General features: G+C 38.2%; 3 protein-coding genes and 1 long non-coding RNA gene across 6 annotated transcripts; 2 read left to right on the forward strand and 2 right to left on the reverse strand.

The window, feature by feature from the left end:
* Positions 1–31,449: 31,449 nt before the first annotated feature.
* Positions 31,450–33,303, reverse strand: LOC117239768 (maltase 2-like). Its single transcript, XM_033505587.1, has one exon. It carries the CDS (start codon positions 33,273–33,275, stop codon positions 31,551–31,553), a length of 1,725 nt encoding a protein of 574 aa, XP_033361478.1. The 5' UTR covers positions 33,276–33,303; the 3' UTR covers positions 31,450–31,550.
* Positions 33,304–43,000: 9,697 nt separating this feature from the next.
* LOC117239767 lies at positions 43,001–44,223 on the forward strand. Its single transcript, XR_004494527.1, has 2 exons — positions 43,001–43,311; positions 43,396–44,223. It is a non-coding gene; the product is annotated as an uncharacterized LOC117239767 (long non-coding RNA).
* LOC117239765 (inositol monophosphatase 3-like) lies at positions 44,130–49,702 on the reverse strand. 3 transcript variants are annotated; one of them, XM_033505585.1, is made up of 5 exons: positions 49,572–49,702; positions 46,797–46,930; positions 45,830–46,092; positions 45,014–45,250; positions 44,130–44,569 (listed from the first exon to the last, which is right to left on the reverse strand). In XM_033505585.1, exons 1-5 carry the CDS (start codon positions 49,638–49,640, stop codon positions 44,415–44,417), a joined length of 858 nt encoding a protein of 285 aa, XP_033361476.1. In that variant the 5' UTR covers positions 49,641–49,702; the 3' UTR covers positions 44,130–44,414. The 3 variants fall into 3 exon arrangements, with proteins under 3 accessions (XP_033361476.1, XP_033361475.1, XP_033361477.1); XM_033505584.1 differs by having other exon boundaries at positions 44,993–45,250; positions 49,572–49,701; XM_033505586.1 differs by having other exon boundaries at positions 44,453–44,569; positions 44,967–45,250.
* Positions 49,703–58,853: 9,151 nt separating this feature from the next.
* Positions 58,854–59,814, forward strand: LOC117239769. Its single transcript, XM_033505589.1, has 3 exons — positions 58,854–59,164; positions 59,245–59,530; positions 59,611–59,814. The coding sequence occupies exons 1-3, from the start codon at positions 59,151–59,153 to the stop codon at positions 59,812–59,814; spliced, it is 504 nt and encodes a 167-aa protein (XP_033361480.1). The 5' UTR covers positions 58,854–59,150.
* Positions 59,815–72,089: the final 12,275 nt, after the last annotated feature.

Below are 72,089 nucleotides of genomic sequence, written 5' to 3' on the forward strand. Positions count from 1 at the left end.
ATTTTTTTGTTGTTGTTGAGTTTGAATTTAGTCTGAAGGAAAATAAATTGAAATGATATTATTGTGTATGTAATACTGGTTTAGATTACTAATTAATACGGTAGTTGCTGCCACCAGAAACAGTCTAAGGACTATTTCAAAATATTTTATTTTTATTAATTGTCCGTTTAATGGGTAGCGTTAACTGATGCTTAATGCAACTGGTAAACGAATTTCACTTTTCGGCTAACCTGCGATGTGCAGGAATACTGGCACGGGAGAGGATTTAAGCTGGGATTAATAATTATTTGTCATCGTTTTTTTTTGTTTATTTGTTGAAATTACAATCAATTCTCGCGTTGAGAATTTTCAGTAATTTTTCTGGCGTGGCGCAGTGACATGGCTGTTTATTTACAATAAGTTAATACTTATTATAGATAGGTATAATTTATAAGTATTATAAGTAAGTGCATATGCTTAATTTGGATAATTAAATGAATCTAACGTTTAGGTCAAGCGGGTAGTGCCTCTTCAGCCTGCAAATCTGGTCCGTCGTATCGAGTAGTCCAGTAATTAGGGGGTTTCGGTGTTTGTTGATTCTTTTGCTATATCTGTCGCTATATTTTGCTATTTCCTCTTTGACGGTGGGTATCTTGAGGTCGCGGTGTATTGTTTCATTGGTTACATACCAAGGTGCGTCAATTAGGGATCTTAGCGTTTTCGATTGAAAGCGTTGGAGTATTTCAATGTTGGAGTTACTTGCTGTTCCCCATAGTTGGATTCCGTAGGTCCAGACAGGTTTTATTACGGTCTTGTAGAGGGTAATTTTATTCTGTATATTTAGTTTGGAGCGTCGGCCCGTGAGCCAATAGAGTTTTTTTAGTTTGTCCTTTAGTTGCTTCCTTTTATCTGAGATGTGTGTCTTCCACGTTAGTCTCCTGTCCAGGGTCATGCCCAGGTATCGGACTGTGTCCCTGCTAGGAACTGTTGCATTGTTGATGGTGACCTGGGGGCAGGTTTGTTTTCGGAGCGTGAAGGTTACATGTGAGGATTTCTTTTCGTTGACTTTGAAGCCCCATTTGTGAAACCACTTTTCCATGGAGTCGAGACTTCGCTGGAGAGTGGATGAGGCTATTACCGGGTCTGCGTGGGTAGCTAATAGCGCTGTGTCGTCTGCAAATGTCGCTATTGTTATATCGTTTGACATAGGTAAATCGGCAGTGTAGATGGAGAACAGCAAGGGTCCGAGGACACTAACTTGGGGCATGCCAGATTCTATTGGGAATCTTATGGAAGTGGCGTCTAAGCATTTAACCATGAATTGTCTATTGGTTAGGTAGGACTTTAGGATAGAGTAGTAGGTGTGTGGTAGGATTTTTTTAAGTTTGTATAGTAGCCCTTCATGCCATACTTTGTCGAATGCCTGTTGAATGTCTAGGAAAACCGCTGAGCAATATTTTTTCTTTTCGAGTGTTTGGCTGATCGTATGAGTTAAGCGGTGGATTTGCTCTACTGTAGAATGATGTTTTCGGAAGCCGAATTGGTGATCTGGGAGTGTTTTCAAGTTCTCTAGGATTGGAAGGAGTCGGTTCGTAAGCATCTTCTCGAATAGTTTGGACAGGGTAGGTAAAAGACTGATTGGACGATAGGAGCAGGTTTCGTATATCGGTTTACCGGGTTTAGGGATGAGGGTAATCAATGAGATTTTCCAGGCCTTAGGATAGTGTTCCAGGCGAAGGATAGCATTAAAAATCGATGTGATGAGTGCTATCCCTTTTGTGGGAAGTTCCTTGATTGCTCTATTGCCTATTAGATCGTGTCCTGCTGCTTTCTTGGGGTTTAGGCGACTGATTGTTTCTATAGTCTCTGCAGAGGAGAAGGGTTCGATAGGAGGGGACATTTGGAAGGGGGTGTGCAGGTATTCAGTAACGTCCGCGGCGGCTTTGGGGGAATGGGGTTTGAATACTTTTGACAAGTGTTTAGCAAACAGGTCGGCTTTTTCTATAGGGCTTCGCGCCCATCCACCTTGCGGACGGCGGATAGGTGGGATTATTTGTGGGGGGCGTGTGAGTTTCCTGGAGGCCTTCCATAGTGAGTAGTTGGAGTCGGCTGTGGGAGATAAGCTGGCGAGGTATTTATGGAAACAGTCGTTTTTATAGTTTTTTAAGGTTCTGGATAGCTTTCTAGTTGCGTTATTTAGTTTGCGTTTGTCATCCGGCATTCTATGGGTCTGCCATACTCTTCTTAGTCTACGTTTTTCTGCTATTTTTTTTAGTATGTATTGGGCATATTCTTGTTTGCTGTTAGATGGCTTTGTCGGTGTGGAGAGGTGGATTGCGTTTATTATGTTCGTGTTTAAGTATTCCGTGGCTGCTTCGATTTCTTCCTTAGTTTTTAGTGAGGTTAGGACTGAAGTTGAGTGAGTAAAGACTTCTCTAAAGAGCTGCCAGTTGGTGTGTTGGTTGTGAATGGAGCCATTAGGTGTATTCTCGATGATTGTTGAACTGACTGTAGCTATCACAGGGGAATGATCAGAGGAGAGATCAGCCGAGGAGTTGATTTGGACGTGTCTTGATGAGATATTTTTAGTTACGAATAAGTCCAGAAGGTCGGGTATTTTGTTAGTGTCGGTGGTCCAGTATGTGGGTTCGTATGTAGTGAGGTAATTGAGGTTGTTGGTTATTATGCTGTTTAAGAGGTTTTTGCCTCTTACTGTGACCAGTCTGCTGCCCCATTGGGTGTGCTTGGCTTTATAGTCTCCTCCAGCTATGAATCTATTGCCCAGGGTGTCCAGGAAGTTATCAAAGTCTTCTTTGGCGATGGAGTGTCTGGGAGGGCAGTATACTGCTGAGGTGGTGATTGTGCCATGGACAGTCTTCTATTGCTACGTTTGTTGCTTGGAGGTAGTCTTTCTGGAATGATGGAAGTTCGTAGTGCTTAATAGTTGCTTTGATTATGATTCCGGTGCCACCGTGGGCCTTTCCGCTGGGGTGTTGAGTATGGTAGAATTTGTAACCATTTATTTTCAAATAGTTTTTGTCGGTGAAGTGGGTTTCCGATACGAGCATTACGTCGATTTGCTGGTGTTTTAGGAAGAGTTCTAGTTCAAATTTGTGTTGCGCTAGACCATTGGCGTTCCAAAGACCTATGCGTCTTGGTTTTATTTTGCGTCGGGCGTACTAATTTATCCATGATGAGTGTTAGTAGCGATAGCAAATTATTTATTTGCTCCGATTGTTTCTCTATTAGCTTTACAAGCCTAGAGAAGTTGTCTGTGTTAGGTGGGTTGGGGACACTATTTTGGGGAAGATTCCTTTGGGTATTCGGGTTATTTTGGATGCTTTGTACTGCTTGGGCATAGGAGGTTGAGGTGGTAATGAATTTGGTAGGACTGGGTGTTTGGTTGGTTGAGGGGATTGGGGTAGTCGTGAATTTCGGCGGGCTGGGTGTTTGGTTGGTTATCTCTTTTGCTTTGAGTTTAGGGTACCTGTTTGTGTATAGAGTTTTATAGGCTGAGCAGCCTTTGTAGTTGGCAGGATGGTCATCTTGACAGTGGATGCCTTTCGCTGGGGTTTCCGGTGATTTGGCGCACTGGTCAGTGCAGTGAGTGCTTGCACATTTAACGCAGCGGAAAGTATGGTTGCAGTATTTCTGCGTATTACCGTACCTTTGGCACCTTTTGCATTGCACTATTTCTTTTTTCACAAGCGGTGGTTCGAATTTTACTATCGCGTTCATTAGGAGACTGATATTGTAGATTTCCTTATTGTTAAGCTTTTGTTTTATGTCTATGAAAAATAAGGATAACGGGTCTTTCGAGACTCTATGCCTTATATTACTTACGTTGATGACTTCGTGGCCGAGTTTTGAGAGTTCGTATTTGAGTTCGTCTATGTCTGCTGAGTGGTGGATGTTTCGTAGAACCACCCGGAATGGCCTTTCCTGTTTGAGTTGGTAGGTGTGGAATTTGGCGTTCAGGGTCCTAAGTATCGTAGTGAGTTTTCTGTAAGCTTCTGGTTTCCTCGGCAGTATTTTTACTTTATTGTTATTTATCTTTAAGTTATAGTTCTCCTTGGAGATATATCTCTCTAAGGACTTGATCATTGTTTGTATGTCGATGACGTCATCCGCAAATATTGGTGGGGGAGGGGGGATTCTCTGTGCTTGTGAGTTTGGCGGCGGATCTGCGATTTCCATGGCTTCGTTAGTGGATTGCAGTACGGCGAACCTGTTGTGGGTGTTTATTTGTATCCTTGATTGTTCGTTCCGGGTGTCGATCGTGTTTGGTTTCGATGTTTCTATTTTCCGTTTCTTTGTAATATTAGCGCCGTTGGTGCGGCGGGTTCTGCTGCACTTCTGCCGTGGAGGAGGTAGCGCGGGGTAATTGCGAGTTTGCTCAGGAGAGCCTGGTCGCGATTGCTGAGCCATCATCGAGCTAGTCAATTCAAAATGAATAACTAGTCGTGAGGCTATGAGGCTAGTATTCGGGTTGGGGTTAGGTGCGTGGAATTTTCTTCTCCCTAAAGGGTAGGAAACACTTGGATATGTGTTCACTTTCGACGGTTGGGCGACACGTGTTGTTTTCGGACTACACTGGGCACTAGAGACACGTCTGCACGCTTCGGCACTCCACAGCGAACTGGTTTGAGTGAGGAAATGTTTTTTGGTTGTTTGTAAGACGCATTTATAACGTCAATTCACATCAGAGACCAGGCCACACACCGCGGACAGGATGGTACCCAGATGTCTGCACATCCTTGGCGCGTACCCTCAATAGTCTTAAGTGTCCACCAGGGGTCTTCGAATTTTCATAGTTAAGGTCCTTCTGATCATTCCCCCGTGATAGCAACAGTCAGTTCAACAATTATCGAGAATACGCCTAATGGCTTTATTCATAACCAACTCACCAACTGGCAGCTCTTTAGAGAAGTCTTTAATCACTTATCTTCACTAAAGCTAATGAAGAAATCGAAGCAGCCACGGAATACTCAAATATGAGCATAATAAACGCTATCCGCTCTTCCACACCTACTAAGACTTCTATCAGCAAACGTGAATATCCCCATTACATATTTAAAAAAATAACAGAAAAACGGAGACTAAGAAGAATATGGCAGACCCATAGAACACCGGATAACAAACGCAAACTAACAAACGCAACTAGAAAGCTAACCAAAATCATCAAAAATTACAAAAATGACTGTTTTCATAAATATCTCGCCAATTTGTCCCTCAGAGCTGACTCCAACTACTCACTATGGAAAGCCGCCAAGAAACTCACGCGCCCCCGGAAATAATCCCTCCAATCCGCCGTCCGCAAGGTGGATGGGCGCGTAGCCCTATAGAAAAAGCCGACCTGTTTGCCAAATACTTGTCTAAAGTATTCAAACCCCATTCCTCCAAAGCTGCCGCGGACGTTACTGAATACCTGCATACCCCTTTCCAAATGTCCCCTCCTATCGAACCCTTCAGTTCTACAGAGACTATAGAAACAATCAGTCGCCTAAATCCCAAGAAAGCAGCAGGGCATGACCTAATAGGCAATAAAGCAAAACTTCCCATAAAAGGGATCGCACTCATCACATCGATTTTTAATGCTATCCTTCGCCTGGAACACTATCTTAAGGCCTGGAAAATCTCATTGATTACCCTCATCCCTAAACCCGGTAAACCGATATACGAAACCTGCTCCTATCGCCCAATCAGTCTTTTACCTACCCTGTCCAAACTATTCGAGAAGATGCTCACGAACCGACTCCTTCCAATCCTAGAGAACTTGAAAACACTCCCAGATCACCAATTCGGCTTTCGGAAACAACATTTAACAGTAGAGCAAATCCATCGCATAACCCACATGATCAGCCAAACCCTTGAAAAGAAAAAATATTGCTCAGCGGTTTTCCTAGACATTCAACAGGCATTCGACAAAGTATGGCATGAAGGGCTACTATACAAACTTAAAAAAATCCTACCACACACCTACTACTCTATCCTAAAGTCCTACCTAACCAATAGACAATTCATGGTTAAATGCTTAGACGCCACTTCCATAAGATTCCCAATAGAATCTGGCATGCCCCAAGTTAGTGTCCTCGGACCCTTGCTGTTCTCCATCTACACTGCCGATTTACCTATATCAACAGAGATAACAATAGCAACATTTTCTAACGATACAGCGCTATTAGCCTCCCACGTAAACCCGATAATCGCATCATCCATTCTCCAGCGATGTCTCGTGTCTATGAAAAAGTGGTTTCACAAATGGGGCTTCAAAATTAACGAAAACAAATCCACACAAGTAACCTTCACACTGAGGAAACAAATCTGTCCACAGGTGACCATTCCTAACAAGGATTCAGTCAGATACCTGGGCATGACTCTGGACAGGAGATTAACATAGAAACAACATATCACAGACAAATCGAGGCAACTGCAAGGCTAAACTTAAGAAATTCTACTGCCTAATTGGTCGACGTTCCAACCTAAGCATGCAGAACAAAATTACACTCTACAAGACCATAATAAAACCTGTCTGGACTCCAACTATGAGGTACAGCAAGTAATTCCAACATTGAAATACTTCAACGCTTTCAATCGAAAACATTAAGATCCCGAATAGATGCACCCTGATATTACCAACGAAGCAATACATCGCGACCTCAAGATACCCACAGTCAAAGAAGAAATAACAAAATGTAGTAATAGATATATCAAAAAAGCTAACATACATCGAACCCCCCTATTTATTAAATTACTTAATACGTCGGACCAGATCCGCAGGCTAAGAAAACACTATCCGTTAGACCTAAACACTAGATTCAGGTAGATATTTCTAACAAGTAATATTTACGTATTTATAATATTATTATTTATAAATTACACTTATTTATAAATTATACTTACTTATAATGAGTTAATATGTGTATTAACTTGTTATAAATAATTAGCCATGTCATTGCCTGACAAACTTACTCAAAATCCTCAATGCGAGAATTGATTATGAAGTACTTGTAAATAAAAAAAAAAAGAAATAGATCTATGCGGTATGGCAGCAGTCGATTTGTAAAGCACAGCTCCAGTATAGTTCCCACATTTGCATATACAGGGTGGTTTGTAACTGGTGGTACAAGCGGAAAGGGGGGTGATTCTACGCGACAAAAGGAGTCGAAAATATAGAATAAAAATTTTTCGTTTGAGGCTTTGTTTTCGAGAAAATCGACTTCGAATTTTCGCTCGGTACGCGTGCACTTTATCACGTCTCGTTATAACGGATCTCACTCGATGGAAAAATTTAAAAAAAATTTTAAAGAATTTTACTCTCGAAGCTAAAGAAAGAGTTGGATAAGCTCGTTAAGCATATAATGCCAGAACTGGTAAATTGTACATCGGAATGGTGTAGCCTGATGATAATCGTGCCTAAAGAGAACAATAACGAAATTTGTTTTTGTTGCAATCTTATCATAAAACGCGCAACTCACTCGCTAACGAAGATAGAGATATCTCTATTTAGGTTAAAAGGGGCAAAAATATTTTCTACATTATATACAAACCCGGGATATTAGCAAATTAAATTAAGTAAGGAAAGTCAATCCCTAATTATGTTTTTAATCGCCTTCGGAAGGTGTTTACCGGTTTGCCTTTTGGAGTAAACTGCACATTGGATTATTTCTCATAATGAATAAAGGTAAATGCGTTTTGGTTGTTTTCCTTCGCCAAACAACAAGGGCGCTTTAATACAATTCCTTGGAGCGGTAAATTACATCGAAAAAAATATATAATAAAGATAAAGGATCCGAATAAATCAAAGATCTTCGAACCACTTAATTTGTTGCTAAGAGACGTTTATTTCACTTGAACCTCAAAAACGGGTGTGCGAAGAGACAAAAGATCATGTAAAAAGAGTCCCGACTTTAACACATTTTAATTTCTCTAAAGATATTATTATCGTTCAAGCGAATGCGTCGGGCTATAGCCTGGACGCAGCCTTGCTGCAGAATGATATAAATAAGAATTATTATAAGCGGTATTATCATAAGGTAGTTTATATTTCGGGGCAACAGTCAGCCGTCGCGGATTCTTTGTTTAGGAACTCCCTATACCAAAGTTTTTTTTATTTATTTATTTATTTGCATTTTACAATTTGTCCAGTAGGACATTTGGTAAAATATTATAGCGGTATACTAATATAACATGTGGGTGGCTACCCCCAGCGGGGTACCATCATCGTGTTTGTTAGGCTATGTCCTTTGTGAGATCTGTTGGGTGTTCCCTTTTTAATCTTCTTTTTATGCTTGATGTGCCGAGCGTTTCAGCTGCCAGCCGGTTTGGGTGCGTTGCTATTCTTTCTCCGTGCCTTCTTGCACTTTTGTTAATCTCCTCCTTGACCGTTGGTATTCCAAGGTCTTTCCGTATGTCCTCGTTCCTAACGTACCATGGCGCGTTTACTATTGTTCTGAGTATTTTCGATTGCGTTGCCTCTATTTTGGTTATATGGCTCATTGCTGCTGTTCCCGATATGCTTAGTTTGGATTTTCGACTTGTTAGCCAGTACATTTGTCTCCTTGCCATCTGTATTTTGTCTATTGTTGCTTTAATATGCTGTTTCCATGTGAGTCGTGAATCTAGGTGGAGTCCTAGGTATTTGACTTGCCTTGTTTGTATTATGTGTGTACCGTTTAGTACAATGTTTGGTGGTTTCTGTTTTCGCAGTGTGAATGTAATGTGTTTGCATTTTTCGGGGCTTGCTTTGATTTGTTTTGCTTGAAGCCACTTTTCTATTTTTGTGATATGTTCTTGTAGTAATGTAACTGCTGTTGCAGGGTTAGTGTGTGACTAGTACAGCTGTGTCGTCCGCGAATGTCAGTATTTTGCTGTTGTTAGTTGTTGCTATGTTGGCCGTGTATAATGTGTATAAAATTGGTCCTAGGACGCTTCCTTGCGGAACTCCTGCCTTGATTTCTTTAGCTTCCGAGTGTGTGTTTTTGATTTTTACTATGAAGCTTCTGCTGCTTAGGTATGATTTGATTAGTTGGTATATCTGCCCCGGGAACTGTTTCCTGATTGATTGTAGTAGGCTAGTGTGGTTTATTTTATCGAATGCTTTTTCGATGTCCGTAAAGAGTGCCGTGCAGTATTTTTTTGTTTCCAGCGGCTGTAGGATTTCATTGACGAGTCTGTGCGTTTGTTCTATTGTGGAGTGTTTGTTTCTGAATCCGAATTGGTGATCCGGTATTAAATGGTTCTTCTCTATTATTGGTTTTATCCGGTCGTAGATTATTTTCTCTAGTATCTTAGAGAACACCGGAAGTAATGAGACTGGTCGGTATGACTTGGTTTCGTGTGGGTCCTTGCCTGGTTTGGGTATCATTATGATTTGTGCCAGTTTCCAAGCTTTTGGAAAGTATTGTATTCTTAGTATTGCGTTTACTATTATTGTGATTTGTCTTATCGCTTTTGGCGAAAGGTTTTTCAGGATTTTGCCGTTAATTAGGTCGATTCCTGGTGCTTTATTGTTTTTTGTTTTCTCAATTATGTTTCTGATTTCTTGTGCTGTTGCTTTGGGTATGGCGTAGTGATTGTCAGTTGGTGTACTAGTAGTTAGCGCATCCTCGTCCGTATGACTGTTGTGGTTGCTGTTGTTGATGTTGTGTGGGGTGAATGTGTTGCATAGGTGGTTGGAATATTCTTCAGCTTGCTCTTCGTTGCTTCTTGCCCATGTGTTGTCTGCTCTTCTGATTGCTGGTACCATTTTTGTTGTCTTCTTTATTTTTTTGTTGCTTTCCATAGGGAGTAGTTGTAGTTCTCGTGAGCAGATAGTGACTCGATGAACTGTGAGCTCGTTGTTGTTGTGCTCTTTTATTTTGGTTTTTATTTCTTTTGTGAGTTTGTTTAGGTGTTTTTTGTTTTCTTCTGTTCTGTGTTTTTGCCATTTTGCTTTCGCTTTTCTTTTTTCTCTAATATTTTCGAGGATGTCTAGTGGAACTGTTTTTGTTTGTCTGTTAGTTATTTCAGGTATAGTGGTTGCCCTTGCTGCTTCTTGGATAGTTTCTGTGAGTGTTGTTACTGCTTGATCGATGTGTTCAGGTGTTTTCAGTGGGATGTTGCAGCTGATTTTGCTCTCTATTATTTCTTTGAATATTTGCCATTTGGTGGTTTTATTGCATAGCTTCTCTGTGCTGCTGTAAAGTATTGGTTTGTTTCTGTATATAATTTTATGGGCGTATGGTCGGATTTGCGTTTGGTCCCTTTGTAACTGCAAAAACAAGTAGTTTTGCTCAGGTCTGTCGGCCAGTATGTCGGTCTTCCCGTGGATAATATATTGAGATTATTGTTTCTAATGTAGTTTTCCAAGGTTCTGCCTCGAGGTGTGGTGATTCTTGATCCCCATAGTGTGTGCTTTGAGTTATAGTCTCCCGCTGCAATATGCTGCAATGTTTTCTTATGCACTAATCGGTGCAGCTTTGTATTTTTTTTAAAAAGGTATTAGCATACTTAGGTCGAAAATTGATTAATTTAGAAGTTATGAATTTCATCCCAGGTGGCCAGGAAGCACAAATTAAAAATAAAAAAAAGAAAAAAGGCACACCGGAAAAGGGGAGTATTGGAGTATGTATGACAGCATGATGAAGTTTGAAAATTCTCTTTAAGACATTCAATGCGTAATCAATATATGAAAACTGCTTATGATACCCACAAATGTATATTTTGACATTAAATATTAAGTATGTCAACACGGTGGTACACGTTTTATTTAATGTGTAACAAAACAGTAAAAAAGATCATACATTAATTTTTTATAGGTCGGCCAAAAGGAAAGAAAGAAAAGAAAACTGAATCCTGCAAATCTTAGCGATTATTTAGAAAACTACTACCACGAATCAGGCAATGGGCACAGCAAGCTGATCTGATCAGCATGGAAACAAAATCCTTATCTTGTACAATCTGTTGAGCTTTGCAACGTATTTCACAATTATCGAAATCGAAGATGGTAGCCGCCTTCTTAATAATTACCGCATTCGGTCCTATTTTAAATAGAAAGATCTCACAATTACATTGGTAAAGGTAAACATAATTATGAAATGTTCATAATTGTATTAGCATTGTCTTATTAATATTTTAATTTGAATCAGGCATTTTGCAGAGAATGTTCAGTAGTCTCGTTTGCAAACATTTTCAAATTTAAATATTTGTCCGAAAACCGATTGTCACACGATAAAGAATAATAGAACATAAAGGATGCGTCTTGTCTAAATCTACAACTTTTGTTCCACATGTTTTTCGCTACAATGAATAGCTTGGAAGATAATCGAATAAAATAGATTTTATGTCATTTAAATAATTATTTCCATGTTTTCTCTCAGCCAATCGAGGTCAAATTTTGCATAGATCATTTTTGTATCAATTGAAATAATTCAGGAGGGGATGTAGCGTGAAGCAAATGTTGAAAAAATCTACACATCTGTAGAATAATAGAGGAGGTACGAGTCATTTCGTGGAAACAGATCGTTGATCAGGAAAGACCATTCCTTCACCGATTCTGATGGTTTTGGAATATATTTTCGGGGACATGATTTTAACAACTTTTTCTTGTAATCACCGGGCATTTTCAGAGATATTCGCAAAGGCTACGGGTACTATTATTTTGCCTATAATTATACGATCTAGGAGCATATGCATTAGTGTTGGTTGCCAGCAGCCTCGCAACGACTGGGTACTATGGTCTAACCCAAACTTAACTCTGGCCTTTTGTTTATATCACATACAGTGGCTCGAGAATGTGTTTGATCGCCCTTCAGAACACAAAAGCTTTATTAAAACTAGACCAAACAACTTGAATTTTTTGAAGATGATAGAAGGATATTTTATGTACTAGACTAGCTTAGATGCGTAGTAGAAATATTTGTATGTCACTCGTTCGGCGGCTCCGGCGACGAGACGCGGTTTGACATGGCCGCTCACTGCTCCATTATGGGCGGTATTGTGAGGGGGGGGGCGTGTCGCTCGCACCGGTTCCCGGACCTCTCTCGATCGCAGCCGGGACGCGGTCATCGTGGAGGTTTTAGTCGGTTGGAGTCCGATACTACCACGCCGCTTTCTTCAGAAGCGGCCTGGCGTCCGTGCGGATTTCCTCCACGTAAAATATATAAAAAAAAAGTATAGACAAATTTGTTTCTATCTTTTTACTTAATGTAACAATTGTTGTCAAAAAATGTAATTTAAAGAAAAGTCTTGAATTCCGTGGTAGATTTTTTTTTATAACGAGTTTACTTCTAAATTAAATATATACAATGTTATATGTGAAAATTAAAAACAAACATATTTAAAAATTAAAGGGTGCATTAGATCATATTTTATATTTTCAATTAAAAATTTCATTAGATATGTAAATAATTTCCATTTATTCGTTGCATAAAGGTTTATATCACTTGTTATTATAATCGTTTACAAAATTGAGATTGGTTAACATGTTTTTAAATTAACAAATATATAGGATAATCTGAAAGATAATAATAGAAATTTTAATGGCACGTTATAATTAATCTATATTTGTTATTGATTGTTTGACCAAATGCATCTATTATACAATAGAAATGAAAGCGAGCTGAAGCATAAATTTAGCACTTAATTTTGTTATTCTATGTATAATGAATTTGTGCTCGTTATCATTCGACAATTATTATTTATGAACATTAATAAATACATCTGCTATCGACTGACTCTACTGGACGACTAACACATGGGTAACAGCATACCCCGTACCAGTTGTAAAGAAGAAAATAATGACATCCGAAAATTTAATTTATTGTGCCTCCTCATTAATCTATTGTAGCATATCGAAAACCACCTCATGGAATTTTCGAGTAGAAAGGATTAATGTTTCCTCTAATCCTTTGCATCCATAAACAATTAATAAATGCACATATAAATAATACTTATACAAACTTTACGTATGTACTGCGACCGTCCCCTTCGCGAGTGCCCGCCGAAAGATCATATACGCATAGCGAGTATCTAAACTGTTCACAGAAAAGTCGTAACAAAGATAACAATCATTTTATAATATCAGTAAATCAGTAAATGTAATTTTATATTATTTTAGTAATTTTATAATATCATTATATCAGTAAATGTTCAGTACAGCCTGTGTTTTCTTTACGAACAACTTTACAACACGCACCCTACACAGTACACACACCACACACCCAAATCACTTGCGTTGTAACTAAATCAAAAAGATTTAAAAAAAATACGATGAATACAAAAATAAAGCAACTGAAAAGTTCAAAGAACTAAAAATGTCCAAAAAGGCGTAGGAAAAAGGTAGAAAAAAATCTGCAGTGGAATAACTTAAATCTATACTAAATCTACAGTTAACTCCAACTTTATGCCTATACAATTCTCCTAATTTTCTCTTTTCTTTTTTTTCTTTGGTTGTCGAAATAATTCTGTCCTTTCAGAATAGTTTTACTTTGCTACCCAGTTTCTAAAATCACTAAAACACGTTATGTAACAAGGTAATAAAGGAGAGTTCATTCAGAAGAAAAATTTATGATATTCTTCGCCAACGCTTTCATTTTCTTCGTATAATTTTATCGAAAGTAACCAGGGACAGTTACGACATCTGAGGTGTTCAGCACATATAACAGCCTGCACACTAGATATGCTGATTTAAAAATGGTTATAACTGCCTTGCAAAGACAGTATCATTTCGGCAACGATAAATACAATTTTTTATTTGACTGTACACTAATTTGTATTATTAGACATTATCCCATCAGATGATACCTTAATTAATTCTTCGAATATAATTTAAATAAACTTTTTCGTAAGAACCTTTGGTTTCTTCATTTTTATGTTATATGTATGCATGTGAATATTGTAATTTGTGTGGGAAATGTGTTCATGCAAGATACTGTTCGACCACATTTAGTAGTACCTCAAGAATACTTGATGCGTATGTGATTTTTCTGTGAATATCCAGATGGAACGATTGCGATGAGTGTATGAAATCTGTATAAACATTATATATATGTGCTATTATTTACTAATTGGCATGAAGGCAAAGGATTAGCGGAAACATTTGTCTTCTCCACACGAAAATTCCATGGGACAGTTTTCGTTATGCTGCTATGGATTTTAATGAATAAGTAATATTTAATCTACGATTTTTCTTACAGAACCTCGCACAGGATGATTTACGTCTTCGAATACCATAATCTTCTTTTCTACTACTTGTACGAGGTAAGTTATTGCCCATTTGAGGATCCCTGTTCACACTGCTTAGGCTGACCTACTTTCGTTCGTGTAAAGAGGTTTGCTCGTGCACAGGGATATTTCGTCTAATTTTTAATTGTTAATAACTAAATAATGAGTTCAACAATCAATTCAGTAGAATTAGTGAGAAACGAATACGTGAAACGCGGTATTATATTCGATTTTGTGTGAGTGCTATGATATTGTATTTATCATACTGTTTTCTGTTAACTTATAATATAACATTCCTACAAATTGGGGGCTCGTCCAGTTTTAAACCGTGCCAATCTAAAATTTCGGGAAGCTGTGTGATAAAAGATCGTTAGCTGTTGCGAATAATATTTTGTGTATTTAAAGACATTATTGTGAAGTCTAAGATGACAAATTGTGACGAGGAACAATTTTCTAGTGAGGAAAATCTAACGATGAAAGAATTGAAGAATAAGCTTGCTCAGATGAATCTACCGATATCTGGGGCAAGGTCAGTGTTGGTGGCCAGGCTAAATCGAGCGGGCAGTGCTGGTCAATCAAATCTCAAGGAGCAAGCGAGCAGTGAAACCAAAACTAAGACTAAACTAAAACTCAGTGAGACCAAACCAAAAACTAAGCGTGATCGAGATGTAGGCGAATATCTCGAGAGGCTTAGAACAAAGGAATTGAGAGAACGTCTAGCTAGTATGGGGCTAGAGACGAAAGGAAGAAAAGCAGAATTACGTGAGCGATTACAGGCGGCCTTGGAAGAGGATGCGTCGTCGGAGGAAGAAACTGACTACGAGAGTGAAACGGAAGGCGATAAAGAAGGTGAAAGTGAACGCAGAAAGAACGTGCGAGATGGACATCAGAATTGTGACAGATGCTGTAGAAAGACACGTAGGCGTACAACATTAAGTTTTCAAGATTTGGACATCTTAGACTTAGAAGATTTGGACACCTTAGAAGTTTTTACGGGTGAAAACAACGCAAATATCAATCAATGGTTCAAGGCATTTGAAGAAACGGCAAGCATGTATATGTGGACAGAGGAACAAAAAGCAAGCTATACAAAAAAGCTGATGAGAGGATCAGCTGAAATATTTGTGAATTATGAGTGCCATGAACTTGGCGTAAATTGAAATGAGGTCCAATAAAGGAATTTTCAAAAAAATTTAATACTTGGCAAATACACCATAGACTTCAAGAGACGAAAAAAGAGATGACGAAGGATATACGGCCTACATGTATCGAATGCTTGGGATAGCTAGTCACATGGATATGGAAGAAGCAGCAAAAATGTGGTGCATCGTAGAAGGAATAAGAGACAAAGAAGTCAATAAAGCAATACTTTATGGGGATAAATCAATGAAAGAACTTAAGGAAAATCTAATCATCTATGAGGAACAAAAATCTCGCATAGCAGAGTCATCTGTGAGACAGGTCAGAGCTGAGGACAACAGGAAATACAGGCAATCTGGAAGCGTAGTGAAGTATAAAAGGTGTCATAATTGCGGCGATAAAGAACATGTGAATGCTGATTGTCCAAACAAATCGAGAGGTCCTAAATGTTTTAAATGTAGAGAATTCGGACACATTTCAACAAACTGTGCAAATATACTAAAGGTTAAGACACGTTGTGATGAGTGGCGGAATGAAAATAAAAGAGGGGTCAAGCAAATAAAGGTTATGAACACGAATGTAGTGGCAAAGATTGACACCGGAAGTGATCTTAATTTAGTGAGAATGAGTATTTGCGTTTAGGAGCACCTCAACTTGAGAAAAGAATTATTAGATTCGATAGTATAGGCGCCGTGAACGTACACACCATGGGACGTTTGAAAACGGATATAATGATTGACGGTTTAAAGGCAACGCTAGACTTTGACGTAGTTCCCAATAACTTCTTGGGACACGATGTACTATTAGGTATTGAGTTAACTGAACAAATGGAAGTAAGAGTGAAACATAAACAAGTAAAGTTTAAACAAATTAAAAAAGAACAACGTGAGAACCAGTGTGCTGCCGAAGATAGTGAATGGAATGAAGTGTTAAGTATAGACGTATGTAGTGAACAAAACGACCGAGATATGGTCGAATTGGACCATATTTGAAGATAGAAAAACTAGAAACGATATTAAAAATTTAATTAGTGGATATACAGTGACGAAGACAAAGGACACAGGTGTAAGTATGAAAATCATACTTGAAGATGATGCACCAGTAAACCAAAACCCACTGAGATTGTCAGCAGAACAAAGGAAACAGGAAACGTTAAAGGAGAAACAACAGGAAATCGAGATTCTCCGGAAAGAACGAGATTTAGAACGTGAACGAATTACGAAGGCCGCAAATCAAGCAGATCAGGCAGAACAGTGGCTTATTTCAGTAGTAAAAAAATATGAGTAGTATCGCGAGAAAATGCAAAAAACCGTTACTAACGCGGAGGTTGCGTTTTCAAAATTACTCGAAGAGAAAAATGCACTTGCTTTACAATTGGAGGAAAAGAATAGGAAGTGTGAAGATCTCCTGTTTCGTTTCGAGGAAGAATCGGGTAACAATGATGATATTCAGAAAGAAAGAAGTGAGCAATGTGTGATAAATACTGTAAATGAAAATAAGATCAAAGATCACGAAAAGCAGTTGCTGGAAGAAAGAGAACGTGTCGGTCAACTTGATAGCATCAAATTATTCGAAACGGAAGAAGAACTGACCCGTCTTCACAATGAAGTCTCAAATGCTACTGCTCAATGACCGCAGCAACTCGAAGACTTACAGAGTCGCAATAAAACTTTGGAGGAAAGTAGAAATAATCTTGAGAATGAGGTGCAAGAGAAAAGAATAATTATGGAGCAATATATAAATCAAAAAACTGAATTATAATTAAAATTGAAAGAAAATCAACAACAAAGCGCGGTTCATAAAGAATCAGAGAAAAGTTTGTGGACAGAAATAGAACGTGCGACGAAAGATTTGAAGAAAAAGAATAAACTGATAGAAGATATGAAAAAGCAATTTGAACATAGTACAAATACTTTGAAAGAGCAGTTGCAAAAAGCCGGAGAAACGATAGAAAATCTTAAAAGAAAGATGTATGTTTGTGAGTGACGCATTGGGCACTTTTAATTGAACAATTTGATTATAAAATCGAGCATAGACCAGGTACGGCGATGCGTCATGTGGACGCGCTTAGTCGGAATACAGTGGAAGTGTTATTAGTACAGGAGGGCCGAAGCGGTTTAATTGATCGAGTTCAAAAAGCTTAAGAAGAAAATGACGAACATGAAGACAACGAAGGATAATCGTCATCCATTGAGGTTGATAGTCGATGCAGAATAGTAAGAAATCAGGAGCGCAAGTGAAATTAGTAATATTGGGCACATTTGAGGACAGATGTGTTTATCAGAATGGCCGAAGTTATGAGATGGTGTGACGTCAGGGAAGGACGTGGCATGAGGGGTAATTGTTTATAAACGTTGTCAAGATATGTTAATGTTGTCAAGGAGTGTTGTGAGCGTTACCAAGATTTGTTAAGGGAAAAATGAGCGTGAAAAATGCTGTCAGATTTGAATTTATCGTGGTCGAGTGAAGTTCGTTGTGTTGTTGTGTCGTAGAATTAGTGAGAAACGAATAAGCGAAACGCGGTATTATATTCGATTTTGTGTGAGTGCTACGATATTATATTTATCATACTGTTTTCTGTTAACTTATGATATAACATTCCTACATATGTTTATTTCTTTTATGTGTGTTTGCCAACTTCTTCAGGACGGCTAGACCAATCAGGATGATTACTTTTCTATCTCATAGGGCATACTCTTCCGCTTGTCTTGCCATAAACCTTTTTTCCATTTGCTTTTCATGAAGAATATTTTTTGCAAAAATCGAACTTTTATGTATGTTTGTCAATTGCTCGGACTGGATTAAGCTATCAGGATGAAACCTTTTATATCTCGTAAAGGTAGTCCTCTAATGATTTCTGTTTGCAAAATCTCTTCCTTTGTAACTATTGTTATAGAAAATTATCTAGTATTCGCCGATTTCATTGTGTCTAATCGTCTACTAGCTCGTCACTGGAAGCAATGGAAGTGATCAATTTTGTTTACAGAATTGTCTATGGAGGAGTACTTTGTCCGATTCTGTACATAAGCTTGTCATTCAAAGCTGGTTTGATTCATTTCTTTTATTATTAATTCCTCGCTTCAGGAATACTTGTGTTCAGGAAGGATGGTTGTAGGGAATAAGTTTCAGTTATTCCTCTGCGAAAGAAGTTATCGTAATCTTTGCATTTCTGCAAGTAATCTGTTGTCATATAGTTTATTCAGATTTCTGCTAATCAGGTTTCAGATCCTTTTTGCTAAGGTCACCTACAATCCTATTTATTGTAGCTCCTTGCGTTATGTTCAGCTCAGATTAGGATAAGCGGTGACATTTTTTGCTTTATATCCCCTTTATCTTCCGCTGCCTAAAAATGTTGCTTCTAATGGATTAGTCGTCCAATTTGACAAGTACTCAGTCCGGTAATGCCCCCTCTTCCAACTGAACTCTTCAAAGTGCTAGCTATATTGATTTCTTTACGATTATCACTGCTACATTTACCAAACTGTTTATCAAAGGTATTGTAGTTGCCAAGATAGTGTAATTTTTTCCATGAGTTACAGTTTGAAAGTGGTTGAGTCAGCAATGACGTGCGGAGCTTTCAGCAGTCTCGCGTATTAAACTGGACCTCACTGACTGCTCTTTGATCGCCCGTTACGAAAATGGAGCAGTTTTGTAAGCGTTCTTCTATCCTTTATGGACAACCAATCAATGCGAAAATAGATCCGCGTATAATAGTAGTAAACTGTAGAACGACATCTGTTGCATCTCTCAATGTTGAACAGTCTAGCGTTGGCGATATTTTTGAAGAAAAACCTATCTTGAAGGCACTTGGTGCTAGAGAAACGTTTTCGTTTTTAATTACGTGAAATGGTAGCAGAAATTAATAGGAATAAGTTTCACTACAATAGAATGAAAAATGCGAAAGTGGTTGCATTTTACAATTAAGAAAAACAGACTTCTTCGCGCCTTTTATTAATTTATAACCTAACAATCGTTATATAATAAGTATCGTTTTAAGGATAATTTTATTAATTAAAACCTTTTACTAAAAAATAGACTCTAAGATATAAAGCGAAATGTAAAAAGAAAAATCGATATTTCTTTAAAACACACCAGAGCAAAATTGTTTCAAAGTCGCTTATTCCGTTCTAAATATTGTTCCGAACCAGATTGTGCAAAAACATTTCTACTATCAATTTATTCCTAGATAAATGTTAAATCGATTGGGCTATCTATCGAGAGCTAATGTTTGCCTCGTTTATCGACATATCGGAAGGTATAAACACGATAATATACCACCTGAGCCACCACACTCGAGTGCTTACCGGCACTTACTGATAAGCGTTTCCTATCTTTTTTCCACATCACCTCCATATTCCATATACATCTTATCCATGTCGTTTTAGCCTTCACTATGATCAACTTATCCTTCTACACTACATTTTTTTTATTATAGAAATTACAGATATTGAATTGTTTACAACGAGATTTAAGAAAGGTTTAAAATATTTAAGGTATCTTTCTGTAGATCTAGCATTGTATTAAGTAAGATGTGTTTGAGAACAACAAAAATGTGTTAATAATCCTCTTTTAATCTAATCAAAATTGAGTCTTATCATTGTACAATATATTCACTGATAGAAATACTGAAAGCTTTCGCAATAAGCTAATGTGGTGAATATTTTAATGGAGCATATCCATTCATTCTTTCGTGAGGAATCTAACACGATTCCAGAGACGCGCTATTAGGGTAAGGCCTTATCGCTTCTTGTAAATGTCAAATATAATAAAGTAAACCTGCACTTCTTCATTCACGTCGTGTAAACGCTTGACACGCTGTTCACACCATTGCTTAAGCTGACCTCCCTTCGTTCGTGTAAGGAGGCTCGCTCGCGTGTAGGGATATTTTGGTCGATTTTTAATTGCCAATAACTAAAAAACAAAGCTGAAGACGCAATTTTTGTTCTTGATTTTCGTCTTCTTTCAACGTCAAGAATCATCTCTTAAATTATATTGAAACAGTAACTGAAATATATATAACATCGACTATTATAGATTTTATCATTGGTTTCATATAGAACTGTAAATTGGGAAATAATGTTGCAGAACCCATCCATCACTTTTATTCCTTTTAAATAGTTCACAACTAATTATAAGTATAATTGTAAGTATCTATAATAACACTTATGAGTTCATAAAACATTTGACATTATTGGAAGGACTTCGTGACTTTCAAGTGACTTTAATAAATAACATGACAATTTTAATGCTTGTAGTTAATAGTGACTTCAATCATTAATGACACGATTTCTACAATTTTCGAACGATATTACATACCGGCGACATAACCTTAATGATTATTTTGTAATTTTAAAACGAATTCGATGACCTCTGTTGCTATTAAACTGATATATGCAAATTTGGTGAGTGCATCGAAGCAAATTTGGTGAGTGCATCGAAGCAAATTAATTAAATTAATATTCTATAATTTACGGGTTCAATAGCAAAACTTTCCAGGCGTGTACTTTGTTGCAGCAAATTTCTCGGGCATCTCCGCGATTTATCGCAACGTAGTTACGCATGGAGTATTGTTTGAATATTGACTTTAAATGAAAAACAGGAATTAAGGGGACACGTTCCTACGCTTTTTCTTTTCTTTGTCTCTATTAACAACGTTGATCTCAACCATCTCGTTGCGTCTCGACCGCGTTATCAATAATATATACCGCTTATGTAACAACAGCGCGGTGAATATCAACCCATTTGTCGACTCAATAAACAATATACCGAAAAAATCACCGCGATAGCATTTCCATTATAGTCGATACAGTATCGTGCCTCTGCATGATAATGGATAAGATTTCTATCTTATACTGGTATATGCGGCAATACTAGCCATTGTATGTTATTAATTAAAACGAATTCCAAACTAGTTCCTCTAATCGATCATTACTTCGAATCTCTTCCATTAATATCGAATGCAAACATTCATGGTAAAATTGTTCGTATTTCTAACAACTGTTTGCATGTATGGTTGATTCTACAGGAATAGGAACTTTTTGTGGCTCTCACTTTCTAGCATTCTTAAAAATGATAAATTGCATTATATTTGTATTATATTTGGAATATAATAATATAATAACTATATTATATTGGAATATAATAACTCATAGCCAAGTTATGAAGAACTATGAATTTAACTTATTTATATCCAAAAATTACCTTTTATACATGCCATTCGCAAACCCCTGCCATGCTAAAACTACAACATTTACTCTAAGATCTACGTTCAGTCAATAGATTTGACGTTATTTACTAATATTTCCGTTTTATATATATTTTATAATAGTCCTACTTATAATTCACATTTATTTTTACTTTAATCGGTTTCATTTTATTAACAAAGCATCCACAATCTTTGCCACCAATTTTACATTTCACTATCTGTGAAATTATTTTTAAAAAGGGGAAGTGATATCTATGGTATTAAGAAATGTAAAGTTGAAAGTAATTAAGTGACGTCAATATACCTCATATGTTTTGTAACATATGCTTTCTAACTAGTTAAAATGATAGATGCGTTGGCAATCACCTGTTACAGTCAATCAACTTTCCAGTTCCTTGGTTCGCATTATATTTCAACTTTATTGTTTTTACTAAGTTTTATTTAATGTAACACAAATATAGCAGAATTGCGTAATAATTTTCTTGGGAACTTTTAACATTTAACCTCAAAATCCGCATATAGTAATCCGCAATATGATAGTAGTCCAGTATCCAAGAACTTGATAAAAGTATACGTCGATTATATTTATATTACATGCACACTTAAAGAATGTCTTGCATTATTTAAGTAAAGTTATCATTTAGTCCTGAGCATTAGAAAATAAAGTGTACAATTTATTTATTTTTGATTACAGCAGAGAGAGAAATGGAATAAATAGTTGAGAGTTTTAAAAATTAAATAATTCCCTTTTTTAAGTTTAAACTCATTTATGATTTATAAGTATTGGTTGTTTTTTAATCTAATATTTTTTTCTCTTTCAAGGTTAACTAACAATTATAGTTAGTTTGTTTATAATCTAGGTGATTAATTCAAAAATTAAATGACAAAGTGCGTGAACAAAATCACTGCTAAGTAATTCTCACTTCTTTAGAATCACTATATCTAGTGTAGTAATATTTAATTCAATAATGAGGCACAGTTAGACATTAACAGAAATAACTGATAATTAGACCGTCATTTTTTATGTATTTATGAGAAATTTTGAAGATACAAAAATGCACAGAGGTTTACAGTATATATAAAATATTTCGTTCTTTTTTTTAACACAAAAACTAAAAAATTACTTCCGGAAAAGAATGAGAAAAGTGCAGATATCATGATTACGCGGAACATTCATTCTCGATTCGCGATTAAAGTAATGGAACGGGGAAAAGCGAAATTGTGGAACGAATTTGTTAAAAGTTGGTCGTTCGCGCTTCGAGCAAGACAATCGGCGACGCGACGTTCAAAGAGAGACGTTTCAATGAACAGCCGCAACTGCGTTACAGAGACTTTAAAAGGAAAGATCCTCGGTTGGAAACTTGCTGGCCCGGTCATATTTATAATAATTACAATGAATGATGCACCATAATAGCGTTGCAGCGGCAATAGTACAACTCAAAGTTACTTTACGATATTATAACTAGTGCAAGTTGTAAAGCCTCCAACCGATAATGTTTTAACGCAATAGAGAACATTGTTAATTTCTCCAGAAGAATAAAGCTAACAGGCTAAACCGATGAATTAAAAGTGGTATGTTTGAAATGATCGTTGCCTTGCTTTCTCTTTCTGTTTTCTTTTTTTTTTTTTTTTGCCACGTTTAGCTGTGAAAATTACTGAATATCGTTAATTAGCTGGCTAATTACGACGATGTACGTGCCTGTATTGATTAACGTCGTCGTTATATTTTGTTTGGAAATTTATTCAATAACATTGAAAAATAACCAATCTGTTACGAAACTAAATGCCTCGAATGCTATTCGAAATGTTATATGTATGCTATATTTTTAAACATTAACATATTTAATGTTCAGAATTTGTAAAAGTAACTATGTATATCTTTATGTTTTGTCGGTGCAAATAGACTCAATGAAAGAGCGAACAAATTGAACGATGCGTGTCAACTTTTATGTATCGCACGCAACGAATTAAAGCGTGTTGACATGAAAAGCAAATAAACGACCATTTCGGCACGACGAAATCACCAAAAATCACCGACACGTTTTATTAGTTATCACGTATCCATGAGATATTTCAGTTCTCCGGAGTACTTTGATCATGAATGGAAAAAAGCTATTGTATTTATCGCGGCTGAGTCTTCAATAATTTAGATTTCTCTTTGATCTGAATCATATCTATAAACAAAGTACTTGTAAAAAATAATTTACGTAATTGAAAAATGAAGGTAGAAGAGGAAATCCATGATAACTGTCACTAATGGAAACCGTGGTAAAAACTGTTGCATTTAATTGTTTATTAATGAACAATTGAACTGTTTCGACTTTCCCTCAATGGACTCGTAAATCAAAAAATGTCTACAATAGAACTCCACTTGTCTGAACTCGTCGGGCAACAAAAAGTTCGTATAATAAGAGTTCGACAATGAAATGAAATGAAGTAACAAAATTATAAAATAATTACAAAATCTTATGTAAATATAATCATAAAATACTAGTAAAAAACATTCAGTTTATAATGGATATCAGCAGATGTTCTGACACTTACAGCTGATCAATTAATCCTCGCGATAAACAGAACTCCGCGTATATCCTTTTATGTGCTACACTTCAACAGAAACTGTTTGAACAAGATCGAGCCTAGAGTGCATCAGTATTCTGAAACGTTTCCCTATCGTATGAGAGAACAGTTCGGTAGAAATCATTAAAACTTCCCGAACCAAGCTTCCCTACTGTGTCAAACGAAAGAAGTTCAGAGATATATTACCCCAGAACGGTAGTTTTTCTCTCGACCTCAATTTTTAATTTCCTCTCGCGTTTCTGTTTTTCTGTCCCAACTCCGGTCAGCATAACTAAGCGATATTGTCAGGGAGATGTCGACCACAATGGAAAGTTAACTGATAAGTAACGGTTAATGTATTAGGCACATTGACGTTTACTAGAATTTACGAGATACTTAGATCAGATTTCTTTCCGGAGAGAAGCCAGATTTCTCCGAATTTTGTTGAAGCGTTTCCCGTTTGACGCGCTCGACGCACCCGTCGTCCAGATTTTCGTCGCTTCCCTGTCAACAACGTTGTATGATCGTTTTCTCATCTTCGGAAGCTAATTGCTCCATCAGCGGAATGGATAATCTCGATCAACGAGTTTAAATTAAGAAGAAGAATGCTGCGCGCGATTTCGCGATAACTAAACCAGGCTTCGATCGATGGAAGTTCAAAGAGAAGAGTACTCAAAGGTAAAAACGCATCACGAAAACGCTCATGATTCACTGATGAGATGGATAGTGTGCGGTGGTAGGCAATCAAGAAGCAATAAAAAACGCGAGAACGCAAGGCGAATTATCGGAGAGAAAATGCGCGCCGACCGCTGTGCGGTGCTGATAATCAAACTGGCCGCTGCTCTGGTCCAACCTAAAAGTGGGAACCTCATTCGCGGCAAGAATACTAATTTTTCGCGCGTTTCTTCAGAAACGTATTTTTCTACGCCACTCATTATCGTCGCCTCGCTGTTCAAATGCTCGTTTAATTCGGTCTGATGTCATAAATATTTGTGATTTGTCGATATTCAGAGTAATTGGATTTGAGCCGAATATATTCCCGATCGGGAAAACCAATATAACCCATCGACATTCCTACGGATGCAATCAATCACTGAATCCTTAGAAACACACTAGTGAACGTACTCTGCTCCGTAATCGTCCTAATAAATAACAGAATAAAAGCTGATTAAGAATTGCGGTTTGAAGCAAGACAATGATGTACATGTATAAAGTGATACAATTGCAATTGAATCTTAACTCTTACAAAACCGAACTTTTTAAACCTCTAAAAATAATTGTTCTTAACTGTTAATAATAGAAATACATCTTCTTGAGCGTTTTTAACCAGTCAGCTGTTTTTGATGAGTATACTCGTTATGAAGAAGTGTGCAATATTTTGTGTTATGACGAGTATACTCGTTATATGTAAAAAGTAGTTATAATTTGCTGTTTAGATTGCAATTTAGCAATTACAGTAAATTGCAGCAATAAAATCCAAAAATAAAATAGTCATTTCATTACAACTTAATTCTATATTATAACAGCCACAGACAGCGTTTAACGAGTATATTCGTCATCGCTTACTTTTTACGATATATTTTAGGTACATACTTTTCGAAGAGGTCGCAACCGCTAACCGGTTAAGATGACATAAAACACTAAAATGTAGGTGTGTAGAGGATGGTTGGTCTGTGAGGTCTAATAGACGAGATTGCTCGTTGTTGAAACCGTCGAATATAATTAAAATAATAAATTAATGTACAGCCTGTATACGTTGAGTTGTTAATACAAAGTATAAATCGCAAAATAAAATCGCGGATAAATACTCGTTAATGCTCGTCGCGTAACTCAGTAGATACTCGTCCTAACGCTTGGATCGCTCGCCGGTACAGAATAGTTACTCAATACTGAAGATACAGATACAAAAGATACTGTGCTCTTTTCGGTTGTTTCGGTTTATTTATACTAGTCGGGGGTCGGAAAATTCAAATTCGTCTTTATTCGACGGTTGCATGTAGCGGCGACATTGTTTTGCCCGGAATTTATTTATCATTACGTTTCATGCGTCAAGGCTGTGTTAATGTCCCGAGGCAAAACAACAACATGAGTCACTCTCGATTCGTGTCGTCCTTTGACTCCTGTGCTGCTACAGGTGTTACGATCTGGTCTTGATCTTCGATGTTCGTGACCGTTGTGCTACTCTAGATGTCGAATTTTATGTTTCTCGAGTTATATTTATGTCAAAACGGTAATTGCTGCCATCACCATATTTGCAACAAATAGTTATTAACTGTATCGATTATATCGACTTTCATTTGTTATTTTTAAAACAAGGCAAACGACTGAATGGAATGATTTCAGAAACTTGTCGTACTCTCCTAGATCGCGACACTATTCCGAATATCCCAGGACGTTGTGCTCTAATTACTTCCGCGACAACCGAATCGATTCAAAAACTTATCACACTCTTCTAGAGCGCAGCACTATTTTGAATTTCCAAACTGTTGTATCCTTGATGTTTTAATTCGTTAATGTAACCGTATAGGTAGCGTTACCTAACGTATGAATGCAACAATGGATAAGTCCGCTATGTGCAAGAGTACTAGCATGGGAAGGACTAAAGTTTTCTTGAAATAAATAAATATTTCTGATATCGTCTTAATTGTTGACAATAATATTCAATGAATAATTTTATTGAAGTCGTACATGTCAGTCATACATGAAGTGATACAAGTCCGAAATTGAAAAAGAAAATGTTACAATGTTTAACTTCTCACTTTGCTTATACGTATGGTCGATCGCACTCTTGGAATATAGTACTGAGTTAGCATAATTGTTGGAAGACTGAATTGACAACTGACCAACTGAACTCTTAACAAACTTTTACCTGAACTACGACTTGACAAAATTTCAACTGGACCCTTATAAATTTTAACGGAACTCTTGAACTGTTAACTGAACTAAAGTCTTCCAAATTTTGAACTCAGCTGCACTTGACTTTCTCAACAAAACTTCGACTGACTGGATTGGGCTTTATAACTAAACTGAATGACTGACTCAATAACTAAAAACTGACTTTAACTGACTGACTTTTAAACTAAAACCCAGTTGACTGAACTACTCTTTGACAATTTTTACTAAACTGTTACAAAATTTTTATTGAACTCCCTGTCTCTAAATGGCTACATTTATTTTTATGATGAGACTATCATGGCCAAATGTCACATGACGGATTATTCCATGATAGTTTTGGTACGTGATTTCATCTGCGGACGCTGGAATCTTTCGTTCTACTGGTGTCCTTTCAGAAATGTTAGTGTTTTAACTGATGTAGTTTTCGTGGAATTATTATTGAAGTTTTTCTAGAAGTCCTTGTTGCTACATTCTTCATGCAGTATTAGTTTCAGCTAATGGCAGATCGTACTCTGCTAAACACGTGGTCATCTTGTTGATGACAATACTTCATACTTTGGCGCGTGTGTTTGTTTGCCGCTGCAAATGCTGTGTGAGAGGATCGCAGCATCTCAGCTTCTATTATCTGCTTATTGCACTGTGTATTGTGGTGGGAGGGCGCGCGCAATGCGGCGCGTATCAGTGGACATCTTATTGTTCCTTATTTCTATTTCGATATTCTTAGATTTTAAATCTGTTCAACAATAATGTTGTGTACTTGCTTATTGATTTATTACGATTATTACTTATTAAAGTATTTGTATGTGCCATATTTCTTATTTCCCTTAATTTTTGTGTTTTTAATTCCATTTGCCTAGAGTTGAGGTTCGCGCAATTCGCGATTTACGACGCATTTCTTTCACTGTGCTCTGCACGAGCCGTGACAGTAGAGCTGGTTCATTCGCTTTTCCGATACCGTTTTATCGAAGAAAAGTACATTCATCGTTTGTTGTATGTTGCGTATAGTATATAGTATATCGAGTATGAAAGTATTAATTGTAAATTTTAATATTTTAAGAATTTGTTAAAACCGAAAATATTTGTTTTAGTAGTTAGAGCGTAAGGAATATTTTGAGATTATCTGTTACGTTAACGTATCATGTACCGTATACCGGCTATGCATCGGGCAACGAGGCTCGTTTAATCAGTCAAGGATTGTCAGAATAGAGTAGAATTCCCGCGTCGAACAGGAGTGAGTTTGATTGTATTTAAGTTAAGTTCGCTCGTTATGTGTCTCGATTTTTGATAATGCAGCCTCTCTTAAGCAATTAACATTCATCGTCTGATAACTATAGCTGTGGGCTATGACAATATCGCTTTCCTAACGGATTAATGAAAGCACAAGCGAAAACCTCGGTGTACGCATGATTTTCACGTGATTCTTGTGAAATGCACGGAACTCTTCTCCGTGCAACATTCTCCTTTTTCTTTTTCTTCTTTGAGAGATGTAGTTAAAGGCAAAGCAGACAAGGAAAAGGAAAATAATGATGGAGAATTCCATCGCAAGGAAATCTTTTGAAACAGTGTAAGGTCTCCACGAAGATTCAGAGTTCGTGAAATGAAAGGAAGGAAATAGGCACTGAAAGAACTAATTAAGAGTCTTGATGAGTTACCGCGCAACAAGTAAGATGATGTTGCAGGATGTTCAGTATCAAAAGATTTAATATAGATTGCTGTGTGAACGATGGAACGTCAGCAATGATTGCAACGTAACGTTGCATAACCTAGCCGGGAATTAAATTGTAGGGAGTTTAGTTAACACGAAAAGTATTTTAATACAATTCGCGTACTTCCACGAAAACCAGAGACTTTCTTATTCGATACATCGTCAATGTATAAATTTCTCGTTATCAATGCCGTTTCCTTCGTTATACTAATTCAAGTAGCATCGTAGATAACAAAAAATTGGATGGTTAATGCACGCGTTAACATCAGAATAGAACAGACTTTTTATTCGCCATATCAGACACGGTTCATCGAATAAAACACAATAGGAACGAAAACAGAATACTTGCGGATCGGTCGATACCATTTTATCATTTATTTACCGCAACGATTGTTCTTTAGATCTCGAGAGGGCAGACTACTAAGCAGAGAGAGAGAGAGAGAGAGAGAGCAAACTACTAATGATTGATCTTATCGTGGACGAGTGGCGTCCTAATACTTGTGACGGAAGAATAAATGCCACGCGCAAAAGGTAAGACAGAGAAGGTAGACAAAAGAAAACGATGTCTACGACGGTTCTCAACGGGATGTGAAAGCATGTTGTGGATACATACGGCGTGTGTACATGTACGGGAAGGAAATTACGTGCCGGAATCACTATAACGTGACTCTAGACCTTTGCATCTGTGAAAATTTGTTAAAAGGGGATGCTGTAAACTTGACCTTGGAATTCAAATCTTTTTCTACTTGCATGGAACCGGAGTTCATGGAACGGAGTTCACTTGAAAATGTAACTTTCAATAGCTTTTGCATCTATTTTATCTTTGATGTGCTTTATAATGTTATTTCATAGTTCAATGGCTGTGTCATGTTTCTGATAACTCACTGCAGCTCGTAAAGAATACTTCAATAGTGATATATTGTTCTGTTGCTGATATCCGCATCATCAGCTGCCTAGTGTTATGATGCAAATTATTTATATTTGAACGATATTCGACGCAAATAATTAATAATTTCCCTCTTAATTTACTGTTACACACAGTAATGAAATTCTAGTTTTTCGTTGATACGAGAATGCGCAGTATTACCTCTTCGTCACCAAATCGTTGGTCTAGCCGATCGCATCAATCTGGACTTTCTATTTAATAGTGACCCTCTACTATTCCCTGAGCTATTGCGTAGCTTTTTGCTGTTTTATCAACAATGCTCATATTATAGTCAATAACATAATATTTATATTGTATATTTCCTTTGTGAATATATTCATATCATAAGTAAAATAGCTGCAAGTACTACTGAAACGTTAACATCATTATTAAGAAAAACGATTGAATTTTGACCTATGGTTCCCTTGATAAAGGTAGTCCTCGTAGCGATTGGAATACAATGCGACCAAGGTTTGACCTTGAATTTCAAATCTGTACCGATTCAGAGGTATAGAGTCACGCTACGATGATTGCGACATATAATTTCCGAGGGTGCATCTCTTCCAAGTGTCTGGGCGATGTCTAAAAGAAGAAGAGAAATAATGATAACAAGATACAGGAAGATAAATGTGCATTCAACGTGATTGGTGTAGCGACGCAATGCTGTCACTGGAGGTTGCCTACAGGCGCCTGTATGCGTATACAACCTCCGATTGTACACTGCCTCTCGCCAGATCTTACATCCACTCTCTGTCGCTCGCTGTGTTTTCCAGAGAACGATTAAATAATGTTCTCTACTTTCCTTTTGCAGCTATCAGCTTGATGAAATTACTAACTACGTAAAAAGGTAAGATTTAAAAGTGCACGAACGTTTAAAGGAAGAAACATTCGGAGCTAATGATTGCCAGAAGTGATTTCTACCGATTTCTACCGTGATACTCCCTTACCGCGGACATCGTGGCTTAAAAATATCACTGTAATGATTTTATGAACATTCGAAAATTCATGAACGATCTTCTGCGGCAAATAATTCAATCGCATTAAATCCGTAAATGGACAATTGATTGACGGGTTATGAATCGGCAGCCGTAATGCTTTTTCTTCATATCTGAGTATATCTGTAAAAGAAATAGAACGGCGAAAGTCTATTTTAATCGCGCTCGATTCTTCTATAATCCGCTATGTAAAAAATTCGATTGGAAACATTCGCGACCAGCTACGTTTCTAATCAATTATTTTCAATCAGAGCTCGCGAGCGAGTCTAAATTTATTGTGTAGCGACATTTTTCTCCAACGTGCGTGGTCATTTGAAATTCGAAGAAATTTACCACTCAGCCGAATAACGAGCTGAAACCAAAGTAATTTATCTCGCTTTTAACATGTACTCGTTGATTTATTTATTAGAATATTTAGTAGATATGTGGTAAAAAACGCGCTTCTCAATATTTCATACATAGATGGAGATTAAGTTTTTTAATCGAACGAACGTTCAACACCGACGATGCGCGATGCGTTAAAAATTGTAATGTATAATTAATCACTTTGTTTTAAACAATAGTGATCGTATTAACAGGATTTTGCATTTAATATCAGCGTAGTTTTGCCATTTTTTGCGAAAATAATTATAGAAGTTCACTACTTGTGACGCTGGAGGATCGTTATATTTTCATAAGAGCTGCACGAAAGCGTCGGAAATTTATTGTCTACTATGAATCGTGAACTAGCGACAAATAATTCTACGTAGAAACGGAAAAATCACTAGAAGAAAACATCGAAGTAAATTTAAAAGAAGGATAAAGGAAATTATACAATTATAAAATTAAAATCATAAAGTCTAGATTATAGGATACAATAAGATTTATTGTGAGTTAGATCGCTTCTACATTAATAACACTTCATTGACACTTCAGCAATGCTAAAACCGTGCAAAGAAATGCAAATCAAACATACTCATCCTTTGACCAAAATATATTAGGAGTAGTATACATGACAGTAGCAGATGCAGGAATAGTTATCGAATTTGTGAAGACGGTGGTACCTGGACGAAGATTGGGACCAACGCTGACGGTATGAACTATCAGAGTAGGAGAAAGTGGCAAGGCAGCTCTAGCATTCACGGTGACAGGTACATTGGCAAAATTAAACATAACAATTACAGTGTCATTTCCTAGAGTGCGAGTAATACTCAAAACCCTTTGGTCGTATACGGTAACGTTTAAGGAACCGTGTGCGATCACTGGTCGCCTTTTCACGCTCATCACACTTTTGAATACCTGGTAGTGAGAGTAATATAGCTCCTTCTGAGCTTCCAGGTTCAGGGTCTTGTAATTTGGATGCACGGGCAGCCAGGTTTTCGCACTGGTGGAGAATCCAGCACTGGTGCTGTTGTCCCATTGGTACGGTGTTCTTTCGGGATCTCTGGATTTCAGAAAGTATCTGGCGGGACCAGCGTTGCAACCAGCTGGATCGACAGTTTCGGCGTACGTGAATTGTCTGTCTATCATTCCGATTTCATCACCGTTGTAAACAACCGCTATGCCAGGTAGGATCAGCGCCATTTCGGTAATCTCATCAGCTCGCCGTCTTCCGAATCTAGAGGCCACACGATGATTATCGTGGTTGCCCACGACCCAGTTCGGCACGCTACCCTGAGGCACGGTATTGACCCACTTGTCTATCAGATTTTTATAGTCCATTGCGGTAGATTTGTTGTTCAGCTCTGTAATAAACATAAAGTTGAAGGGAACATTGGAGCCAGCACTATAGAATTTAGTGGTTAGGTCATGAGTAGTATAGGCTTCCGTGAGAATCAACTTTGGATCGGATCGGGTACGGTTGGAGTGTTCATCCATCAGTTCCCTCCAGCTCCGGAGCGTCTCGTAGGTCTCATTCTGATCTTTCGTGTAAATATGCACCAGGCTATCGTAATCGTCTTTAGGGACATCGGTCCTGTTTGCGCTCGGCTCGTCCCGGAACTTGGCATCCTCGAACATATGATTGATAGCGTCAATGCGGAAACCGTCGACTCCGCGATTCATCCAGAAAGTCAACACGTTTTTCATTTCCTGATCTAAAGCCTGACTGCGATAATTCAAATCTGGCTGACCTGCAGCAAACTGATGTAGGTAATACTGCTTGCGGACGTCGTTCCACTGCCAGGCAGATCCCTGGAAGTTGCTCAGCCAGTTATTTGGCGGCAGTCTGGTGCCATTTACGATTCTGCCATCGTGCCAGACGTAGTATTCATCGTACGGCTTGATTCTTTGAATACTCTTTTTGAACCAGGGATGGTCGTTAGAGCTATGATTAGGCACGAAGTCCATGACCACTTTGAGCCCCAGGGACTTAGCTTTAGTTACCAATTTGTCGAAATCCGCTAAAGTTCCATAATCTGGATCAATGTCCGTAAAGTTGGAGATGTCGTAACCGAAATCAACTTGTGGACTCCTATAGATCGGCGATAGCCAGACGACCTTAGCACCAATGTCCTTAACGTGTTCCAGTTTGCTGGTGATACCATTCAGGTCACCGATACCATCTCCGTTGCTGTCTTTGAAACTCCTCGGATAGACTTGGTACACGATGATATTTTTGTACCAATCCACATCCACTCCCGCGCTTAGCGCGAATAGCAAGGAACACGTTGCAATCGTTAGTCGAAACATGATGGATTACTGAACCAAGAGAAACACGGTCGACTATTTATAAAACGCAACGTTATTGATTATCTGTTTACATGTATGCTTCAATTATCTGTTTATTAAATTTCTTTCACTCAGTTAATAAAAGATAAGTTCGTTTCGAATAAGTGTCAATGATAACGAAAAGATAGTTAGGTACTCGAATACTATCATGCACCGTGTATCAATTTATATTTTGTTATCTGATGCTTCTTTGGAAAGAAATTTTTTATATCAAAATTGTTTTTTTCACATTCGATAGTTTAAACAAACTGACTGCTCGCGAGGGATCGCAAGTTTTTTCTATAAGCGGAATATATTGTACGAAACACAAATTCTGCTAAAATTCGTCGAAGTATAGAGCCACTCGAGAGACGGTTAACTCTTAGAACCGCATGATCTCGTGTGTACAAGGCGTTTATATGTGCCAATCTAGTTTCTATCGTTCTCCGACTAATTATATGGCCAACTGCACTCGTACAAATCATTTACCTACTTTCTTTTCATCGAGGCTAATTATTTAATAATAATAATAATAATAATAATAATAATAATAATAATAATAATAATAAGTTTGACGAATAATAAGTTTAACGATTAATAAGATTAACGAATAATAAGTTTAACGAATAATGAGTTTAATGAACGCTATTAACAATGTTCTTGGGTTCAAATGAATCCGCGGTCAACGGGATAACTCTTTACTATGCGTAGAATAATTTTAGGCACAAAATACGATTGCTGAGACGCTCGGTATAAACTGCTCGATGTGTCACTCTCCAAGGCGATCGCACGAATAATAAATTGATGGAAATTTTCCTCGCTGTACGAATGCATTTGTTTGTTATATACTCGTTGGAAGCATCGAGAAAGTTCCAATCGCCGTTGCTAAGCAGTTTTTGCCTGGAGTTTGATTATTAATACAACATGTGTCCCATTATATTGACACCTCCGAGGTACAATCCCATGTGGCTAGGCTCGTTCTTAAAGCCGTATGCCGCCACAACCACATTTCTAGGGAGAACCATACAACCACTCCACACCGCCGTCAGGCAAAACGTTCATCCCGTGACCTACGTTCGGCGACCAGTTGTCACCTCGAGTCCAATTTAGCTATCACAAATCTTGAACAATTACAATCAGATTGAATAGCAACAATTGCTTAATTACAGCTATGATAAAATCTAGATTACAATGTTGCGGGATTATCCAACATTCCAAAGGCTCCGGTGTTCTTTCATCTCTGTCATATATATATGTCGGGTTCACATTATGATTAGGGTTAGGGGCGTGTAACAAATTTTCATTTAGATTAGACATTGTTGTTATGCAATAGAGAAGATATTTACAAGTACAAATATGATTATTATAGAATTGGACAAGTAACCGTGGTAATTAGATACTCGAGAAACTAATGACAATGATCCTAGGTTCAATAACGAATCCGCGGTCAACGGGATGATAGATGTACGCGCTCACAAAATCTAAGTCGGACTCTTTGTTAATAAAACGCGTAACATTCACTGGTCGTAAGGCGTTACTCTTTTGGTCGATGAGATCGCAACAAGGAATGAATTTCCGTGTCCATGATGCCACAGAGGAAAACTTTATGGGGTGTGTCTAAAGGCGCGAGATCCTCGGATTCGTCGAGAAAAGCCTTCGTTCAGAAAGTAAGGGAAATTGACGTTGCTGCTAATTGGTCAATCTCCATATCGGTGGTTAAAAAAAGATGCTAGCTGCCCTCGAGGAAAAGTTGTTAGTGGGAGACGACGCTCGTTGAAAAATAGGTCTCCCCTATCTTCCCGTAGTTGGGACAAGGATTGTTTGTCTGTCTGAAGGACTTCAGTCAACTAAATCTTAAGATTTAGAACGGGCCTTCAGGTTAGCTGAACGTGTACTGCGGAGACGCATCGACATCTGGCAATCATCTTACTCGAAGAATAGGGTCTGCGTGTGGCGAGCCACGGGACAGAAACCGTTGGAATGTTTACTGTTGCGTGCCGCCACAAATAATTTCTTTTAAGGAGAGCTATAGAATTACTCCATACCTTTGTTAGACAAAACGTTTATCCCGTGACCGCGGCTATGTTCGGCGACTGGCTGTCGCCTCGAGCCCAAGCTCATTATCACAACTCTCGAACAATTACAATCGGATAGAATAACTACAATTGTTTAATTACAGCTATAGTAGTCTCTAGATTACAATGTTGCGGGATTATCCAAAATTCCAAAGGCTTCGGTGTTCTTTCATCTCCGACAACATTATACTCTATGTAACTGATATTATTTACCGTTCAACTAAATGTTCCAAATAAGTCGAGGGTTCAGTTCAACAACAAAATTTTGTTCGGAGGTTTGACAAGCAAGGAAATGAAAGAGAACTGAAATTAGTAATGTTATAATTTGTATTCAAAGTGTTAGTTGTATTCTGTGAGTTACCAGTCAGACCGTAATGACACAACAGAACATTTTCGATTTCGTACAGAGATCTCAGTTTGTTGGATCGTATTACCATGTTGGGTGCATTACGAAAAGCGCAGAACGCCACACTGAGCGTATCACGAAAAGCGCAGGACACCACTGAGCGTATTACAGAAAGCGCAGGACACCATTGAACGTACTACAGAAAACGTAGATGCTACACTGGGCGTATTACAAAAAACGTAGACGCTACACTGGGTGTATTACAGAAAACGTAGACGCTACACTGGGTGTATTACAGAAAATGTACACGCTACATTGGATGTATTACTATGAGCACAACGCGGTGTTAATGATCCTCTGAGGTCAGTTTACTTGCATCGTTATTATCACCATCATTGTCATCACCGCAGACGACCAACTCAGCAGGGACGCAACTTTCTGGCATGTCTGTTCTTACATAATCGTTTGCCGTCTAAGGTTTTTAAAGTATATCTATCTCCTTTCAAAATCTCTGCTATCATGAATGGCCCCTTGAATTTCGGATCTAACTTCTGGTTTCTCTTCTTATTCTCTTCATTCTTTTGTATTGGTTCCATTTCAATTTCGTTTGTAGCTGAGCACTCCTGTTCTTCATTTATTGATTGGCTTGGTTTTGATATGTTTGTTACTTTGTTTACGCAGTATGTTTCATCTTTACTAATTATTTTTATCGGTGGGATGTGATTTTGCATTTTAGATTTGATAATAGTCTTCTTAGTAGAAGACACGGATTTCCACCATTTGGCTATGGGCGTTGACGTTCATATCTTTCTCTTCCCCACTTGCCACACTTTCTCTGAAGCACTGTTTTACACGTCCGTTTAGCTCGGCTGCTCGGGCAGAACTGACATCGAAAATTAGGGACAATATTTTGTAGGCTAGAAATATTCGGATGACGGTGAAGATACTCCAACAATCATAAAATTGCCAAGAGCGACTGATGAAATCGTAAAAATTATTACACTACAATTCCAAATTTATAATGAATATTGGAAAAACTTTTGGAGTTCACAAAATTTATTGTACAAATTATGTATTTAAGGGGAAAAAGGAACAAACGCCCAGTATCCTATATGGTTTAAAAGAGAAGGAAGTAGCTGCCAACATCGAGTAGCAGCTTTAAAACATTTAGTTAAGGTGAAAATACATGACCATGTATGGAGAAGAAATGAAGAAGCGAAAGTTGCACAAAGATGGGCTAAGAGATATACTAAAAAATTATATTTCACCGGTAAAAATTGTACAACTAAAGAATCCCTTGTGGATGTATTATTAGAAGAATAAAGAAAAGGAGACATGAGGCATCGTTGTGGAAGGCGAAAGTGCGATTTCCTACTGACCGTGGGAACTCTCTTATTCACAAGCTAAGACAAAACGATCACTATGAAGTCAGTCTACAATTCGATCGTGTTCCAAATTCCACAGTTTTTGAAGAATCAGTCCCTTCAATGATTGTAGGAGTACCCGAAGGAATTTTTCGTTAAAGGAGCTTTCTGTTAAAGTTGAAGAAGATCCACGCCTGAGAAGACATCAAGAAAACAAAACGCAGATCTCAAGAGTCAAGAAGAAGGGCCAGGAGCAGCTGGGATTTTCTCGAAAGCAGAAATTTACACCTGAATAATACAAATATCAAACTCAAACGCTTTGAGTGGCCAATCTTCATATGGACTATTGGTACTGAGATATACATACATATTAGATATGTCTAATATTTGTAAATTCATTGGCTATTTTCTTTGTTTCTTTTCGGTTAATAAATGCTGTTGTCAAATTGTTAAATTCTAAAACGCAATGAATATGTACGTACAGGGTGTTAGGTTACAAGCGTAAGAAAATTTATTTAAAGCTGAAGTCAGACGAAGATCAAGAATACAAAAATTGCGTTTTAGATTTTGTTTTTTAGTTATTGAAAATTAAAAATCGGCCAAAATATCCCTAAAGGCTATTATATTATATTATACAAGAAGCAGCATCGGCAACTACTATTTTAACATATTAAACAACATACTAAACAGCAACATACTAAATCAATTATAGACAAAATACAAATAAAAGGAAGACAGATGTATTGGCTAACTGGTCGAAACTCTAAACTCAGCATGGAAAATAAACTAAAAATTTACAAAATGATAATAAAACCAATGTGGACGTACGGAATGTCACGTCCTGCGACCCGCACGATCCGTAGCGCGAAAGTAAATTTGATAATTTCTTTCAATCAAGGTAATTTAAAACGTTTATTTGAAACCATATTTACAGTATTTTAAGTGAAAGGCAGTTAAAGCCGCTAAATGCTATATCTTGCGAAAACTTATCTAACCACGTTTTTATATTTTCCTAATGTTTCTATAACGGTGTTAAGACAATTTAAATTGTAAACAATGTCGGCAGTTGTACAAATGTTGGGGATCTTCCAAAACATTTTCAAAAGAAAGACCCCGACGTTTTTTCATCTCCGACGGTTATAAATGTAGCGACTCAAAGAAGTCAGTGAGAATATTTACCGTTCGTCTGTCGAGTAATTACCGTTCGTGTATCGAATAATATTAATTAATTACCGTTCGTCAACCGAGTAATTACCATTCGAAGAGTTAGTTATTATTTGTCTATCGAAAAGTTAGTTATGATTTCGTCAACCGAAGAATCATCATCTTGTCAACCGAAGAATCATCATCTTGTTAACCGAAGAATCATCATTTTGTCAACCGAAGAATTTTATATCCGTCAATCTGTCAGTCAATTGTCAATATCGAAATCAAGTAAAATTTGAATAAATCGTAACATATTGTAAATTTACAATATTTACAATAGGTTGCAAGATGGCAACCAGATATCTTCGGATACTCACTGCGTACCCTCAATAGACTCAAGTATATTCCATAAATCTCAGGAATTTCCTAGTCGAGGTCCTTCAAACCAAACAAACGTCTGCTTCCGAAGCATTTGTAAAGACCTTTGTCTACTACAGCTTGACAAGGGAAAGTTGGTTTTTCTCGCGTATGATGCAACCTTCCTCCCACTAACCACTTTCTCTCGAGGGCGGTTAAGACCCTTCGTTTAACCAATTAACAACGAAGCCTATTTCCCTCACTCTCTTAGCCAAAATCGTCACCAACAAATCCGATGGTTCCGTGCGCTAGACACACCCATCCTTAGCTTTCCTCCGCCGCAGCATCGTCTCCGAACATCACTGATTTTACATCCTTCGAACAGTCAACATCCTTCGACCGGGTTTACACTCGAAGATCAGTCAGTCTCAATCAAGCATCTCGTCAAGCGGTCAGCAATTCGAATACAGTGTGTCGACAAATCCATCAGTATACGCGATAATCCGTCTAGAGACTCAGGTCGCACTCATTCGTAGTCATCTCATAACAAATATTCATTTTGTGTTACACCGAAGTTGCTGGTTTGTGAAAATATATAATAACCTGTTAGCAACAGCGTTATCTTTCATTTAACTACCCTTATTATCCCAAAAGAAATAAGGGATCGAACGATTCGCAGCGTCGATTAGCAAATCGTAACGGGAATTTACGACTCCCGTTGGTGCGCTTCTTCAAGATCGTGTCGCGAACGTGCGAAAACAGATGGAGTAGTAGGGGCGAGGTAGGATCTTTTTAAGTTTGTATAGTAGCCTTTCATGCCATAATTTGTCGAATGCCTGTTGGATGTCCAGGAAAACCGTTGAGCAATATTTTTTTTTTCGAGTGTTTGGCTGATCGTATGAGTTATGTGGTGGATTTGCTCTACTGTTGAATGTTGTTTTCGGAAGCCGAATTGGTGATCTGGGAGTATTTTCAAGTTCTCTAGGAGTGGAAGGAGTCGATTCGTGAGCATCTTCTCGAATAGTATAGACAGGGTAGGTAAAAGACTGATTGGGCGATAGGAGCTGGTTTCGTATATCGGTTTACCGGGTTTAGGGATGAGGGTAATCAATGAGATTTTCCAGGTCTTAGGATAGTGTTCAAGGCAAAGGACAGCATTAAAAATCGATGTGATGAGTGCGATCCCTTTTATTGGAAGTTCCTTGATTGCTTTATTGCCTATTAGTTTGTGCCCTGCTGCTTTCTTGGGATTTAGGCGACTGATTGTTTCCATAGTCTCTGCAGAAGTAAAGGGTTCGATAGGAGGGGACATTTGGAAGGGGGTATGCAGGTATTCAGTAACGTCCGCGGCAGCTTTGGAGGAATGGGGTTTGAATACTTTAGACAAGTATTTGGCAAACAGGTCGGCTTTTTCTATAGGGCTACGAGCCCATCAACCTTGCGGACGGCGGATTCTGGGATTATTTGTGGGGGGCGTGTGAGTTTCCTGGAGGCCTTCCATAGCGAGTAGTTGGAGTCGGCTGTGGGGGATAAACTGGCGAGATATTTTTGGAAACAGTCGTTTTTGTAATTTTTTATGGTTTTGGATAGCTTTCTAGTTGCGTTGTTTAGTTTGCGTTTGTCATCCGGTGTTCTATGGGTCTGCCATACTCTTCTTAGTCTACGTTTTTCTGCTATTTTTTTTAATATGTATTGGGGATATTCTTGTTTGCTGATGGACGTCTTTGTTGGCGTTTATTATGCTCGTGTTTAAGTATTCCGTGACTCCTTCAATTTCTTCCTTAGTTTTTAGTGAGGTTAGGACTGAAGTTGAGTGAGTAAAGACTTCTTTAAAGAGCTGCCAGTTGGTGTGTTGGTTGTGAATGGAGCCATTAGGTGTATTCTCGATGATTGTTGAACTGACTGTAGCTATCACGGGGGAATGATCAGAGGAGAGATCAGCCGAGGAGTTGATTTGGACGTGTCTTGATGAGATATTTTTAGTTACGAAGAAGTCCAGAAGGTCGGGTATTTTGTTAGTGTCGGTGGGCCAGTATGTGAATTCGTATGTGGTGGGGTAGTTGAGGTTGTTGGTTATTATGCTGTTTAAGAGATTTTTGCCTCTTACTGTAACCAGTCCGCTGCCCCATTGGGTGTGCTTGGCGTTATAGTCTCCTCCAGCTATGAATCTATTCCCCAGGGTGTCTAGGAAGTTATCAAAGTCTTCTTTGGCGATGGAGTGTCTGGGAGGGCAGTATACTGCTGAGGTGGTGATTGTGCCATGACAGTCTTCTATTGCTACGTTTGTTGCTTGGAGGTAGTCTTTCTGGAATGATGGAAGTTCGTAGTGCTTAATACTTGCTTTGATTATTATTCCGGTGCCACCGTGGGCCTTTCTGCTGGGGTGTTGGGTACGGTAGAATTTGTAACCATTTATTTTCAGGTAGTTCTGTTTTGTGAAGTGGGTTTCCGATGCGAGCATTACGTTGATTTGCTGGTGTTTTAGGAAGAGTTCTAGTTCAAATTTGTGTTGCGCTAGATCGTTGGCGTTCCAAAGAGCTATGCGTGTTGGTTTTATTTTGCGTCGGGGCGTACTAATTCATCCATGATGAGTGTTAGTAGCGATAGCAAATTATTTATTTGCTCCGATTGTTTCTCTATTAGCTTTTCAAGCCTAGAAACGTTGTCTGTGTTAGAAGAATTGGGGACACTATTTTGGGAAGGATCCCTTTGGCTATTCGGGTTATTTTGGATGCCTTGTACTGCTTGGACATAGGAGGTTGAGGTAGTGATGAATTTAGTAGGAGTGGGTATTTGGTTGGTTGAGGGGATTGGGGTAGTCGTGAATTTCGGCGGGTTTGGTGTTTGGTTGGTTACCTCTTTTGCTCTGAGTTTAGTGTACCTGTTTGTGTATAGGGTTTTATAGGCTGAGCAGCCTTTATATTTGACAGGATGGTCACCTTGACAGTGGATGCACTTCGCTGGGGTTTCCGGTGATTTAGTGCACTGGTCAGCGGAGTGTGTGCCTGCACATTTAACGCAGTGGAAGGTATGGTTGCAGTATTTCTGCGTGTGACCGTACCTTTGACACCTTTTGCATTGCACTATTTCTTTTTTAACAAGCGGTGGTTCGAATTTTACTATTGCGTTCATTAGGCGACTGATGTTGTAAATTTCCTTATTGTTAGGCTTTTGCTTTATGTCTATAAAATATAAGTATAACGGGTCTTTCGAGACTCTATGCCTTATATTACGAACGTTGATGACTTCGTGGCCGAGTTTTAAGAGTTCGAGATTTGAGTTCATCTATGTCTGCTGAGTGGTGCATGTTGCGTAGAACCACTCGAAAAGGTCTTTCTTGTTTGAACTGGTATGTATGGAAGTTGGCGTTCAAGGTCTTGAGTAGTTTGGTGATTTTTCTGTATGCGTCAGGGGTTGTCGGCAGAATTTTTACCTTGTTGTTGTTAATCTTCAGGTTGTAATCGCCCTTGGAGATATCTCTCTCTAAGGACTTGATCATTGTTTGTATGTCGATGACATCATCCATAAATATTGGTGGGGGAGGGGGGATTCTCTGTGCTTGTTGGTTTGGCGGCGGGTCTGCGATTTCCATGCCGTCGTTAGTGGATTGCAATACGGCGAACCTGTTGTGGGTATTTATTTGTATCGTTGATTGTTCGTTCCGGGTGTCGATCGTATCTGATTTTGATGTTTCTATTTTCCATTTCTTTGTAATATTAGCGTCGTTGGTGCGGAGAGTTCTGCTACACTTCTGCCACGGTAGCTCGGGGTAGTTGCGAGTTTGCTCCGGAGAGCCTGGTCGCGATTGCTGGGCCATCATCGAGCTAGTCAATTCAAAATGAATAACTAGTCGTGAGGCTATGAGGCTAGTATTCGGGTTGGGATTAGGTGCGTGGGATTTTCTTCTCCCTAAAGGGTAGGGAACACTTGGCTGTGTTCGCTTTCGACGGTTGGGCGACACGTGTTGTTTTCGGACTACACTGGGCACTAGAGACACGTCTGCACGCTTCGGCACTCCACAGCGAACTGACAAGGAAAGAATGGCAACATATCCAAATCAGCTGGCTGCTGAAGCGAGCAAAACTCTCATAAAAAGAAGACTAACGAAGAAACAGCTCACTGACCTCACTAAAGAAATAAAATAGACAAACTCGAAGTGATATCCTGCTGGGGGTAGCCTTCCACATCTTATTTAGCAATAAAACTAGAAAAATTTACCGACTGTCCAGCTGAACACATAATAAAAAAAAAACATATAATCTTTATATTTGTCATGATGAGCTTTTTCGACGCGTGGTCATCGAATTTTTGTAGTTACATCTTTTTATCACGTTTCAGTCTTTATACTGATTCCATATTCCATATTTCCTAATTTGTTGGGATTTCTTAATAAAGACAATGTGCTGGTATAAGGAAGAGATGAAATATTTATTACAAACTTGATAATTCCTTTCTTTCTCTTAATCGTTACTTCAGATTACTACGCTATCGTGACCTATCGACTTAATTTCTTTTTTAACTTTAACACCAATACCCAGAAATAAGCAGAATAACAGATTTATCTTTCATCTATAAAATAACAATTAAAAATACATATCATTTTATATTGAGAAGAGAATTATTGAATGCTCAAAAATTGCTATACGCGTGAGGAAATAAATTTTACATAATTTTTACAAATTACTGAAGATCATAAGATTTTTATACGGTGGTATTATGAGGTATGTATAGTAGAACTAGAACGAAATGATTCTAGAACCTCAATTTGCCAGCAGTTCGCTATAACATTCGTTAAAAATTAAGGTACTGATGAGTTATCCATTTAACTCGAGCCTGCGCTTGTGAAACAACTCCCATTCTTTGTCGATTAGTTCGAACGGACTCAAGCACTGCATTATGAGAATTACATTAATTTCTATTTTTTTAAACAGGTCTGTCTAAATATGAATTCTGTGAGGTATTTTATCTCAATTCCTTTTCTTGTTTCTTCTTATATTTGGCGTATTCATAACAGAGCGACCCAAAATCGGATCGTCAATAAGAAAGTTATCATCAATAAATTTTAAAGTACGCGTAGTAAAATGTTTAATGCGATAAAAAAGAAAATTACCAGACAAAATAGGAAAAGAACCTAGATGCTTGTAAGAATGTGAACAATTTCATTGTATTTCGCTAATATCTCTGGAAGTTGAGTGCGATTTTAGATAAAAAGAAAATTACATTGTAATTATATTTCAGGTAGGCATAATCTAAATTATCAATTAATAAAAAAACTTAAGGTATTTTATTGTATGGTGTCAGTCACCGATAATTTACTGGACTTTCCGACTATATAATGACTGTGTAAAAACATGTAAATAGAACAGCAATATAATAGTATAGAATTAAAGATATATTTCATTGTGCATTTTGAGTTAAAATAAAGTAATCAGTATGAATGAAAAAGCAAACGATATCGGTGTTCTATGGTGTTAATAACATAGAGGTTGTTAATTGTTTTGTATTCTAATTTGAAACCTTTTTACATTAAAAATATAGACCTGTTATAAATCTATTATACTTAACTCATATCAAAAAGATTTACGAAATTATTTAAAAATATAATTTTGGGCTACAATTGATATATTATAGGATCGTACGCATACAACTAATTTGAATGAAATTACTTAGGTATATTATATTATCCTATTATTAATTTATATTTTGTATTTTAGTTGATAAAATTACTAATATATTCTAAAACTTAATACACGTTCGCTTCTAAATCTCAATTATTCTTAGTCAACATTTTAATCGAGAGAATTACGAAGTAAAATGAAATTTATTAGAATTTTTAACAAGTATTTATATTTATATTTTTTATTTCGTTTCTAAACTTCTTCTCCAACGTTTTTGTATCAGCTTCTTTTATTAATTTTACCAATTCATTGACCAACTTATGATTACCGGCTGCCAATACTTTTGGTGACATGATATTGAATTCTCCTCCTGAAACAAATCAGTTTTTTTATTTAAAAAATCATTAATAATCGTTATTGGTGTTGTTATCGGTATTATTAAATTATTAATTTTTCGCAGAGCTATTATCTTGATTAATTATAGTAGGAATTATAATTTTAATTATCTAAATAATTAGAAACAGAAACGGGACACACATACAAAAAGCTGTGTTAAATGTTGATTTAAAAATATATCACACACAATGAAATATACTTTTTACGTTGTATTCATGTAATATATTAACCAGAGAATATAATATTAATATGATCTAAAAGATAAAAATGTGATATAATTGTTTAAAACAATGAGAGAAAAGGGAAAAGATGAAAGGATGTGCTAAGTCTTAATTTAGTAATATGTAGTATGTCGAGTTATTTGAGATTACTGCAAATTGCGTTAAGAGTTATCTACCATTTGTATCTATTACTACACCTCCCGATTCTCGAATGATAAGTACACCAGCAGCTACATCCCATGGCATCAAATTGTCGGTGTGGTACCCTTCTGCTGCACCCATTGCTACATAACACAAACTCAATGCCGCTGATCCTATTGTTCGTATGCCATGTGCTATCGAAACAAAAGCTTCCACTCTGCCAAGAGTAATGTCCCTGATATTCTCGATTGTTGCATAAGAAGCCTCTAAACAAAGTAACGAATGCTCTAGTCCTGAAAACACGTTATACGTGTACATTTTAGTAACTATTCAGTTATTAAATTATGCTATAGGAAGTAGAGATATTCTCTTCGCCAGTTGAAAATTGCAATGAGCTCGATGTCAAAGCGTTATCATATTTTTAACATTTTTCGTTCATTTTCCATCTCAACGTTTGCTGTGTTTTAATTTATCGGAGATAATAAATTAATGGAATTAAACCTAACAGATTAGAATAGAAAGTTCGATATAAAGTATATTCGAAGCCAAATATAAAAAAGTAATTAATAAATAATAGTAACAAAAATATTAATATTACTATATTATACGAAATAATCCATAGCGAATAAATTTGAAATATCGTTGAGATTTGTAGTCATTTTTCTCAATATAAATGATATAAAATATGAGAATCAGTTTAACTTATTCTACATATTTTACAATACATTATATTACGTCAAAACATACTAGAAATCGGAAAGAAAACAATATTTTATTTTGATTTGTCAATTTCGATAATTAATTGTATATAAAATATACATTGTATTAGATTATACTAAAGAAATATATAAAACATATGTTTGTAAACTCACTTTCTATACTAGAGCTTTTAATAAGCTTCCCATTTAAGTAGGCTCCTTGTCCTCTCCTAGCTGTGAATAATTGTTCTAATACAGGATTATAAACAATACCAATTTCTAGTTCTTTTTTTACTGTCAGTCCAATTGATATACAAGTGAAAGGAAAGGAGTGTACAAAATTTGTGGTTCCATCAATCGGATCAATGATCCACGTGGGATCGTCTGTTAATTCTGGTAAATGATTTGTGGACGAAACTGTTTCTTCAGCAATAAATCTATAAATGATATAAATATGACATCAACTCATTGTTACATGTTTCATAGTACAAAACTGTTTATTATAATATATACAGTATTCGGCCAAATAACATATAAAAGTGTGCAGGACATAATTCCTTGTAGAGAAATAAGAAAAAATACAGAATAAAACTTTTTCATTCTTGGCTTAGTTTACAAGAAAATCGTGTTTGAAAATTTATCAAGTATATTTGAACATGGCTAATTTCAGACTATACAGGACTAAATAATCGATAGGAGGCCATTCTACGTGTGAAGATAAGTCGAAAATGCAGAATATAATTTTTTCTCAAGATGGTTTGTTCCGGAAAAAATAAATTTGAAAATTTATCACAGGCATATAAGTGCGAGATCGATTCTTAACTAAACATGATCGATCTCTATTTTCTTGAAAATAAAGCCTTAAACGGAAAAATTTTGTTTTATATTTTTCGTTTATTTCCGCTTCTACAATAACATCATATTGATTATTCACTCATATCCAGTCGGTCATATTAGCCATGTTCAAGTATAAATTGAAATTTCAAACTAAGTTTTTTCGAAAACTAAGCCGACAATGAAAAAATTTTATTCTATATTATTTTCTTATTTTCCCATAAGGAATCACATCGTACCAGCTTTTACGTGTTATTCGGCCGGACCCTGGCAGATAGTAAAAAATGAATATTTATGAGAAACATACTTGTGTGTTGGAAACTCTTTAGCCAAGCTATATATTAAAATTTCTTCAACTTTTTTGTCAAATTGAGTTACTAGATCCCAATCTCCAGCTTTAGTTTCGATATTTTTGCATCCTTCAATCGCATCCCGAATTACCTAAGCAATACAGAAACAAGTTGCTTCTTTCTTTGTCAATTGTTTTCACTTTAGAATTTTTAAACACAACATTGACTTTCAACTTTCCTTTTAATATCAGAGTTGAATAGTAATTCGCTTGAGAATATATTACATTTAACCTCAAAATCCTCAGTCGCGTAATCACAATTCGCTGTTAAATAATATGATAGGGAAATTTATTGCTCCTAAGAAATATTCGTTTAATAAAAGTATGTGCCATTTGTATTTATAGATATTTAAAGAACGTCTTGCATTATTTAAATAAAGTTATAACTGAGTTCTGAGTGTTAGAAAATAAAGCATGCAATTTATTTATTTGAGGTTACAATAAAGAACGCAAGATTAATCACTAACTTGTTTATATAAGCTATAAATATACATTAGTTTTAAAAATGAAATGATTTTTGTCTTTAAGTATAACTGGTAATTGTCAAAGTTAATAGCTAGTTCAAATGTAACTGACAATTATCCAGACTAGTAGTTAGTTTGTTTGTAATTTAGCTGATTACAAATTACTGTTGATGTATGATATTGAATGTTCAAATTTTGGAAACAATCCTTCAGAAAACTAATTATTGTTTAATTAACTCTGTGTGATAAAAAGTGTGAGAAAAAATCTTTTCCCAAAAAGTTTTAAATACAGTAAATTGCATAAGATTTTTATAGAAATCTCAGGCCCTGGATACCTTTTCAATTCTCTGCAGATAATTTTTTTAAAAATACCGAAATAATTACATGCAATTATTTACTTGTGTAGCCAGTTTTATAGCAATACCAGCATGACCTCTGGTATACCTGTAAATTGTTGCAATTCTTAAAATAAATGAATAAGTGCGAGAAGAAAATTACTGCCAAATAATTCCCACTTTTGTAAGATCACACAAAATATAAAAAATATTATAGAATTCAAACGGATTTTTACGATCTCTTATCTCTGTCTGTCTGTTAAAGATACCAATTTTTCTAATTTCTACATTTTTACATTTTAGAACTATCATCATTCCGTCAGTAGATATAAAAGAAAATATAAAAGATTCTAACTTTATACTTCTTTCTCTATTCCCTGCCTGTGCCTCTTTCTTTTATTTTTATTTATTTTATTATTTATTTTATTTATTTATATTTGTTTTTATTTCGTTTTCTCTGAAAATCTAATAAATGTGTCTTAAAACCATTTACAATTAGTTTATGCACCATAACAAAATGAAATTCTAAATAATTGTATCAAATGTGCAATTTTGTCGGTAACTTGCTTTATTACATATATATTTTTATAATATATTTTATAATATAATATAATTTTGATAATATAATTATATATGATTTATATAATTATATATTTTCGAGAAATTTCAGAAGTATATATATATATATATATTTGTTAATAACTTTATAGTTGTATCGCAAATAGCAATGTTATATACTTTTTAACTTCAATTCGTGTAATTGTATAATTTAGAGTACATCTTTTGTTATGTATTCAACATATACGTAACAATCCATGAAATTTTTTGTACGATTATAAAATATATGTATGTGTAAATGTCATTGTAAGTAAATGGAGCAATTATCGCTAAATAGTATTCACATTATTTTTTGTATTGCCAAGTTCCTTTCGTTTTTGATAAATTCATTTTAGTTTTTACAAAGTAAAGCCTACTTTTCCTTTAAAAAAAGTTAAATTATGACATTTTACTTGAAAACTGCAAAAATACTTTCGCTGATTTTAATTAAATATTTGTATGATGTAGTTCTCGGAAAAATATTTGACACGTATTTTCTTCGTGCTCCTAATCATGTTGAAGGAATGAAAACAGCTCTGGACGTTATGGGTTGGAAATACATTTCATCAAATATTTATTTATTTTATAGTTAAACGCAAGCTGTGGAAGATGTGAATGATATAAGATGGTTTCAAAAATTTATATCAAAAATCAGTAACAAACGATAAGTTATACACTATTAGACCTCCACAAAATTTTGTGACAGGTAGAATTCAACATTAATCAGAAAAATTAAATTGTGAAAGTACTAAAAAAATATTTTAATTCGCAACTTGCGTCGGTAGATAATAGATGAGCCGTACTACTTAATTTTGGAGTATTAACTTTCAGTGTCAATTTTATTTTTTATGCAAAATATTCAATTGATGATTTCTATTGTGTAAAGTGCAAAATCTAGATGAAAACAAAGTATGAGTCACCTACATTCAATGGCATCAGTCGAAGCTATTGGAGGTTAATAACAAAAAATCGAAAATCTTACAGGGACGAACAAATAAATTGCTGGATATTTGGAAAAGAATTATAGATAACAATCAATATTTTATTCAAGATTGATTATTAGTCTAAGAAATTCTAGTTACAAAAAATCAATTCATATTTTAGAAAAAGTAGACAAAATTTTCGGATCATTCCAGTAGTATAAGCACTTCTATAATTATAAATATTCTTGTTGGTCATAAAGCATTTACGTATTGTTATCTGTATGATTGAATTATTCAATGAAATGTAGGTTGTATTCCATAAAGTGAAGTAAACATTTCCATTTCCACAGTTCCCTCCCAAATAAATTTTTTAATTTGTTAATCTAACTGATTTAATTTATAAATTAGAAATACCTTCCCAGTTTCGATGGTAAGCTTCAAAACGAAATCGTAATAACAATTTAATTCTTGCTGATCGATCATATTGACTAAATAGGGATCACTGACTTGCTGCTACTGTACTAACAGGTTGTTTAAACTAAACATTCGTTCGCGAAAGCTCTGCTTTTATGCTACGATGTGAACCCCCACTATAAATTTGTCGTCGCATTATTTAATATGATTCCATTGTTGTACTGATTCCATGAGTTCTATTCCATTTCATGTATGGTATATGTGATTAATACTATCTGATTTCATGTAGCTGTAATCAGTTTGTAAGAAATTGTTGATTATTACTGAATAACAGAAAACCGTTTTTAAGCCTATATCATGCTATAATCTTTTGTTGTTCGAAATACCAATATTAAATTCAAGTATATTGTGATCACCATTCTTTTTTGTAAAAAAGAAAAATGGATTAACTTGTCGATGTGATGTGAGATGTATTTTGTTGTGACGTGCATATATATATATATATATATATATATATGTTATATAACATGTATATTATATGTTATATATAATGTCACACACGTGCGCGCGCACACACACACACACGCGCGCGCGCGCACATATGCACGTCACAGCAAAATACATTACACAGCACATCAATAGGTTGACCCATTCTTCTTTTTTACAAAAATGAATGGTGATGAATGGTGGTGAACGGAAAAAGTAATAAAAACGTGCGGTCGGACACCAATGACGTTGAATAAAATAATATAGCGTTCTAGATTAAACTTTGTTCCGGAACATTGCATTTTTTTAAACTTTTCTTGATATTACTTTTTATTTTCTTATATTACTCGACGAATAAAGTCGAAATATATCAGTTTTGAGTATAAGAATCAATTTGTTCAAATTTATGCGTACTTAAAATTTGATACCCTTAGCTTACTATATGGCTTACGTTGTCCCAGACATTAAAAGCAAAAAACTCTTTAAAGCGTTAATCTTGATTGATACTACAAATGCTATTGCTGTAGTATTGGTAGATCATTTTTCCGACCACCAAAAGGCAATCGGTAACTCTTGTCCAAAATGATATTTAATGTATTTTTTGGAAGTCATTGGGATCTGATCCCTATTTTCATTATTTTTCAAAACAATTAAAGGAGGTTTCGTTAAAATCCATGAGAACGTCACACATCTCTGATTATTAAATAATGTAAGAAAATGTAACATATTTAATTGAAAATATTTGCACTATTTTACGGAGAAATGTAAAATACGGATGTAATCTTGAAGGGAAATTTCAATTTGGGAACTATATTACAAATAGGTTGAATTTTATGGCGTGGAGTTATTAAGATGCCAGTAAAATTCCATTTATCTGAACTCTGTTTATTGGCACGAAATTCTAGTTAGATCCAATTAACTGAAGTCCTATGGAGAAATTGAATCCACTTAACTGGCCGTGAACTTCTATCATTTAAATAAGAAATCATAGGTAGTGGGGAGAATCAATAAATTCCTATTATATGAGCTTTAGTTATATAAACTGTTTGTCGTTTGAGGGGATCAGATAAATAAAGCATTGTTTAGACAAATTAGATTTTACAGTTTGTTGCAATGTATTATCTACTTGATATTAAATTATTTAAGTAAATTACTCACAAGCTATGTTGATCACCTTTATAAATTGAGAAGAAAAATGATGATGTTAAAAGACCTTATATTTTCTAAGGTATCTTGATATTTCCAATTATTTCGTCATGACCTGGAGTATATACATATAGGAATAAGTTTATCTTTTATTAGAAGTTATTTTATGTTTTATGAAATTACAGTAAGTAAATATGATTAATTTAACCTCTGTGAGACTCATATTATTCATACATTGTACATTCCTGTGCTGTTACACTGGCTCATTGGTATATAAAATTAAAGGATAATTTCTTTGATGTAAAATTAATGATATTTAAACTGTTATAATTTCGTTGAAAAAATAAAATTGTACAACCACATGAGCTCATTTTAATCCTCTTTCACAATTCTGTGTTTATTCTTTTAACAGGTAGTAAAGCGAAGATATTTTCTCTTTTCGAAAATTTTACAAATTCAGACAGCTCTACAGAGTTAAAATTTGTTTTTCTACAGCAAGAAGTGAGATTCGTGGTACTTCGTTCGGACCAAACGTAAACACGACCCTGGCTCGTGGTATTTCATTCAGAACTATCGTAAACAACATGAGTCAGACTCGTGGTTTCGTTGTTCTCGATATTTTCTTACTTCAGTTACGTGTAATTGTTCGTTACGCTCACACATTCAGGTTATAATTTCCTAAAAGGATTAAACAATCCTTATACCTATCATGCCAGTAAAAAAGAAAATCTAATATTGATGATGGTAGTGATAAATATATTATTATTGCGGATAGTGATTCGGTAAATACTTCTGATAATGATATAGTGATAGTAGCGATATTATGTTTCCTATTGTGTTTCATTGTTTCGAAAAATATCACACAGTTGAAGATTACTAATTTTCTACGAGTTTTCTCAAAACATTATTAATTTAAATTAAGTATTAATTTACAAATTGCTATTGATACATTTGTAGCGGCGACATTGTTTTGCCCGGAGTTTATTTGTTCTTACATTGCTTGTAACCTAACGGTCTTGATACTCCGAGGCAAAACAACAACAGGATTTGAATTGTCCTGACTCGTGTACCGTTACATCACCCCCCCCCCTTCCAGTGATAACGTTTTTATTGAGTTAAATTCTTAAAATATCCACAAAGTTCCTCTTGTCGTCATTATTTTTTATTATCGATACACACGATCCGATGATCTACGGCGCCTAACCGAAACCTGTCTGGAACCAATCGGGAAAACGGACTCTACGTCCGGATCGAGTAATATACCCATACCTGGTGTTTTCTTCCGCTGTTCGATCGCTGCTTGCGCTGTTTTCGTCGTGCGCGTTCGCTTGCTTTACCGGAATTAGTATGTCACGAGGTTCGGCGGTCTTCTCTTCTAGATCGTCTGGGACTACAAACGCTGGTTTTAAACGATCTATGGAAACCGTTACGTCACGATTGTTTATTTTAATTATGTAGTTTTTCTCGTCTCTTTTTACAACCTTAAACGGTCCGCCGAACTGAGGTAGTAAAGGGCCTCCTATCGCGTCATGGCGCAAGAGAACATACGGCGACGATTCTAATTCTTTGAAAACGAAAATTTTCTTTTCGCCATGACGCGTGACCGGATGTGGCCTGACCTTCCCCATCTATTCTTTAAGCCGGTTTGCGTATTCCGAGTTGGCCCGCTGCTCGGTTGTTATGAAAAATTCTGCCGGCAATCGTATTCCGGTGCTGTAAATCATTTCGGCTGCCGTTGCGTTTAAGTCCCCCTTTATCGCGGTTCGAATGCCTAATAATACAATGGGTAAAATTTCGACCCAGTTGCTCATGTCGTGGCACTTGATCGCCGCTTTTAGTTGCCTGTGCAAGCGCTCTACCATCCCGTTAGACGCGGGATGATAGGCGATCGTGCGTAAATACTTGACGCCAAGCAACCGGCATAACTCCTCAAACAGTCGCGATTCAAATTGGCGTCCTTGTTCGGTCGTGATTCTTAAAGGTACGCCGAAACGAGCTACCCAAGTAGAAAGGAGGGCCGAAGCAACGGTTGGCGCTTACATATCGACGATGGGAATGGCTTCGGGCCAACGCGAGAAACGATCGATACACGTTAAACAATATCGATAATCTTATGAATATGGCATGACGATAATGTCTACGTGTATGTGTTCGAACCGGCCTGCTAACGTTTTGAACGTTCCGACTTGCGAAGATACGTACCTGGTGACTTCGTAGCGTTGACATGGTATACACTGTCGCTTCCAAGTTCGACAATCTTTATTAATGGACGGCCAGACGAAACGTGTTGTCACCAATTTTTTTTATCCACTTTTAAACAATAAATCATTTTTGTTCGCTGATGAATCGATCATAATTACTTCCCAGACATCTTAAAAGTATTAGTTGTGCCCAAACATGTTTATTATTTCAGAATTCCTATTGTTGAGCCGAAATAACATACATGCCATAAGACGTATACATTTTGCGCAAATTCGAGCATACTGCTAAATAGCTAAATGGCTCGACGCGTGATCGACCTTCTTGTTTGTTGTGGCCCAAGCAATCGTTTAACAATCGAGTTAACGGGTAGGACAAAGGGTCAAATGAAAAGTGTACCGTCGGCATTGGAATAATTCAAAATATATCACGAGGAGGTTGAACGGTCAAACTTGAACCACGTATGGCGTATGTGTAGTGTCTGTCTGTTTAGTATGTGTAATGCGTGTGTAATATGGATACTTAATGTGTGTGTAATTATTATTTGTGTAATGCGTATTTAGTTTCTGCGTGCTTAGAGTGTATATAGGATATGTGTTTTTATATGCGTTTCTGGCACATGTGTAGTATGTGTTTATTGTTCGAACTATACACAGTTTGTGTGTATAGTACATGCGTTTATTGTATGTTATAGCGCGCCTCTATGGACAATCGATGCCAAAAAATTATAAGGTAACGGGGAGAAAATAGCCGCTTTTAAATAAATTAAACATACACACGCACTTATCGCACACATACTATATATAATGAACAGCCAGACACTATCAATACACGGCACATAATATTCAAGTGTGATCATGCAATCTCCTCGTGGTGTATCTTGACTTATTGCAATACCAATAGCATTTTTTATATTTCAAATGTCAATAAAAAGCAACAAGAAGTCGTACGACAACCTTTAGTTATAAAGGCGAGACTTACCTTTACAAAGTTATCTTAAAACGGATCTTGAAGGAAATTTTTCAAACTCCACAGAGTCATTTAAATTTGTAAAATCTTCGTAAAGAAAAAGTATCTTCAGTTCCCCAGCCGTTAACGAAAAAATAAACACAAGATTGTAAAGGAAAAAGCTTCGTGTTTTAAAATGAGCCGAGATAAATTGTTATCCAATTTTTTTCACAAAATTACGACAGTTTTAATATCGACAATTTTTCATCTAAAATGCAGTTAGCCTTTAACTTTGTACGCTAATGTATTATCATATCTCACATATTTTTTTTTGCATGAGAAATCATACTTTATAACGACAATATTAATCTCGTGATAGATAAAACAGAATTTGACGAGGCAGTCGGTCAAAATACTAATTCTCAACTAGGTATATACGGTACCTACGGACGAGCTATGGTACCGGAATAAGATCTTTATATACATGATACAATTTGATTCAGATTAATAAATACTAATAAGCTAGTACAAATGAGTGCTAGTGGATCAGGTCAAATATATCCAGGAGAACAATTATCGAATGGGCCCAAGTGAATCAAGATTGATTAGATTAAGTCACATGAGACAATGTGTTCAGGAAATGGGTCTGTGCCACTGATATCTCAAATTCGCAAATAATATTTGGAAGGTTAGAACACCTGAGTAGCACATCAGAATCAGGCTATATAAATGTGACTGGATCACTAGGATCAGGTCATATGAATTCGGGTGACCGACCTAGGCTAGAGCATATGGGCACTAACGGTTCATCTAAATCAGGACATGTCAGTACAAGCTTCCCCAAGTGCACGAATAAATCACGACTATTGAGTTCAAATTTTCCTGAGCAAATGAGCACAAGAACACTCTTGTTACAAAGAGAAATAGATGGAATTGGAAGTCAATTGAGTTTAGAGACAATGATAAAGTCAAATACAATTAAGTTAGACAAATAAGCAGTAGCCGGAACGGACCCGAATGGACTGAAAATCATTTCGGGCATTACAGCAGTGGAGAGTAAAATTTTATCCTTTTTAAAAAAAAGGAACAAAGGAAAATGACAATCCCTTTACTCCAAAAAAAGCCCGGTGAAAATTCCAGTCAACAAGAACAAATATGCTGATGAAAGTGAATTACATATCGACACACCTTCGGAATATTTCGAATATAACGATCATAACACTCCAATGACGGCAAAAACAAAAAGAATTAAGGAATGAAAGAATTAATTAATCAAATCGGCCATGAGGAGGCAGAAAAATATAAGAGATCTTACAAAAAGCGAGGAGGAAAGGATATCCTCGCAATCAGAAAGAGAAATAGAATACTCCATTAAACAAGTGGAAGTGAATGTGTTAATTAATACACTAACTGAAGTGATTCTAAACACAAACAAAATAAATACGAGACTTCACCTATTATCCAAAAAAAAAGATGCGGAAGTAGCAGAGATCACTAAAGAGAATAACGAACATATAAGTGGCACTTCTGAGTGGATCCAAGGATTAAATAAAAAAATTAAGGGTAAGTGTTATGTCGCGTAAGACATCCCTCCACTCCATCCCTCGCTGCTTGACAGCTAACGGTCCACATACCGTCATTCCGACACTCAACAAACCTAAGAACCCACCATAAACCTTTAACTTTTAATTTCAGTGTTTCAACACATGTTTTTCAGTTAATCTGTTTGTCCTAAGGGTTTTTCTAATCCCAGAAATTTTTTCGGTTTATGGCTGGTTTTTAGAAAAATCCTTGAGTTTATCATACGCTCTTAAAAATTACGAAGAAAGCAGGTAGTGACCTAACGGAAAAAGCGGTTATTTATCTAACGGAAAGTCCGGTTCTTCCCTTAAACAATGACACCAACTAGCAACATTGGTAGGAGGTTCCTTTCCCTCTCATCTCTCATTAATATTGACTAAAGTCAATGGACATCGCAGATCGTTGCCCTGTCCTTACTAACGAAAAGTGAGCAACGAATCCGCTTTCTCCGTTCAAAAAACCACACCCACACCGAGCTTTCCTCCGTAATTGCATGAGAGCGAAAAGTCAGTCAGTTCAATTGCTATTCCTATATACTAAGAAAGTCAACTTCTTATATTCAACTGCAAGGGCCTTGCTCTACTACGAAAGAACAGTCAGTGCTCATCTATCGGAGTGTCATACTTCAAAGTATCGTTTACGACATTGATATCATGACTCTTGAGTGTATTAAGTGTTGAAAATATAAATTTTATAACCCTGTTAATCGCAGTGTTATACCGCATCAATCGCCCCTATTATCCCACAAGAAATAAGAGGATCGATCTGTTCGTGGTGTCGATTCTTATAATTCTAACGGGAATTTACGACTTCCGTTGACGCGCTTCCTCGCGATCGCGTCTCCCCGCGATCGCGTCTCCCTGCGATAGATCGAAAATACAGTAAGGATTACACCGGTCAAGGAAACGGTTACTCATAGAAAATCGGTGGCAACGTCGCGCCCTAAATAGTAGCTACAAAACACACATTGATACAAAAAGGACACTACCAAATTAGTAAAAGGCAACAGACCTCCCCAGTGGAAGACAAAGGGGAAGATCTTAGGAAAAGATCTAAGAAAGGAGCGTTGGCGTAGATAAAGATTACACCGAGAAGGAAAACAATAGTAGTGAAATTAATGAATGGAAAGTTCAAATAAATAAGAAAACACTTAGAAAAGAGAAGATTAAAAAAATCGAAGAATATCAATACCAACCCAAAAGGAACAGCAGAAAAGTGAAAAATCAGCAAAGAATTCGCAATAGACCGAAAGCAATACTTTTCAAGGTCGAAAGTGGAAAAGAATGTGTCGAAACCTACAGAGAGCTTGAGATCTATGGAAGCTCTCAAGAAAACGACTGGTGTTAGGAAGACAAGGTACGGGAATATCTTGATCGAATTAATAAAAGCAAAAGCATCAGCAAATGAGATTTCAGAGAAAATAAAGACGGTTACGGAAAACCGAGTACAGTCAACACCACTACAAACTATGGTGTCATTGGAAGTCAAAAATATCGATCCGCTGAGCAAGGAAGAGCTCAGAAGCGACATTTGTAGTGACTTAAACATAAGTAACAGAACACTGTCAATAAACCCATGGGGAACATGACAAGCCATAGTTGTGATCCCCGCATTAACTGTTCCTGCCAATTTTAACAATTTAAAAATCAGAGCAGGATTGACAGTAACAAGCATAAAAATCTTGCCCAAAATCAATAGATGTTTTAGGTGTCATAAAATAGGATACACCTCAAATCAGTGCAAAGAAGTTAGCTCTGGAAAAGGCACTTTGCGGGAAATGTAGAGTTAGGGGTCACAATATGGAGAACTGCATTAACGAACCACGCTGCGCCATGTGCAGCGCTCATGGTTTAGCAAATAAAAAACGTGTCACTGGGTCATTGGTGTATCCTATATACAAAAGAGCGATGAAAGAGGGAAATACTAGAATAAAAAGATAAAGATTTTGCAGACAAATTTAAATGGCTGCAAGTTGGCACAGGATTTAATGTACCAATGCGCCTATGAAATCAGAGCAGATATCGTTATCATCTCTGAACCAAAGAAACAATAGATGTACTGGTACAAAGACATAAAAGGTGATGCATCCATATAGGTTACATTATTTAACAGTGCACTTCCATGTGATGATACCATTACACAGGAAGACGGTATGGTGGGAATAAGAATAGTGGATATTTCCTACATGAGTGGATATTGTTCCCCTAACATCAACAAAGATACCTACTATAAATATGTTGACAAATTAGAAAGCTTAATGAAAAGGATATATAAAAAACAAAGTAAAATACTTATTGCTGGCGATTATAATGCAAAATCGGCAGCATGGAGCGGAGATAAAACCGACAAAAAGGATAGAACCTTAATGGAAGCTTTGGTAAGAAATGGAATTACAACCATAAAAGTGAACAAAAAATATATCTTTGTTAGGGGCAATAGTAATAGCTATCTTGACATAGTGAGTGTAAATAATAACCTAGCTAGGCTTTATAAAAGAACAAAGGTCCCACAAATTTTTAATTTAAATTTAACAGAATTAAGGTCATTATAAATTTTCGATGAAGGGCTTCGATCCGGACAGGTTTATTAATAAATTTGACGAAATAAAAAATAATGTAATAATTGTTGAAGTGGTCATCACTTCTAAGAAAACTCTACATCTGGTCTTTTTAGTTTTCTCAAGCACTGAAGCCATCGACAGCGTGTAGACAAAAGACTGCGACAAAGTCAGACCATAAACAGTAGACAGGCGACGTTGTCTTCGGGATTTTCAATTATTGAGTAACACAGCTAGCATGCGGACCTGTACCAGCTCAAATTGTATTCTTACTTATAATTACACTTCTATTTAAATATATTTTCTGCCTTACAATTTATCCACGAGTTTTCTCTGTTTACACATCAAATAACTTCAACAATAATAAATTTTACAACTTACAGGATGAGCCATGGGGAATTTCTCCACAATATTTTAGAAAAAACGCGTGAAGCCGAATTAAAAAGGTCTTTCTACCAAGGGGTAAGAAGAACGAGAACTATTGGTGGAATGAGAATATAGCTCCACTTTGAAAAATGGAAAATAAAAGTAGAAGGGCTGTATTAAATAGCCAACAATGCAGAGGATCTTACCAAGATATATAAGCGGAATAAAAAAGAACTGAAAATATTAATTCAGAAAGGCAAAGAACAAACGTGGAAGGAATTCGTTGCAGTCTTAGAATGGGATCCATAGAGTAAACCCTATAAAAGCGTTATAAATAAACTAAAAAAACAAGAAATCAGTAGATAACATAAATTCAAATAAAATTAATAGCATTATAGATACACTTTTCACCACAAAAACAAACATAACTGCCGAAGAAGAGAGGCGGGATGGTAGTTACGAGGAAGTAACAAACGACGATGTATGTATCACCGTCCAAATGGAGGAGTTAGCGAATGCCATTGGACGATTAAATTTTAAACGGGCAGCTGGCGTGGATGGGGTCTCTGGAACAATATTTAAATTATTATTTAAGCATAAAGCTCACAACATACTAAGCATGATTAATACTATATACAAAATAAATAAAATACTTAAAAAATGGAAAATTGCCAGAGTAATATTGCAAAACCAGGAAATAATCCCCTCCTTCCTTCTTCCTATTGGCTCATAAGTATACTACCTGCGATGAGCAAGATATGGGGGAATACTTCTAAATCCTCCACTGAGAAATATCTAGGGCAGGAGCCATATCACAAAAGCCAGTATGGTTTCCGCAGAGGCAGGAGCACAGTTGGTCCCATCATACAGGTTAAAAAATTTGCAGATTTCTGCAAAAAGAAAAATTTAGTATACATCCAGATGGCTGTCGACATTAAAAAATGTTTTCAACATCCTTAGATGGTATACAATAATTAAGGAAGCCAAGCAAAGAAAACTTCCAGGAAACTTATTGATATTATATGATTACCTGAAGGACAGAGAGATTGTAATTCAAAGCATTAATGGAGAATTTAAAAGTAATGTCTACGCTATTATTATGGAATTTAGTGCACAATGGACTTCTCAATAAATTTGATAATATAATAAAATTTACAAACTGTAGCCTTTGCAGATTATTCGGCAATTCTAATGGGTGTCAATAAAGAAGAAAGTATAGAAAATAAACTAAATATAAACATAAACACAATTATGACTTGGTGTAATAACGCTGGATTGCAAATTGCAAAAGAAAAAACAGAGATTATTCTATTGACTGGTATGCTAATACCTAAGATAATAAATGTAAATATTATAAATACGCTAATTACTACAAATAACACTATTATATACTTGGGATTAACAATTGACAACATCAGAAATTACACTGCGCATCTGGAAACATTATGCTGTAGAGCTGATGCATTTAGTCAGAATGTTGATAGTACTACTTCCCAACATAAATGGTCCTACTAACCTAGTTAGAAGATTGTTCTGGGAATCGATGCTACTATATGCCTCTCCTGTATGAGCTGAGGCTCCGAAAATGACTAAAAATAAAAAAAATATTAAAAACAGTACAAAGATTGGCCATAATGAGGATGTCAACAGCTTATAAAGCTGTCTCTTATGCAGCTCTATGCATGTTTCCAGGCAACATGCCAATACACATTAAAGCACAGCTGCAAAAAAAAGATATATGAGGTGAAAAAAGGCACATATTAAACACGGCAGAAAATATAACCGATAGGGTGCAAAACTCACTCAAGGGAGAGATAGAACAGTTGGAAGAAACAACAATAGAGGATTGGAGAAAGGAATATAAAAGAAATTGGACAAGAAAATTGATAAACAACGTAGTCATCTTTATAAAGAATAAAAAACTTATTAACCATTATACAATGCAAATACTTACCAGACATGGTATCTTTAACACATATAGAATCAGAATAAATAAAGAAAGCAATAATCAATGCTGCGATTGCATTGAAGAGCTCGATGATGCTGAACAGGTATTGTTTAGATGTCCAAGATGGGCTTCCCAACATATAGTCTGTGAAAACCATGCTGGTGAAAGTTTAAGCACCAAGAATATGATTACATTAGTTACAGCAGACAATGATATATGGAATCACTTCCAAGTATTTTGTGACTCCATAATAAACTTTCTATAAAGCGTAGACACAGGATACAGCCCATAAAAGCTATTTTAACCAAGAAGTGAAGAAATTAATTATCTGTTATCTATTTTTATTTATTCTGTTCTGTCCATCTACTTAATTAAATATAGTAATTGTTTATTTAGTTATCTTTTTATTTATCCATTAATTAATTAATTAATTAATTAATTAATTTATAATTTGAATTATTCATTAAAATACCACTTTGCTATGATAACATATAAATAAATAATAATTTACTTAGTATTTATATATATAATATATATAAATAAATAATTATTTACTTAGTATTTATATACACTAATTTATAGTTACTTAATGGGTGGAACAGTAATACAGATTGATATGTTTCATAACTTAACCTATACACAAACGGTAGCACCGTTGTGATAAATTGAAAGTTTAGTAAATTAAACACTGTTCATCGACATTGCACTTACGCGCGTCCAGCGATAACCACTTAGAAATCAAGTAACCACTTAATTGTGTATGAAAGTTTAATTGTAAATGTTATATTGTTTTAACTAGATATGGAGCTAGTACGTGGTGTATAGTGTCACGTCCCGCGTTGCGCACGCGCCGTAACGTAACGTAACGTAACGTGACTAAAACTACCAATAGCGCGAGTGAGCGTTCCAATTTGAAATTTAAATAAATTTTAACAATTTGTATAGAAACCAAATTCGAGCCTCACAACTCCCACGGAATAACCCGTCACATGGCGACCCCTCCAAGATAGACCTAAATATAAATAAGCGACATAGAAGAAGAAGAGATAATTCCTTAGTTCAGAGTAGTTAATTCCTCAGTTCTGTGTGATTAGTTCCTCAGTTCTTGGTGATTAATTCCTTGGTTCTTAGCGATCAGTTCCCCATTTCTTGGCAAGTAATTTCTTTGTTCATAGCGATTAGTTCTCAATTCCTTTAGCTCTTAATTTCTCAGTTCTTTTGCCTTTCAATCCTTTAGTTTCTTAGCTTTTCAGCTCTTAGTTCCTTTAGCTCTTAGTTTTTGCTCTCAGTTCTTAAGTTCTTTAGTCCTTTAGTTCTTTAGCTTTTAGTTCTTTGTTTCATTAGTTCCCAGTTCTCGTTAGTCTTGTTAATCGACGTGTTTGCATTTGTCAATTTGTAAATCATTGAAAATCTATCAAATTAAAATCTTGTAATTAATAAGAGTGAAAACGTATTGCGAACGATTGTAACTTCGAGTATTTGAAATTTCAACGACAATTCTGTCAATATCCAATTAGAATACGAATAAACATTTTTTTGTGAAGAATATTTGTCTAATAATATAATAGGATTAAGCGAACATTTATTTTCACCAACTTTAATCCTCTCCCGTACCAGTACTCCTGCGCGTAGCAGGTTAGCCGAAACGTGGAGTTTAATTGCCAATCGCATTAAACAACAGACAACACTACAATTTAATCTGAATTCAAAAATTAACGGCAACACAACCAAAACGAGCCAAACAAAACGTAACAATAGAATGCCACTAGTTATATTGAGAGTATTGAATATAGCAATACCAACATGACTAGTTTCTAACCAATCACCGCAATATTGTCACCAGTAACTATTTATTTATTAATTATTAATTCCTGATGCTTTATCTAGTAGTTAACATCTAAACAAATGTCGCTAATTTAGATATATCTTTAGATATATCTTACTACTGAAAATTATTTAATAAGTAATTACTCTTTTCAAAGAATATTTTCATTTATAGGTACTTTAATATTTGAACAAATGTCATAATTTAGATATATGTTACATGTTGCCAGCAACTTAGATACTTTATTACATTTTATTAATTATTTTATTTATTTTAATAATAACGAATTCTGAATATACTAATTTTAATTATATAAATTAGTTAGTTAAACTGATAAACTAGAAAACGTTGAATTATTGTTTTAATAATCGAACAAGGTGCCGCAAATTTAGACGTATATGACACGATGTAAGTAACTTATTCTGAATAATTATTATTCATTTTGGTGACTCATCTTTATTAAGTATTTAACACCTGATCAAAATGTCACAATTCTAGACACGTATATAATGCTCGCGGCCAGGACCGAAATAAGGCAGATACAAAACATTTTTTTAATAGTAATGATTCAGTTTAAAGGAGTGTCAAAAATCATCAAAGTTCAGTGTAACTCCATAAAGTCCTCATATCCTGGAAACTACTTTACATAAAAAAAATCCAGGCGCTTTCAGAGAAATGTACTTTTTAGAGAAATTAAACTACACCAATAGTTTTCTACTAAAAGTCATATATGATTACAGATTTTGCACTTATATTGAATTTTTTGCCTCCTGAATACAAATTATGAATGCGAAAAAATATTACTTGGATTTGTTTAACTCATCGATTGTGAAACTCATCAAGAGAACGATATTGGAAATATAGAAATTGAAGTACAAAAAGAAGACAACAGAAATTTCAACATTGAAGATTCTAGCCAATTGACAGAACACAAGAAACAGTAAATTTAATAGTTCAGCATGGTCCTGTACAAGTTACTCAATTTAACTTCCCTAAGAATGAAAATAACAGGAGTTTTTCCGCAACATATTTTACAAGAATACTGACGAATGGACAAAGGACAACACGAAAATGGCTAATTTATTCTATAATATATATAATATATTCGGGACGATCCGGTCCCGTGATCGGCCTTGCGCCAGGCGGACGGTTCTACCCCATGCCGTGCCCCAGACCAGCACCAACGTGTCGTCGGCGTAGCACGCCTGTGCCGAGTTCGGAGGCATCGGCGTCCGAAGCACTGCGATGTTCCACAGCAACGGACCCAACACCGAACCCTGTGGGACCCCGCGGTGTACAGTCCTCCCGGTCACCCATCCGCCCCGGACGGTATAGACGATAATCTGGTCCCGGAGGAACGCCCGGAACGAGAGGTACTCGGGCACCCGATGTAATTTAAGGGCCCGGCATATCCTGTCCCAGGGGATGCTGTTGAAGACGTTGACCATATCCAGCGACACGGCCGGCGCCACGCAACCACGCCGCTCGGCCCCCTCGACAAAGGAGCGGACGCGGGCGACAGCGTCGGTCGTAGACCGCCCTCTTCGGAAACCGAACTGGCCGTCGTACAGTCCGGGCACACTCCGGGACAGATGCGACTCCGGGCGGGCAGTCACCACTCTCTCCAGCAGCTTGCCCGCCTCGTCCAAACGGCAGACCGGCCGAAAGGCGGAAGGCGAGTCCGGGGAGCGCCCCGGCTTCGGCAGCAAGACCACCCGTCCCTCCTTCCACGAAGCGGGGAATTCACCTCGTGGCAAGCATCCGTCGAACACACGGATTAGTCTCGCACCCTTCCACAGGCAGGCCGAGACTCCATCGGGACCCGGAGCTTTCCGCGCTCCGATCCTCCCGGCGGTCCCGGCCAGTTCTTCCTCGGTGATCCTCGATTCCGGCCTCCACCTTCCCGCAGAGACATGTGGTCCTTCTTCCGGCGGTTGATGCTCCTGCTCCTCCTCTTTGGTCGGGCTGCCATCTCCCTCGTTCGCTGCTCCCGGGAACAAGGTGCCGACGACCTCCTCCAGGAATCGAGGCTCCATGCTCTCTGTTAAGGCGCCCATGGACGGAGTTTGTTCAATACCATTTTGTAATGGCGCCCCCAGGGATCAGAGTCGAGGCTGGCCAGAAGCTCGTCCCAGGCCCGCCTCTTCGCTTCCTTGATGGTTCGTTGCAGAGGCCTTCGCGCTTCGCGGTAGGCCTCGTACAGACGAGCCACCGTGGCTTCTTCCATCCGCCGCCTACGGCGGGATCTGGTGTACCGGCGCCGGGCGCGGATGCATGTCGCGCGGAGACGAGAGATCTCCTCGGACCACCAGTACACAGCGCCGGCGCGGCGCGGGGCTCCAGACCGCAGCATACACGAATCGCAGATCGCGTGCATGTCGCGCCTCAGCCGGGTCGCTCCCGCTTCCGCGTCATCGTCGGTCCTGGATTCTTCTAATCAAGCGACGGCTATAGCGACCGCCGCCATGAAGTCCTCGTCGCGGCGGGTCACCGCCCACCGCAGGAATCTTTTTCTCCTTCCCGGTGGGCCAATGGGCCCGCGCGCACCCAACGAACGGTCGCCCATCGCGCCGCCAACCGCCACCTGCATCAAGATGTAGAGGTTGTCCGAGAGGGTCTCCTCCGGGGAAACTTTCCAACCTGAAACACGGCGGGATGCGGCAGGGTTTGCCCATGTGAGATCCATTATGGACTCGCGTGCACACACGTGCTGGACCCCCCTTCCGTTGGTCCTGCGGGAGCCCCACGCCGTTGAGTGGGCGTTGATGTCCCCGAGGACCACTGACGGGCAGGTGCCCAGACGCCTCGCGCAAGCCGCGAGTCCGTCCAGGAAGGAGGCGTATTCTGTGCGGCTGATGTTGCGCGACACGTAGACGGCCACCACTGCCAGGTCGCCCCATTTCAGGGCCACGAAGCGCCGCCCCCGCTCGATCACCGAGCAGGAGGGGCTTCCCGCAATCCCGGTCCGGAATATGGCGACCGAGCTGACCAGATCCCCAGCGCCTCGTAACGCGTCGGGAATCGTACGGCTCGGCCACTGCCGCCAGAGCAATCCGTCGCTCCGTCAGGCTCTGGAACATTAAGTCCTGAGACCGGCGGAAGCGGTTAAGATTGCACTGCAGGAGCAGTTGTCCTCCTCCTCTTCTTCCGCTCACGTCGGGGAAGGCTCCGTTTCCATAGCCTCCTCCGGGCCGTTCCCCTCGCAGTCGTTGTGTCCTACTTCTCTGTTTTCTCTTCTGTCCTTCATGGGGTCAGTTGACGGCGGTATCGTTTCCTTCCTCTTCACCGCGTCCCCACCGTTGCCTGGAATGATCTTTGTTTCCTGTGCGGTCCTCTTCTCACGGGTAGGCGGTTTGCATGCCGGTGACCCCATACGGTGCGACGCAGGCATTCGCAGGTCCGCGCACACCGGACACATGGGTACTCGAGCCGAACAGTCCCTGGCGCGGTGTCCTTCCGCCCCGCACCGGTAGCAGCGCTCCGACCGGTCGGCCGTCGATGTGCAATCCCGGCGCACGTGACCCGACTCCATGCACCTGAAGCATTGGAGTCGGCGCGCAGGGAGAAGGGAAACCCTCGCCGCTGACCAGTCTATGTTAATCCTACCTCCTGGTCGGACGTTTCTTCCTCTGCTGATTTTCCTGGTCGCTGTCAGCGGGCAGCGTAGCCATACCGACCCGAGGCCCCGAGGAGCGGAGCGTATGACTCCCACGTTGACCTCATCAGCATGGCAGCCCGCGGCTTCAGCAACGGCGGCTGCCACCTCCCCCGGAGTGACCGAGTCCTCCAGTCCGGTCACTCTTATCTCGGCCTTCCTTCGCGGCACGGTTACCTTGGCGGGTAAATCCTTCAGCGTGGCCGCCATCCGCCCGGCCAGTCGCGATGCTTTGCTCCTAGCATCCTGGCCTGGTATTTCAAACAGCAGCGCCCTCGTGGTCGCCCTCCTCGCTCTTAATTCCGTGATGTCGAGTTCGGAGAGCTTGACTTCCCTCTTCACCACCGACATCGCATCCCTATACGTGAAACCCGAGCCGTCCCTCACGGTGAGCGATACCGCGGCGCACCGTGGGGGTGGGGGAGGCCCGGCACTTTCTCGCTGTGCGCGTCCCGCCCACTAGCGTTGCGTTTCTTACCTACCCCGATAGCTCCGAGTCCATCGCCGCTGCCCGCCCCTCGCATGAATTCCCCTTCCCTTACGAGGGCGCACTGGAGGCCGAGCGGCCACCTCTGCGAAAGTTCTTGCTCTCGTTCCGCCGCTTCCGATCGCCGTCCCGGGCGCCAAGGCCCTTGATCGCAATGTCGACGACGGAAGAGACGACGATACCTGTCCCTTGGTTCTTACGTCCTCGGTCGGAGCATTGGCCGTTGGAAGAGGTTGCGCCGTGGGCTTCCTGTTCTTTCGCCCCGCTCTCCCTCTTCCTCCTCCTTGGACGGTAATAAATCCTGCCTCGTCGACCGACGACTCCACGGTCGACCGCGAGGTGTCTCTAGCCGACCGCAACCATGCTTGTACGGTTCTTGCGGCGGCGTCAGCCTCCGTAGCCGGGAGGATCGCTCCCCCTGGCATTCATTATTTCGCTCTTCCAACTTGCGGAGGAACATGATCTTGAGATCCTCTAGTGGATCTCGAGGTCCTGGACCACCGAATCTATCCGTTCTCTTGGTATGTTTATTACTCCCCGATCCATTGGGACAGCGGGGACGGCGCGACGCTGACCAGTGGTATTGGGGAGGTGGAGGAGGGGGACCCATAACCGTTCCCGTTAGGGCCTGGGGAGCATTTTCTTTCGTCCCCCTCTTAGCGGTGATCCCCACCTCTTGTCCTTCGCCGTCGTTGTTATCACCTTTGGCTGCCTTCTCCGTGCGTTCCTTGGCCAGCCGTTCTACTGTCTCTTGGAGACGACTGACCTCTGTCTCCAGAAAGCGCACCCTCCTTCGCAGGTATGCGACATCCCCTCTTCCTGATCGTGGGTCGGATTCGCGTCCTTCGCGGACGCTTGCTTGTCGACCGGTCCGATCCTTATTTCGTCCCTTCGCATGCCGTCGCTGCCGTCGGAACCGCCGCGGATTGTAGCGGCGGCGGCGGCGGCGGCCACGGTGGCAGCCTCGACGTCGGTGTCGGTGTCGGTATCCGTCCCGCGCCTCGCGCCTCTCTTTTTCCTTTTACCGCGAGCCGGCAGTAGCGCGGAGTCCAGATCCCCCGCCGTGTGCGGCGTCCCGCGCCTTCGCCGCGACCGTTGGCGGCTGATGCGGTGCTTTCTGTGAACTCAGTAATCCTGCGGTGCGACCGCTTGCCGAGCGTGCCCGCAACAGTCGAATAGGAAGAGCATGACGACATTTTGTCGTTGGATCTCACCCCCCCTCCGCCGACGCATCACATCCCGCGAGGGTCCCGGGCCGACGGTCATAACGTCGGGTTCCTCCAACCCTCTCTGAGACCCCCCAGTTCGTGTGTCCCCTTCGCCAGACGCACGACCGTGTCCAGGGGCCTGGCGGCCCACCCTCGGACGGCTACAGTTGCTCGATGACGACGCAGCGGGGCCCGCTTTACAACCCGCTACTGCGCCGGTACTGGAGTATCCCTCCCCTACACCGTAAACGATTCTTTGATTCGTTTTCCTGTCCATTGTGATTCTGAAGTCGCCGAGGTCGTCAACAAGGGTTTTCATCCTGGTGCCACTCACTCTTTCGCACCCTGTCCCAGTCAAGGCTGGTGCAGGGTGACGGGGAGCCCCACAAGAAAGTGAGGTGAGTGGTCTTGGTAGATACGGGCCCACCAACTTCTCCGAGGTTCTCCGCACCGGATCGGCAAACTGGCGGGGGCCGATGACGCCGACCAGTCACCATCCGGCTATAGGAGAATATCAGATTCATCGGGGTTTCCCAGGGCGTGGTCCTACGCCCTGAGAACCCGTAGCCACCTCGTGTCCCCCACGCGGTGAAGTCTATGAGAACTGCGACTGAGCGACTTTAAGCATGTCATTGTTTCTTGGTTACTATCTCGCGAGCACATGTGCATAATAATACTGCAAGCGTAAGGTTATCTTTGTAATATAAGTTCAGAAGAGCATATCGTAACTGTATCACAAAGTCTTTGTCTTTATATTGTATAGTCCAGTTTAAACACGATCTATAGCATAGTCATAACACACGCACGAGCGATATACTCGCTCTTGCTGTGTTCAATATCGGTGGTGGTGTGTGAAGCACAAGGACGATTTGTAACAGTATCTTGTTTCGGTCCTTTTTCCATTGTACGAGCAGACTTTACATTGTTTGGTTGGGAACTTCTTCTTGCCTTTATTCGTTATTGGCTCAAGTATATGCAGTTTCATATTACCAGAGAGTCTATATGGTGGATTGATGCGTAGATGATTTATTGTATTTGAAATACTTCGTTCCATACCCATAACTGTATCCATTGACTTTTCTTCCGTCGTCCATAATTTCATTACACCAAGTAGAAAATCGTGACATTTCATTTTTTCATTATTACTACCTTTTTTGGCAATTTAATTGTTTTTCTCAATATTGAGTAATATGATAGATACTGATCGTCGACACCGCCCATGATTAAATTATAGTCTGCAATACATTTCGGTTTCTGCATGGTTTTGTATTTTCCAGTACATTCAACCATTTCAAATTTATGAATTGTAGAAATCATTCGTATTTCTCTTTTATCTTTCCAAATTTCCAACATAATATGACGTTTCCGTTTGAAAATACTTTCCCCTTTTTTTGGATTTAATGATTTTATTTTCAAACATCTTGGCAATTTATTGGCGCGTATTGTGCCACATATTTCTATTTTATTTTGTAATAAGAATTCAGCAATATTCGAAATATTATATCCGTTATCCGCAATATCGTTAGGATACACTTAACGTAATAATAAATAAACTCCGGGCAAAACAATGTCGCCGCTACGTGCAACCGTCAAACGTAGACGAATTCGAATTTTCCGGCTCTCCCCCGGCCAGTATAAATAAATGTACGCGATCGCAAGCGAGTCTTTCTACAAGTATCTACGAGTATCTATCAACATCTAAACATCAAAATCAGACACGATCGACACCCGGAACGAACAATCAACGATACAAATAAATACCCACAACAGGTTCGCCGTATTGCAATCCACTAACGACGTCATGGAAATGGCAGACCCGCCGCCAAACCAACAAGCACAGAGAATCCCCCCTCCCCCACCAATATTTATGGATGATGTCATCGACATACAAACAATGATCAAGTCCTTAGAGAGAGATATCTCCAAGGAGGACTACTACTTAAAGATAAATAACAACAAAGTAAGAATTCTGCCGACAACCCCCGACGCATACAGAAAAATCACCAAACTGCTTAAGACATTGAACGCCAACTTTCACACGTACCAACTCAAACAAGAAAGACCTTTCCGAGTGATCCTACGCAACATCCACCACTCAGCAGACATAGACGAACTCAAATACGAACTCTCAAAACTCGGCCACGAAGTCATCAACGTAAGTAATATAAGGCATAGAGTCTCGAAAGACCCGTTATCCTTATTTTTCATAGACATAAAACAAAAGCCTAACAATAAGGAAATCTACAATATCAGTCGCCTAATGAACGCAATAGTAAAATTCGAACCACCGCTTGTGAAAAAAGAAATAGTACAATGCAAAAGGTGCCAAAGGTACGGTCATACGCAGAAATACTGCAACCATACTTTCCGCTGCGTTAAATGTGCAGGCACTCACTCTACTGACCAGTGCGCTAAATCACCGGAAACCCCAGCGAAATGCATCCCCTGTCAAGGGGACCATCCTGCCAACTATAAAGGCTGCTCAGCCTATAAAACTCTATACACAAACAGGTACACTAAACTCAGAGCAAAAGAGGTAACCAATCAAACACCCAGCCCGCCGAAATTCACGACTACCCCAATCCCCTCAACCAACCAAACACCCAGTCCTACCAAATTCATCTCCACCTCAACCTCCTATGCCCAAGCAGTACAAGGCATCCAAAATAACCCGAACAGCCAAAGGAACCTTCCCCAAAACAGTGTCTCCAACCCACCTAACACAGACAACTCCTCAAGGATTGAAAAGCTAATAGAGAAACAATCGGAGCAAATAAATCACTTGCTATCGCTACTAACACTCATCGTGGAAAAATTAGCACGCCCCGACTCAAAATAAAACCAAGGCGCATAGCACTCTGGAACGCCAACGGTCTAGCGCAACACAAACTTGAACTAGAACTCTTCTTAAAACACCAGCAAATCGACGTAATGCTCGTATCGGAAACCCACTTCACCGACAAAAACTATTTGAAAATAAATGGTTACAAATTCTACCATACTCAACACCCCAGCGGAAGGGCCCACGGTGGCACCGGAATCATAATCAAAACAAGTATTAAGCACTATGAACTTCCATCATTCCAGAAAGACTACCTCCAAGCAACAAACGTAGCAATAGAAGACTTCAGCAGTATACTGCCCTCCCAGACACTCCATCGCCAAAGAAGACTTTGATAACTTCCTGGACACCCTGGGCAATAGATTCATAGCTGGAGGAGACTATAACGCAAACTAAACAACGCAACTAGAAAGCTATCCAAAACTATAAAAAATTACAAAAACGACTGTTTCCAAAAATATCTCGCCAGTTTATCCCCCACAGCCGACTCCAACTACTCGCTATGGAAGGCCTCCAGGAAACTCAGACGCCCCCCACAAATAATCCCACCTATCCGCCGTCCGCAAGGTGGATGGGCGCGAAGCCCTATAGAAAAAGCCGACCTGTTTGCTAAATACTTGTCTAAAGTATTCAAACCCCATTCCCCCAAAGCTGCCGCGGACGTTACTGAATACTTGCACACCCCCTTCCAAATGTCCCCTCCTATCGAACCCTTCACTTCTGCAGAGACTATAGAAACAATCAGTCGCCTAAACCCCAAGAAAGCAGCAGGGCACGACCTAATAGGCAATAAAGCAATCAAGGAACTTCCCATAAAAGGGATCGCACTCATCACATCGATTTTTAATGCTATCCTTTGCCTTGAACACTATCCTAAGGCCTGGAAAATCTCACTGATCACCCTCATCCCTAAACCCGGTAAACCGATATACGAAACCAGCTCCTATCGCCCTATCAGTCTTTTACCTACCCTGTCTAAATTATTCGACAAGATGCACACGTATCGACTCCTTCCACTCCTAGAGGACTTGAAAACACTCCCAGATCACCAATTCGGCTTCCGAAAACAACATTCAACAGTAGAGCCAATCCATCGCATAACCCACATTATCAGCCAAACCCTTGAAAAGAAAAAATATTGCTCAGCGGTATTCCTTGACATTCAACAGACATTCGACAAACTATGGCACGAACGGCTACTATACAAACTTAAAAAATCCTACCACACACCTACTACTCCATCCTAAAGTCCTACCTAACCAATAGACAA

Source organism: Bombus vosnesenskii, unplaced genomic scaffold (genome assembly GCF_011952255.1).
Source record: "Bombus vosnesenskii isolate JDL3184/JDL3185 unplaced genomic scaffold, Bvos_JDL3184-5_v1.1 scf7180000014170, whole genome shotgun sequence".
Lineage (NCBI taxonomy): Eukaryota > Metazoa > Arthropoda > Insecta > Hymenoptera > Apidae > Bombus > Bombus vosnesenskii.

Coding starts and splice junctions, on each gene's coding strand:
- LOC117239768 (XM_033505587.1), bottom strand. CDS start 33,275: ATGTTTCGACTAACGATTGCAACGTGTTCCTTGCTATTCGCGCTAAGC.
- LOC117239765 (XM_033505584.1), bottom strand. CDS start 49,640: ATGATCGATCAGCAAGAATTAAATTGTTATTACGATTTCGTTTTGAAG. Junction 46,931..49,571: donor TTACCATCGAAACTGGGAAG/GTATTTCTAATT, acceptor TGTATTGCTTAG/GTAATTCGGGATGCGATTGA. Junction 46,093..46,796: donor AAAGAGTTTCCAACACACAA/GTATGTTTCTCA, acceptor TATCATTTATAG/ATTTATTGCTGAAGAAACAG.
- LOC117239769 (XM_033505589.1), top strand. Junction 59,531..59,610: donor AAAAATGGAAAATTGCCAGA/GTAATATTGCAA, acceptor GCGATGAGCAAG/ATATGGGGGAATACTTCTAA.